The sequence below is a fragment of the Panthera uncia genome, chromosome D2 (assembly GCF_023721935.1).
Source record: "Panthera uncia isolate 11264 chromosome D2, Puncia_PCG_1.0, whole genome shotgun sequence".
Taxonomy (NCBI): Eukaryota; Metazoa; Chordata; class Mammalia; order Carnivora; family Felidae; genus Panthera; species Panthera uncia.
Genome location: NC_064818.1, coordinates 16,453,149 through 16,508,232, shown reverse-complemented (window position 1 = coordinate 16,508,232; position 55,084 = coordinate 16,453,149). Strand labels below are relative to the sequence as shown.

The window sequence follows — 55,084 nt, the reverse complement described above, 5'->3', positions numbered from 1 at the left end:
AAATGGACTGTACGATGGGTAAGAGTAGGTGTGGGGTAGGATGTGTGGCTCAGGCACCGCATTCAGTCCTCAGACACTCGTGTCTTTGAACCTGGCTTTGATATTGGTTCACACGTCTTAAATCTTTCTGTGCCTCGGTATCCCCACCGAGGGAATGCTTTTGAAAGAAAAGAATATAGTCTCTCATCTATTGAGTCTAGGCGAATGGTCCCCTTCAAAGAATCAAGCCTGTGTGGTGACCTTCCAGAATGTTCTCCGACCACAAGACAGTGTCTTCCATCCCAGCCTCTTGTGACCAGGAGCATGTATGTATTAGCACTGCTGCCTGGCCTTGAGGAGGGAAAATTGACATTTGAAATAGGCTTCACATGACCATGCAAAGCAACACCCCAGACGTTCCCATTCCCAGCGAGGCCTGTTTTAACGGTACTTTGGTGCAACGTGCTGTAAGCGGGCCACACGTCAGCATTGTCATTGTTAGTCCCAAAGGCATCTGTGTGCAGAAGCCCCCATAAAACGTAGAAAGAGGTTGACCTGCCTCTCTGTCTCCTCGGTCACCTTAAGTTCTAACATCTGAGGTGTCCCCCAACCCATGCTGTGTCTCCATTGTTTCTGAAGATCTCGGCAGGGGAGTGGCTTTGAGAACCAATGTCTAAGAGTAAGGCCGGAGGCACCTGACCCCGCGGCTGGGAGTCTGCACGGCCCTGGGACTCCACTCGCACTACCTGTTGGGGAGGGGGGTGGGGGGTGGTTCCCGGCTTTCCTTGTGAACGACGTTGGCTTCAGGCAGGAGTTGGGAGTCCAGACCCCACAGGGGAGTCTTGTCTGGAGGGCGCGGGCTGCCCAACCTAGTCCTGGGGAAGACCCCCGCAAGGTGGGCGCCAGTCACCAGGCCAGGCCCTCAGGCAGCCTCTGAGGAGACTCCAAACACAGACTTCAGATCCGGAAAAGCGGCCTCCAGTGGCTGTGGAAGCAGGAACACGGTGAGGGCCTGCAGACCTTTCCAGCTCGTCCCGCGCCCGGTGGCTGGGCGTCCCCAGCCTGACTTCCTCAGCACCAAGAGGAAGCGCGGGGTGAGCCAAGCAGAAGACGTTAAATGCATGATGTAGACGTGCTGCTTTCCCACTAACTTTGTCGTATTCAGCATGAGTGATTTGTTTCACGTTGGCAAAGGAATTTAAAAAGTAACAAGCTCTGTGTCCTTGGTTTGGCTGTCCACAGTTCTCGCATTTCCCTGCCTTCCTTTACCCCCGCGCCCCCCCCCCCCCCCCATCGCATCCCCTTTCTGTCACAGTTGTCCGTATACGGTGGCAGCTCTCGGTCCCGTTGGTGTTCGTGTTCCACCGGAAACACGGGGGGAGGGGGGGAGGGGGGGGAAAGCAACTTTTTTCTAATTTTTGTATCGGTATCCACGAGCGTTTGTATTTTTTGAATTGCAAACACTGTGTTTTCTGGTCTTTGGGGGGTTGGTTAACTTTGTGTATTGCCTTCTGGAAAACCTGAGTTTTATCACAGTCTTGAGCAGATTTGAAATAAATTCTTTGGACACTGCCAACAACCGAAAGGCAGGGCCCGGTCTGGATTACTGCCCAGAAGCACGGCGCGCCTCTTGCCACGCAGGCCCTGGGTGGCGGCGGGCGGCTGGGACAGGGGAGGCGGAAGGGAGGCCACCCCGTCTCTCCCCCGCAGGGCCTGCGCCTGTGAGACGCCATAGGGCTGTGCTGCGTGTGCCCACGAGATCTTGAAGCGGTTCCATGGCTCTGAGTAAGGTGCATCTCAGACAAGGGGGGCTTTATGAATTCATTCTCACAAGAGGGGACAGGGCTAGACATTGGTAACAGTTAGCACATGGTTAAGGTACATTCGTGAATAAAACATTGGTCAGGGGTTACAAGAAACTGAGATTTGGGGGAGACCTCCTAATAACCTAGGAGCATCAGGGAGACCGACCGGCCCCTTCAACCACACCGTCTGAGCCCAGGTGCGTCCGACCTGAAACCTCTTAGCCTTCCTCAAACTGTGGTCCTCACAAACACCCATCTCAACACGACTCCCCCAGCAGCCCCTTTGGCCCGGCCTCACTGCCGGGTTAGCTGCTGGATCCCTGAATGGCTTCCCTGGGGAGGGGCGGTTGCAGACTCCAAGATGAGACAGCAGGGCATTTATGAGCAAGGGCTCTGCGGATCAACCCCCTTGGGAGCGAAGGAAGCAGGGCCGGCCAAGGGAGACATTGGGTTGGGACGCAGACCCAGCAAAGGCCTCTGCCGCTCTGGGTTGGGAGAGGGGCACTGGGTTCAATACTCCCGTCTCGATCCAGCACGGACGTGGGCCACCCCGGGAAGGAGGTGAGGTGATCCCTGAAGAGGGCCAACGGCTGAAGGTTGTGCCTTCAGTGCTCAGAACAGTAAGTTCTTCTACCCGAAAGAGGATCTGAGGGAGACATCCGGGCATCGACCCCCCCGCGCCACAGGTCTATACCGCTCCTTCAGAATTCCAGTGAGGGAAGCTTAGCCGAGGAAGGCCAGGGACGCTGGAGCTGGTCTTGGAGCTGCAAGGGACACTCGTGGTCAGCCTCCTCTCCTATTCATTCTAGACTCCCCTCACTCTCACCTAGTGCCTCTGCTAATCGTGGTTGGGACCCTCATCCCTGGGGGTCTGAGCCACAGGTCACCAGGCCCTTCGCACCCAGGGTTGCTGCATTTGTCTACTTACCATCAAAATCACGCCAAAGGACTATGAAGAGATGCCTGAGTCCCACCTGGGTGCAGAATTTTCCCTGCCCCACCGGGTGACGGCGGCCTCGTCTCCTCTCGATGGTCAAGGGTAGGTCACCCCTGCGAGGTGGTGGCTCTTCTTGCCTGGACAACTTTGGTTCAGCGGGACATGTGCTGTGTTGTTTCTTCCTTTGGGAAGCAGGGTCTCCAGGTGTCCGGGGCCGAGAGTTGTAGGGACAGGAACCTCCAGGTCCCTAAGTGGGTCACTGGGAATAACGGTAGGCAGGGCGTCGTGTGGAACAATGGCTGAGCCACCAGACGTGTCGGGGACTGAAAGACACTCCTGCAAAGGGGAAATGGCGGTGTGACGACAGTAAGGAAACACGTACCCACCGCACGGAAGCCGTCTGTTCCCTCTGTGGCTATTGGCAGAATCTTAGTCATAACCGTCTTTCTTTGGATGACTGGTTTTCATGATGGCTTCTCTCTGCTGCTATCTTGCTAGAGGAAACTTCCATCGATGGGGAAATAAAAAGTGTGATCTTAAGCCTGCTCTCTAGCCCTTAAAGTACAGGTTTTTCTTAGTCCCTAAATATCTGAGGATTCCTGGAGCGCCCAGTGGTAACAAGACCACTCTTTAAGTATTTATTAAGTAAATTAAAAGGTGAAAGCAAAGCGAGGTGAGTAATTTAAACTCAGAACTTGCATGCTTCTCCCGAGTGGACTAGTCTGCAGTTCTGGTCCAGAGTCTGGCTATGCGTTCAGCTGTCTGAGCTGCGAGGCCGGTGGAGGCGGGGGTGGGGTGGGGCGGCCTCGGACCCTGGGCTGCCTGTAGAGAAGGGGAAGCAAATTGTCCCGGTCGCTGCTCTGATAGGTCACCTCTAGGTCTTCAGATATTTCCTGGTGCTTTGTCAGGCTTGGGATCCTCTACACCTTTAAAAAAAAATCACTCTCTGGGGGCCTGGGTGGCCCAGCTGGTTGGGCGTCTGACTTTGGCTCAGGTTCACGGTTCACGAATTCGAGCCCCACATCAGGCTTTGTGCTGACAGCTCTCCCAAAAACAAACATTAAAAAAAATTTTTTTTTAAAAACCTCACTCTTAAAAACTGCCAAAGTAGGTATTCTGCCAAGTACTGCCTTTCAAAATAAACTTGGAAAACAGAATGCTGATTCTACTCTTGCTTCAACTCAGGGCTTTTGTGGAGCTCCTCACTTGGCAATGGCTTTGGAGTCCACCTTGGAGCCACATAAAAACGTCAGCCATTTTTACCCCTTTGTTTTGACCAAAACGTTACCGTGTGATAAGATTTTTTGTCATAAAGAGAAACAATGCCAAAAGTGATTACTGTCATTGAAGACTTTTTGTTTTTAATGGGTCACAAGCTTTGAGAAGTTCCAGACGCTTTCAGTAAGTGCAATATAATTTAAAAAATATGTTTAGCCATCCACGGTGATTATTCTGGAGAGGACATTAGCTTACATGTAGGTGTGGTTAAAATCCTCTGCTGTGTTACCTGTCACAGTCACATATACCACAAAAGCTGTGTTCTATTTACATAACTTCTTACAGAGATTTCACGCACGGGGTAGGCTAGAAATCAAAACTGCTTTTCCCACAAAAACAACTGACAAATTATCACACGTGGTTCTTTCATGACAAAGTAACAGGACACCATTTTTAGAAAATTAAAAAAGGCAACTTAAAGCTAATTACCAGCATTTACAAATCAGTAAATCATGAAGTTTATAAAAAATCATTACATGCAGAGGTACAAAACACCAGTCAGAGCCAATCTAGCATAAATCTCGCTGGCCAGGATTAAATGTCCTTTTCAACAGGCTGGCTATAATTATACTCAGTGCGATTGGCCCTTCCCACCGCACGCTTATCACCATAAAACACACACACCTCACCGGTACAAATTTTATTATTTCTACTTGACGTTTTCCCCTAAAATAGAAAAGCAGTCTCTAAAATATGAAATAAATTAAGAATAATCTAGAAGTCTCATAGGGGTCCAGTTCCAGTACAGAGTTCCTCTATGTCACGAAGTACTTCACTTAGCCACTCGGGAGGAATTTATTTTCTTGATGTCAACCTGGCTCAGAATCAGTGTCCCATTTTTGAATTTTCCAACCTGTCCAATCCGTCCACTTGACAAAATACTGGGAGCTGATTTCTTCTTTTTGGCTCTCCTGCAGTTAAAAATTAGAGAAGGGTACTAAAGTTAAGCTTACGAGGAAGGGCTATCGCACCGCCAGCCAGGTGGCCGGGGCCCCGCCCCTACAAACTCCGGGTGTCCCCCTGTGCGTCCCCCCCACTGCCCCGCCCCAACAACTGCGGGCCTTCACGTGGCCCCAGAAACATGCCGCCTCCTTCCTGCCTCAGGGTCTTTGCACTGGTTTCTTCTATGTGGAATGTTCTCTACAGATCTTTCCAGGCTGCCCCCTCCTCTTCACTCAGTTCTCAACTCAGATGTCACCCCCCTAGAATGACACCCCGGCCCATCCTCGGTGATTTTCTCCTCCGATGCTTTAGTGCCACCTCTTCACAGAACCTGCCGGGGCCTGACATCCCCTCGCTAGCCTGTTCGTATGTTTTGGTGTGTCTCCCTCACTACGGTGTAAGCTCCTCAAAGACAGAGAAACTGCCAGTGTGACGATGCCTATATTCCCGACACCCAAGACACCCATATGCCTGGCACGCAGGGGACCCTCAACGGACAGACATGTATGGTCAGAACCAATGACCGCTTGACGGCATGTGCAAGCTCACTAGGAGTCCAAGGAAAAGGCCAAGACAAAAGAAGTCGATTTTGAACCAGTAATTCAAGGAGGGAGAAAAGGCATTTTTGAACAAAAGCTAAGAAACGAAAGTAGAGCAACAAAATCGATGTCCCGTTACTCAGACCGTGGCGCCCTACGTACGTGGTAGGTCAAGGAACTGGCAGTACAGACCCAGGCCGTGCTGTCTTATCAGCAGGCTCTTGGGGGGGGACACAAGTCTTTTGTTGGAAACGTCAATCTCAGCTTCTCCACCAGTCACTTGAGGTGTCTGGTCTTTGGAAATGGGAGACCGGGGAAATTCCCAGTTTGGTTCTGAGGTAGCTATTCGATCTTGGGCAATGTCCTACACCCGGTCTTCCCCTCACGGGACTTACTGAGAATCCACGAGGAACCGTGAAGCACTCTAACGGGCTAGAAACACCGCGTAAACTCCAGGTGCTATTTTCACAACTGATCCAGTGTGCTTATCCAGATCATTCCACCCCAGTAGCTGATGATGTGTCACTCACCTGTCTTCCTGCCCTTTCCTCTTCTTTTTCTTGAAAATATCTGTGTCCTGGGCCTGATTTCAGAATTTAAGATAATATATGTGTCAATAACGGATAATGGAGATTCAAAAAAAGATGAGGTTTGTGGTCAAAAGCCAGTAAGCTATCATTTAATATTTTGTTTCAAGTAGGTGTATGAACACAAACTTAGTTTCTTCCTAAAACTCTTTCAGAGTGTGAAAGGTCATTCCAGAAAAGACTGACAGTAGAAACATCGAATCTTCCGTTTTAGATGAAAGGGAGCGAGTGTAACCTCTGTTCCTCTGAGGTTTTTCATGGGTCCTCGTGTTCTACACAATGTAAAATGCAATACAGGAGAAAGAGCAAGGCAGCTTATGTTATCCGAGTGGGAGTTTGCTATTTCAGAGCAAACCTCTCATGTAAATATGCCAGGTTACCTGGCTGGTATTACGGAGTAAGGCGGACCTGAACAAGTGGAGAAAATGATCCTCTAACTCCAGATGTTACTGTTGTTTACACTGCTTTCCAAGCAGCCGGTCCAGCATTCCACTGTGGCCAAATGCAGCCACCTTTCTGTTCTAGCTTAGGAACGAAAAGGCTATTACTCCTACCATTCTCTTTTCTTCTTCTTTTGCTGCCTTTTTTTCTTTGATTTGCTCCTGCAAGACCTTGTAATTCACATAACTATTTTTGGGAGGCTGAAATGAAAGGAAAAAAAAAAAAAAAGATATTTTTTTATTTTGCAAAGACCTCCCAGTGACCCATGCCCTGACTTGCCCCGGGCTCTTCCCCGGCTTTTGTATCCTGTCTGATACTGGAAGACGGAAGCAGCCCCCCACCTGAGCACCCAGCATTATGGCACGTTCCCGTTCCAGGACTCTTTCCTTTCCTTTTCCGTAACCCGTGATCCCGAACCGGTGCACTTCCAAGCGAGCCTGTGGGCACAAAGCAGAATCAGACCCAGGTGCGTTCCAAAGCCTCCAGACAGGAGACGCATCCCGGGGAGTAACACACGTCAGACACAACGTGCTGTCGCAAGAACTCTGCGGAGGGTGGTTTGCACAGCCTGGTGGAGGTCTCCGTTCTCCCACGTTTAATTTTGGACAGGTGAAGCAAAGACTTCTCTCCACACCAATTGGCAACAGAATTCGGATTAAACGCAGAGATGCTCTCTGAGTTTCCACTTGAAGGTACCCCTCCAAACACACTCACGAGGAGAAACCATTCCTCATGGAGGTTTCAAATGCAGATCTGGGTTTGCTCATTTGTTTAAAGACACCGCAGAGGAAGAGGAAAAAGTCACCAGTGCCCACGCTTAGCAGCTCAATCCCTTCCTCCTCTCTTCTTTTTCATGCATTTTTAAAAACCGAGTTTTGACTACAAAATACACACGCCTGGCTTTTCATACTTACCACTGCATTATTGGCATTGTGGTCACAAGCCCTTGGGTTTTAACTGACAGCCTGATAATCACCAAGAGAAGGTAGTATGATTTGCTTAGCCATTTACTCAACCACTGGACATGTAAGCATATTCTTTTGTGTGTGTGTGTGTGTGTGTGTGTGTGTGTTATAAAGCTGAACAGATTAACAATTTCAAAACACATACCTTCTCTAAGTTAAATTCTTGTCTATCCACATCGTTCCCAAGGATATTAGTTTTGGTCTGAAAAGAAAGAGAATTCTTATTAAGATCATCTGTTACTGTATCATTAGAATATTTGTCACCAACAGAGTAGTCATGTTTTTTTGTTTTTCAGCTTATTTATTTTGAGAGAGAGTGCACATATGCGTGTGCATGAGCGGGGGAGAGGCAGAGAGAGAGGGAGAGAGAGAGAATCCCAAGCAGGCTCCGATGCAGGGCCTGAACCCTCGAACCAGTAGATCATGATGTGAGCAGAGATCAACAGCCAGACGCTGAACCTACTGAGCCACCCAGGCACCCCCAGGGTAGCCATGTTTTAAAAAGCCCAGAAACTGGCCCAGATGTCTACATACCGAACAATAACACAAGCATGTTGCACAAAAGCCTAATTACCAGTTAATGGAAGAAAAAAAACCTTTTGAGGTCTCAAAGCTTAAGAAAGGATGAGAAATTTCTTTTAAATTTTTTTTAACATTTATTCTTGAGAGTGAGGAGGCAGAGCACGAGAGAGGGAGAAGCAGAGAGAGAGGGAGACACAGAATCCAAAGCAGGCTCAAGGCTCTGAGCTGTCAACACAGAGCCCGACGTAGGGCTCGAACTCACAAACCATGAGGCCATGACCTGAGCCGAAGTCGGATGCTTAACCAACTGAGCCAACCAGGCACCCCAGGATGAGAAATTTTTTTTAATACAAAAATTTAAAAAAATGATGAGAGAGACTAATGTCTGTCTCTCATAAACCACATGTACAAGATTCTGTTTGGTGCGGGGTTTAAAAAAGGGTGGGTGTTTGAGGGATTCTGGAGGGCAATATTATATTTGAATAATTCTTTCTCTTCTTTTTTCTTCCCAACCAGCCATTAGAATGATGGCTAACAAAACTCTCTTGACTTGAGTATTTCTTTCAGGAACATCAGATTTCTAGAATGACTTATACTTCCCAACAGAAAATGATGATACTGCAAAAGCCTGCAAAGCATGTGACTCTTTACATCGATGTATCTACTAGCTACGGTTACTGACCCACAGAATTGACCAGAAGCTTGAGATTTGAAGGAAATACACTGTCACATCTGGTTAACAAGAGCAGTCGCTACTCAACTCCAGCCACCAGATCTGGACCAACGGGAAGCAGGCTCTAAAAAAGAAAAGGCACCCTTCTCCCTCACAGGACAGTGGTGAAGAGGGATGGATGGCCGGCTGCTCTGCTCCCAGGATGGGGCCTCCTGCTGCTCCTGCTCAGCAGGTGGGGGTGGGGGGGAGGGTCAGTGCTGGGTTGGCTCAGTGCCCTACCCCACACCATGCTGGGAAGTGCCAGAAACACTGCAATCTACAGGTCTCCTGGACTCTCCTTCTGCAAAGGGGAGCTGTATTTCAGCTCAGCCTGTCCCCCCCACCCCTGCTGTTTGGGCTGTGTGGGTCAGTCAGTGACTGTTTCCACAGGGGACAGCCTCTGTCTCCACGAGGCCATGTACTGACCTCCATTTCTAAGTATTGAAGTAGTTCTTTTCTCTTTCTTCTTCTGTCCCAACCATCCAATCAAGTAATGGCTGAACTCTTTCAAGTTGAAAATTTCTGTCAGGAATATCAGATTTCCAGCAATACTGGAGAGGTCACAGACGCCCCTGACTGACTGTTACTAGAAGATCAGCAAGAGGAAGGAAGCACTGTAATAAAATTCCTAGCCACCTGTGCTACAGTCACCGCAGGGCTGAAACCCCTGGGTCTGGGGGAGAAATTGGTCCCCAAAGGACAGGGGCATGGCTTCTGATGTCCCTGCTTCCCCCAACGCCAGCCCACAGATTACCCAGTCCTTGCATGCAGGCGTCTGTTCATCTTGGCCGTGGGGACACCTGGGCCGAGGGGCTGTGGAGACCTGAGTGGCAGGCCTGGCCTCACACAGATCATCTTGCTGTTCCCAAGCCCTGTATCAACATGTCACTAGAAACTCCTCAGCTTTGTAGCCGTCGATGTATTTGAGAAAAGGTCTGGATTCTAGATCCTTGTTTATTTATCTTTTCATTTTTATTAAAAAAATTTTTTTTTAATATTTATTTTTGAGAGAGAAAGAGCACAAGCTGGGGACGGGCACAGAGAGAGAGACCGAGAATCCAAAGCGGGCTCCGCGTCGACGGCACAGAGCCTGATACGGGGCTTGAACCCACGAACCGTGAGATCATGACCCGAGCAGAAGTCGGACACTTAATTGACTGAGTCATCCAGGCGCCCCTCTAGATCCTTGTTTACAATAAAAATAAACATTTGGAAAATAATTCTTAGCTAATTATTTTGTGATGCTGAATCCATAGGCATGACCCCCCCCCCCCCCACCATTACCTAACTTTTATTCACAGCTTTAAAGCCACTTCAGTACATTATTCATAACGTATCGCCTGGTAGAGAAACGATCGGTGGTCTTCCCTGTTTTCTTGCCCCTTGGACCCACTGCAGTAGGAGGCACAGCACCTGCAGACAATACCGGGTCCTCTCCTGCTTCTAGGCTTTGCTGCCTACCTGAAGCTAGACGGGGCCACGTGACCTTCTGTGGCCAAAGAAGTGTGAGCAGAAAGGAAGTGTGCCCCTTGCACATGGAGCCTCTCTCTACCAGTCGTCTGTTGACTCCCCTTCTTCCCCAAAGCAACTAAGAACCTTCCAGATGGTGGAGCCCCTATTATCCCCGGCCCCTAGCTGAGGACGGTGTAGGGCAGAGCAGTCTGTCCTTAGGAGATATAAAAATAATTAATTTTTGCCTTCGAACCACTAAGATGGACAGACTATGTTATTAAACCACAGCCTAATCTAACTTGACCGGCAAAGCCTTACTGTCCCACACACGGGAAAGAGAAATGTCTGCAGATTTTGAGAACTTGCGTGTTAGGCTATGAAGAAAGAAAGCTGTGGAAAGAAGCAACCGTTTGGGAGAAACGCACGGGGACGATGGATAAAGGCCCGCAGCCCCCTAGGCTCAGTGAACTCATCCATGGGTTGACTTGCTGACCACGAGTACTTTCTCCTGCACTGGTTAGATTCTTTTATTCTATCAGCTACACTGTCCAACCTTTGTCCAATTAGAGAGTAGCTGGGGAAATAAACAGTCTCGTTTTAAAAAGCAAGCAGTTCTGGGGCACCTGGAGGGCTTAGTCAGTTAAGCGTCCAACTCTCCGTCTCGGCTCAGGTCTTGATCTCATGGTCCTGAGTTCAAGCCCTGCACTGGGCTCCGTGCTGGGCACGGAGCCTCCTTAAAAATATAAATAAAAAATATAAATACAAAGTATGTATCTACATAACTGTATTTATAAAAATATAATAACATATATGTAATTTAAATGCAAGCAGTTCCAAGAGCATCAGGAAAGGTACTCTGATCTTCTTAAGGAGAAGTTTCTTCAACTACATTACTCTTACACCTATCTGACACTGGACCTCGCAAAGAACCGGGGTGTGGAACAAAGTAAGAACCTGGGGAAATAACTTGGGGACAGGTCTCTCTATCTAGTGAAGATGCAGGGAAGCGGTGCACTTGTGTTACTCAAAGGACAAAGAGCCTAACCTGACCTGTATTCTCTCTTTCTGGCGTAGTGGTGAGGCACACAGCTCTCACACAGCCAGAAACCCCGGGATCCGAACCTGAGCTCTGGTATTTACTTCACATCCACAATCCTTTGTGTGGAATCCTTACAAAATTAAGGAGTTTTCACATTTTAGAAAGGTAATACCGTGACTATACTGAATATCATACGTCATTTCCAGTGTGGGCCGAGACAGCAACCCATAAACCATTAAGCACGTTCACATTTCTGCAGCAGTATCTATGAATACTCATGCCAAATGCAACAAACAGAAATAATTCCTAAGCCTCATCTGAGTTCAGTTCAGGTTTTGCTGCCAAATAAATCTATCTGCATCAAACTTCGAAACAAAACATTAACTGTGACTTCCAAAGCTCCGGGGTTCTGGGATTGCAGGTATGGGGCGGCTGACTGTTTAAACGCAGGCATGCACCCTCACCTCTCTAGGCATCAATTTCCTCTGTAACATGAAGACAGGGCGCATGAATTGTGAGGATTCCACGAGATAACGAATTAGGGAACAGAAATCATCACTCGTGGAACGCAGTACGCACCAGCGCATCTTGGTTATTAGGAGTGATTGGCTACCTGCTCAGGAACAGTCCACATGCACCTGGGTCCAGGCCCCAGGAGCCAAGAGCCCCTTCTGATCTAGAGTCCACCGTCCTATTATTTCTATTGTCTTTCTTACCCCTTCTTTTCTACGGAGGCCACAAAGGAGGCTAAGGTTCAGGGCAGGGGCCGACGTTAAGGGTGGAAAAAACACTGGTGAGACATCCCTGTGAGCCAAACAACACCTGCATCATTTCCAGCCACACCCGATGCTTTCATTTCTCAAGACCCTTCCTTGTAGGCAGCCTTGCACCCGTTCACGGTGCTCATTCCTCATATTCCGTCAGGCCACCCATCCTGACCCAGCACCACTGCGGTAAACTCCTGATTCAGCTCCTGCAGGCCTCTGCTACCGCTTCCCTGTAATCTAGTTACCACACAGAGGCCTGAGTGATGTTTAAAAGGTTAAGTCAGATCACCTCATGCCCTTAAAACTCTCTGCTGGCTTTCCACATACTTTAAACTGAACTCCAAAGGTCTTACCATTGCTTACGAGACCCGGCAGGGCCTGGCCTTGGCCTGTTCCTCCACCGCAGCTCATACCGTTCTCCTCTCCGTCCTCCTCCACTAGGCTTCCAGCTTCCAGAACACATTAGGCCTTCTTACGCACCCGGACGCTGGCAATGCTGTGTACTCCCCACCCGCGTTAGTCTCCCGGCTCCTTTCTCTGACAAACCTCAGCAGAGCTTTGTCACCTTCTCCTGAGACTTCCACCGACTCTACCGAAAGGAGGTTCTGCCTGCTACTCCCAAGACCCTATTTCTTTTCCTTCAGAAGGTTTATAACTTTTTAATTATATTATTAATTTACCTGGAGTTTGGTTGACCCCACCAGTAGAGAGTATACTCCATGAGGGCAGAGGACTCTCTCTCATTCACCATTGGATCTTCTGGGTCTGACAAACAGCTGGCACCCAAATTATTTGTGGAATAAGTAAGTACACAGGTGATCTTTTACCTACTATTTCCTGATAGACTACTTCTATAGTCACTCCATTGTAAAAAGGATATGATTAGGAAGTTCATCTGTAGGTTAGACACCTGGGATGGGTAAAATGTTACATAAATGGTGGCCAAGTTCCCAGATGAACCCATTAAAAGGGGTGATGTCAGCGGGGAGGGTTTCCCCCCACAGCCAACAAGCAACCCTCCCACACCAGCTATAATCCAACTCTATCTGGAGACAGCACCACACTGCACAGACTAAGGGCTCAGTCCTACAAGACTGTCCCTCGCTTCATATGCTGCAAGCCCAGGTTGTTACCTGTACTTAGGACTGGCTACCCACAGGTTACAAGTCCCCACGACTCCTTCCTTGGGTTGGATGAATTTGCTAGAGCAGCTCACAGAACTCAGGAAACCTGTCTAACTGACTAGATTGCTGATTTATTACAGAAGGATACAAGTCAGGAACAGCCAGATGGGGGAGACGCACAGGGTACAGCAGGTGGGACAGGACAAGGCACTCCCATGTCCTCTCTGAGCGTGTCACTTGCTAAGCACCTACAAGTGTTCACCAACCCACAAGCTTTCCAAACCCTTTTGCGTTTATAGAGGCTTCACTACCTAAGTATGATGGACTAAATCGCTGGCCATTGGCAATAACTTCAACCTCCAGCCCTTTACCTCTCCTCAGAGGTCAGAGAGACAGGATTGAAAGTTCCAAACCTCTTGTCACGGGGTGGGTTCACCTGGCAGTCTGTCCCATCTTTACAGCCTTTCCAACTCACTCATTACAAAAGATACCTTTACTGCTCTTATCAACTAGGAAAGTCCAAGGGTTATAAGGGTTTTGTGCCTGAAACAGGGGACAAAGAAAACATAAATAGATATATATAGATACAGATACAGATATAGATTTATACATACACACACACACACCAAGTGTATGTATATATATTTTTTCTTATTATAAATCACCATACCACACCATGAAAAACTGTTTCAATACACAATGCAGTTTAATCACAGTATTAATGGCACAAGCCTAAGTTCTAGGGAAAGACGGTCACTTCCTGGGTTCAGGCAGGGCCAGCAGGGTTATCTAACTGGTTAGTACCTCTCAAATATTCTCCAAAGACGACCAGCTGACTCCAGGCAGGCTATCATTATTATACTTCTTTGCTGATTCCTTGTCTGTTTGAACTGTCCTACAATGACCTGTAAGCTTTCAGAGAGCAGGGGCCACAACTATCTTTTACTATGTTGTACAAACTCTTAGCATCGCATCACATATCCCAATTACTCCCAGCTGACTGACTATTCCTTACCTGGCATTCCCTAGATCCAGGATATGCCATTAATAAGCAGTGTTGTATTCGTTTGTATTTATTTACATGTTGCAATGCCAACAGGCTGAAGTCTTTTTACAGGCATATGTGTTTTTCTTGTGTTCATATCCCGTCTTCTTAGCCAGACACATTCACATTTTCAAAAGAATCAATTTTAGGGGCTCTTGGGTGGCTCAGTTGGTCAAGCGTCCGACTTCAGCTCAGGTCATGATCTCGCGGTTCTTGAGTTTGAGCCCCGCATCGCTCAGAGCCAGGAGCTTGTTCAGATTTTGTGTCTCCCTCTCTCTCTCTGCCCCTCCCCCACTTGCACGCTCACACGTTCTCTCTCTCTCTCAAAATTAAACATAAAAAAAATTCTAAGGATCAATTTTAAAAAGGAGGAAAGGGCAGAACGGCCAAGGGCAACTGAGAAGTTTCATTAGGGTCAGGAAGTCCAAAATGTCCAATGAGCTGAGGTTCCTGAGAAAAGCCAACTACAATGAAAAAGGGATCAATCAGAATTGGAAGAAAAAGAATCTAACAGCCTGCTGCAGATGATCTATTATTAAGAGACAGAGAAATGCATTCATTCAATGCTAACCTTTTTGTCCTTTCTACTAGAAAACTTTCCATTCTAGAGAGAACACAAGCAGGTGTAGGAGGAAACAAAAGACCGAGGACCTGAGGAAATGAGGGGGGAGGGTACTCAGATGCTTTGCTAAACTCCCCAAATGCAGAATTATATATAATGCAAAGCACTGTTTCCCAACCTTTCTCACTGCACGGCACACACAGAAAATACTAACATTTGTATGGCACACTAGGGGACACTATGATAATATTGATCTCTTGTGAGTTTCCCTGGCTGATCAGCTTGGGAGTTCCTGCTGGCTGAAGGACCAAGGGAATCCGTTTCCTAGTCCACCTCTAACAGTGCCCAGTGCCCCAGCATTTGGAGTATGAGTTGGGAACTGACCGGGAATCCTAAAATAAAGGTAGATTATTACAAGAAACACTATTAATCTTTGAGGAAGAGATCCTGATGAGGATCACTTCACTTGACATGAAGTGCTACCTGAATTCTAGGAAAGATTATACAGATGGTTTTTAAATCGTAAAAAAGATGTGGTAAGCACTGGACACCGACCAGCACATGCACACACATATTCACTGAGAACCATGCAAGCCTGACTGTCTTTGCAGTGGGTTGAGTTGTGGTCTCCAAAGAGACATGTTCTAAACCCCCAGAATCAATGAATGGATCTTATTGGGGGAAAAGGGTCTTTGTAGTGTAATTAAGGATCTCATGACAAGACCCATTCTAGATTTCGGGTGGGCCCTAAACCCAATGGCAGCTGTCCTTTGAAGAGACAGGCAGAGGGAGATTTAAGACTCAGACATATAGAGAAGAAGGCCATGTTTAGACACAGGCAGAGGTTAGGGTGACGCAGCCACAGGCCAACGAACACTTAGAGCCACCAGAAGCTGAAAGAAGCAAGGAAGGATTCTCTTTCAGAGCGGAAGGTGCCTAGCCAGCCAACACCTTGATTCTGGCCTTCTGGTCTCCAGAACTGTGAGAGAATGAATTTCTGCACAGCAGCCCTAGAAACTAATACAATCCCCTTTTCCGTTTACGACAGACAGAAGTTTATAGGACATGAAGAATGCCAACAGAAATAGAGTCCCTGGAGTTTTGCAATGAATTTGACCAAACCATAATGATATCCTTGTGGGCAAAGCTGGATAAGCAACCATACCTCTCTCCTGGACTGAATTTTGAGTGAGACTTCCAAACTCAGTCTGAGATTACCGCTCAGTGAAATCAAACTGCTTTCCGTGAGAAGGGGAGTTCCTTGAGAGGGAGCAGTTTCGTCTATTTTGTTCAATGCTGGAACCCAGTGCCTACAACAGCAGCCAGAAATAGTGGCTGAATGACTCCGTTTTCTCAAAGCACCGTTAAGCAGAAGCCCCAGGCGCATGAAAGAGTCAACTCGGCAGGCTTGCGTTGGAATATTGTCTGATAAGAGTGTTTTTACATCCCCGAGCCCCTGAGTCAAGGCACATCAAGGCTGCCCGGATAGTTTACACTAGCCGTGGGATTTATGGTGAACACGTCCTTTTTCCTAGGGGTCTAAGAGCTTCAATAACTAAGGTCAGTCTGGATGTCTACACAACCGACCCCCATTAAAAACCCTGGACACCCAGGCTGGAGTGAACTTCCCTGGTCGGCAACACTTCCGACCTGCTGTCACGAATCACTGCGGGTGGAAATTAAACGCATCCCACGCAACTCCACTGGGTAGGGACCTCTGGACACCTGCACCTGGTTTCCTTCAGACTTGGCCACATGCACCTTTTCCCTTCGCTAGTTTTCCTCTGTATCCTTTTGCTGTAATAATTTGTGACCGTGACGATGACTATAGCCAAGTCCTGAGTCCTGTGAATGCTTTTAGCCAATCCGCAAGCCTGAGGGTTGTTCTGGGGACTTCTGACACGGTCTGTAAAAGTACTCATCTAGGTGCGCCTGGCTGGCTCAGTCAGAAAAGCCTGTGACTCTTGATCTCGAGGTCAGGAGTTCGAGCTCCATGGAGGGGAGGGGAGGGTAGAGATTACTTAAATAAATAAAAAATTTTAACAAAGAAACAAAAAGATACTTCTCTACAACTGCAATATCAGGGTTTCCAACACATACATTGAAACTAACCAACTCAGGGGCGCCTGGGTGGCTCAGTCAGTTAAGCGGCCGACTTCGGCTCGGGTCATGATCTCGCGGTCCGTGAGTTCGAGCCCCGCGTCGGGCTCTGTGCTGACAGCTCAGAGCCTGGAGCCTGTTTCAGATTCTGTGTCTCCCTCTCTCTGGCCCTCCCCCATTCATGCTCTGTCTCTCTCTGTCTCAAAAATAAATAAACGTTAAAAAAAAAAAATTTTTTTTTTAAATAAATAAAAATAAAAAAAAAAAAGAAACTAACCAACTCATTACCTGTGTGTTCTCATCTTGATCCGGCTTCCCTTTCCTTTTTTTATTTCTGCTGTGAAATTCTATCACTTGTACTCGCTCCCTGCTGTTCCTCAGTGTTGAGGGAGATGCCGTAGCACTAGGGGCGTCTGGTCCTGAAGGAGAGCTGGTGGGGGTCACAGCAGGAACACCCTGCAGCTCTTCCCTGAGTTCCTTGAAGAAGCTGGAGGCTCTCTTCCTTTGGCCTCTCACGGGAGAACCAGGTACAGGAGCTGGGTCTGCTGCCAAGGTCACTGGAGTCCCTACATCTCTCCTCTTGTTTTCTCCCTTCTTTCTGATCCTTTTCTGTTCTGCCTCATCTTCTGTCTCCCCTGTTTGTTCAAACACAGAGTGGAAAGATAAATATTTTTGGTTCTATCGAATGAGATGAAGGCACTTGTACATACCGCCACAGCTATCAACACCCAGAAATACAAAGAAAAAAAACCAAAACGATTTCTTTTCCTTCAGATAGGGATGTATTTGCACAATTCATAGAATTCCAAAATGCGTGGGGCGCCTGGGTGGTTCAGTTGGTTAGGCGTCTGCCTTTGGTGCAGGTCATGATCTCGCAGTTCGTGGTGAGTGTGGGCCCCACATCCAGAGCCTGCTTCAGATCCCCTGCCTCTCTCTCTCTCTCTCTCTCTGTCTCAAAAATAAATAAACATTAAAAAAGAAAAGAAAAGAATCCAAAATGCAACATCTTTTCCTAGGTAACTGACTGTATCCATGCCTTTGACCCTTGCAGCATAATAAGTTCTCACCTTGTTCCGTAATAAAAGTGACATCAAGGCAATAATCCCAGGAACTGGTAATCCCAATTGGCTCACGTTTTATGCTGAAAATGTCTGCCACTGCAGCTGGTGTTTTGTTTTATTTGGTTTTTTAACACTTTCTAGGGGTATAGGTAAGTATCACAGTTTTCCTATCGTCCAGAGTACAAGTCCATACAAATACAGGGACTGTACATACGAGAGAGTCTGAGGATTGGAACCCAGGCTCTGCAAATTACTAGCTAGGTGAGCTTTGGGAAGCATTTTAACCTCTAGTGCTGGTTTCTCCATTTGTAATAATGGGACTAAGGACAGGATCAAGTTCACTGGGTTGTGAAAATTAAATGAGTAAATACATGAAAAATATGGAGTGCGTGGGAAATTCTCTATACTTTTAGCTATTGTGTTTACTGTTTAAATAAACTGATCATTTTGAGCAATGGCTCCAAACTAAAATAGCTTTTGAAACATCACCTTACAAATTTAAGAAATGCTTGCTCCTTAAGGGCGTTAACGCCTAACAATCATCTCTGTTGCATGAACAAGGGATGTCGCCTTCCCTGGAGAAAGTTCTTCAGTGTGTGGAACTGTCTTCCTACTAAAGTGCCTGGTCTCTGAAGTCCGTAGGGGAGGAACACACTGAAGGATGGGGCACCAACGTCACAAGGTGGTACCAGGGTACCAGGATCACCGAGTTTGGGGGAGAATGTGGGGTGGGCAGTGGGCTTCCCAGAGGGCCAAGAAATGTGAAAGGGTGGGCTATTCCGAGAACCCTTTAAGCCTGACAGCCTTGGTGCTCATGACGAGTATCTAAGTGGTGCCCACACTCAGGGGCGACATGGGAGGCTGTATTCGTAAAGAGTAACAACAGACGCTGAAAGTGGGGGCGGGGGGGGGGAGAAAGGGGGAACTCGGACGCAGGTGTGTGCTGAACCCATCCTGGGAACCAGGTCGGCAAAGGGAGGGGTGCTCCACGTGCAAGAACCTTTGGCCTTGAACACCGAAGGCGACCCAGTTCGGAAGGCACAGCAGACACCTCGGCTGCAAGTCCACTCTCCACGTGGGCTCCGAGGCCCCTCACTCACCGAAGTCGTAGAGGTTCCGGAGCAGGGCGTCCAGAAGTGTCTGAGAACCCGGAGGCGCTGGGGCCTCCGATCCCCGATCCTGGGCCATCGCGGGGTCTGCCACCGCGGTGCGGCCCAGAGCCCGCCCGGACGCCCACACTTCCGAGTTCTGACGCGCTGAGCGCGCGCGCGTGCGTCGCGGGTCCCGGCGCGGCTTCCGTCCTGGTTAAGATGGCGGCGCCCGGGGTCCTGAAGAGCGGCCGCAGAGGGTGCCGCCGCCCTAGGCGAGGTCGGGCCGCTCTGCGCGGAAGAACCGCCCCCAGCAGCATCACTACGACCGCTTAGCAAAGAATTTCAGGCCCCGCCCGGACGGCAGCCGCATCATGGATTCTTCCAGCTCATCTAACTCTAGCTTCTCCGTCGGCTCCGCCAGTCCCGGCGCTGTCGTGCTCCTCTACTCGGTAGGCGCCCCGGGGAACGAGGCCCGGGGCGGGGCCGCAAGAGAGGACCCCACCCTGCCGGTCCCGGCCTCCTGCGGGCCAGGACCCCTGGCCCAAAAGAGTGGGTGCCGGGGCCGCCGAGGAGGGGTGAGGTGGTTGACTTGGTTTCCAAGGCAACGGTGTATCGCTGTGTGTGTGAATGTGTGTAAGCTTTTAGAAGTTTCTATGGGCGACGGTTCCTCTGGTTCCTCTCCACTCGTTCTTTCTCTTTGCCTCCACCAGGCGGGGGGCCTTCGGAGAGCCCCTGACGCAGGAATGAGGCGTGAGAAAGGGATCTCTCTGCCTCCAGCGAGGGGCTGCCTGTAGGTGGAACCGGAGAAACCTGCGATTCTGACCTGGCCTAACATGTCAGCGTGTGGCTCCCCACCCCGCCCTTTTGCTGCCGTGATGTTCCTGGGAGAAAAGTATTTGGCTCGTATGGGGACACAGAGTTTGTGATAAGACTTAAAAGTTTTTCAAATAGAAAGATTGGGAACTTCTGGAAAATTTTACTGCGTTTTTTGTCTTCCATCCGTACCTTTTGCGGAAGGAAGCTAATGCCGCCCGGCCTCTCCCAACTTGCCTTCTAACCCCCAACCCTCTCTCCCTCTCCCGATTTTAACTGATCTTTTTTGCCAACAGAATGTCGGTCGCTCACCATTTATATGAAGAAATTATGAGGTGAACGTTTTGTAGTTCTCAGGATTGCACAATTCTGGGGCAGCTAATTTTTTTGTTTTTAACCGCGAAATTAATTTTTACGTACTTTACAAGGCAATGAAAGAATGCATTTTAAAAAGCATGTTACTATGTCATGGAGGTTAGTGCCAATTTCTGCCTTAATTATAATGTTAATGTGTGTAGGAAGGTCGTAACAGGGAAAAGACAAGACAATGAGATAAACCAGAAACTCAGTTTCAAAAGAGAAGGTAGATACAGGGCTACCTTCAAATTGGGACACCAGCATTCTTTGGAACATGGGGAAACTTCTCCCTCCATGTGGAGAGCTCTGGGCTTATAATTGCTGTCACCTGCCCACTTCTGTGAGAGTTATTACTTTAACCTCTCTAGTTGTTGACCTCACCCCACAGCTCTGTGGGGGAACTATTTTGACCTCATTTTCTGACTCTGCTGTTCCAGACCAGGCATACAGGGAACCGGGTTGCTGTGTAGATCCTGACTCACCATAGGTAGCTTTTTCAGCCCTAAACTGGCTTGTGAATTGACTGCAATTTTGCACATGCATATAAAGGAAAGAGTTGGGTTTTTTTTTTTTACTTCCCCATTTACTGCTGGTTCTTTAATGATAACACTTTGGTCGGCTTTTTCACATGAAAAATTAAGGCGATTGTACGTGAGCTTTTTCTACCTCTGAAGCTGGACAGAAGCCCTCACTATCCTTGTAACTGCATAGGCTTTACTCTTAGGATAACCTGAACTTTTTCTTACTGTTTCAGGCTGTCCTTATTTCCTCAGCCACACTGTTCTTGTGCAATACTCTAATGTGAGAGTAGTACTTAGAGATATGTAAGATACTCCTGATTGCAACAAACATTACAGCACTGGTTACTTACAGCGTCCTAGTCATTATTTTCAACACCCTGGATATGGAAGTTAAAGACCCAGCCTTTGCTTCCATGGACTTGAAGTTATGAAAATAAACAATTGCAGTTACAATTAAGTGAGGTAAGGGCAAAGGTCAAGTCATCCACAGCACGTTGTGGCAGGAATGAGAAGGAGCACCTGACCTGTTTGGGGACTCAGAGGAGACTTTTAAGAGAAGGCGACATGTGAGCTGAGTTTTTGAGGTGTGAATGGGAGATGAAGGAGAGGAAGACACCCATGGTAGGCACCCATGTAAGAAAGCCACTCCCTTGCATGTTTGGGAGAACCTAGTAGTTAGGTAAGGGTAGAATAAAGGAGACGTGGGAAACAAAACTGAGGAAGTGGGCAGAAGATAGTTCCTAGACGGATTTTATATATCATATTTACGCACCCTTAAGAATAAAAGCTTTCTAAGGGAACCTTTAAGGATGATCGGATTTATATTTTTGGAAGTCTAAGGAGACTGGGTTTCTAGAGTGGTTATTTGTGTGGATAACCTTCACTTAAGTAGAGACGTAGAAGGAGAATCTGATAGGAGAAGGAATCTGACGCCCTAAGCCTGGGGAGCAACTGAACATGATTGCCATCATCCAGAGAAGTCATAAAAGCCTGAGGCAATGGCAGTGAGCCTAGGGAGAAGGGTAAATTGGTTAGTTTGAGTTGGTTAGGATAGTTGAATTCGGTGGCTGAAGAAAAGGAGGTTTCTGTGATTTGGCAACTGGGCGGACGCTGCCGATAGGAAATCTGGGGAGAGGAACAGGTTGTGTCAGTTTCAGGTGTGTTCAATTCCAGATGCGAGTGGTAGAATGAATGATTTTTAAGTCGTGGATTACTACGTTATGGGCCCCATACCTCACAGGTGTTTGGGAGACTCCAGAAGACAGAGTTAGAAACATGGTACCAGAGGAAAAGAGGCAGGTCTAGCCTAAAGATAAGGATTTGTCAGACATCAGCAAGCAAATTGTAGCTGAAGCCGTAGGTCTGCTCGAAACCTTTTCATGAGAGCACGGGATGAAAAGAAGACTGGGGATAGATACTTCCTGGTATACCCAGAACCCAAACTATGGCTTCCTGCTAAAGTCTGAAGGAAAAATCTGGACTCCTTACAATGTCCTGCAAGACTACACCATTGCTACCTCTCTGATTCTACTAATGTTGCTCACTGGGCTTTAGCTCCACTGGCCTTTGTTTCTCTGACAGTAAGCAGGCTCTCCCCTCAAGCGTGCTTACAGTTCCCTCTGTGTGGCATGCTGTTTTCCCAGAAATTGGCATCGCTTCCCCTGTCCCATTTGAGGTCCCAGTTCAACTATCACCTCCCAGAGAGGCCTCAACCCAAGCATTCAATCTAAAGTAGCTCTCCAGTCCTTCCTTGTTAGTTACTATATTTTATTTTCTTTATATTCCCTTTTCCAATGCCGTGTTAACATTAGTCTTGTACTGACTCTCAAAGCTGTGTGTTAATTTCTCATGACGTTTGTAGAGCCCGTTGTTGACATACAACCGTTATGAAAAATTAAAGATTGACTTTCGTAAATTTACAGTTAAATAAATTCTGTTAAAAACGAAAGTAATAAATACCCCAAGCTCAGCACTTCCTAATTATTTTACTAAATTTTACTGTTACCCACACTTTTGAGGTTATTTATGTCCATCAGACTGTAAGGTAGAGATGCTATGTAATAGTGGCTACTGCACATCCCTCCCCAGCTCTCCGCCCACGGAAGTCGTGTTGGTAGCTCGAAATCTGCCAGGGCTCTCCCATGGTTAAACATTCACCAGCGTGCCACTGGGAGTATGCCTAAGTGAACTTATTTGTTGCCTGTCTTTCCGTAAGGCAGCGTAAGCTCTTTTCCTACATGTTCTTTGTCTGCCTTGTTCATATTTTATTCTCAGCCTGTAGAACAGTGCCTGGTATGTTGTGGGCTCTCCCTAACTATCTGTTGAATGAATGGATCCTCCAGAGCAGTTGAAAGGGAGGTACAAGGAGAAGCTTGCTTAGCTACAAATAAGAAGGGGCTGCTGTAAAAATTAAGATAGAAAAACAATGGGGGGAAATAACTGGAATCTTACTTGGGCTCCTCTTTGTATTGTGCCCCTAGATGAGGAGCTGTGCAAATACATTTATCTTATGGTAGTAAATACTTCTCCATCATGTATAGGGAAGGCCAACAAATGAGTAGTTAACACTCAACCCTAGCTGCATGTAGGAATCACTTGGAGTACTTTTAAAAATAATTCTGATGCCCAGGTACCATTCACAGACTAAATTAATCAAGAATCTCTAGGGGGTCCTGGGCATCAGTATATTTTTTAAGTGCCCAAGTTATTTTCACGTGCAGCCTGGGTTAAATCACTGGATTAGCCATTGGGTCAGGACCAGATTGGGAGCACTTTGAGCTTTAGCCTATGAATATTGGGGAGCCAGCAGCAGCAGGGCTCAGGAAGTGTCTTCATTCAGTAATTTATTTTTTCATTCTACAATGAATTCCTACTAGGAACTGGAAATACAAAAACATATAAGACACACTACCTATGCAGACAAGAAGTTTACAGTCTTGCAGGGGAGATACCAATCTGGGTTTAATGAAGTATTTTAGATGCTGTCAGGAAAGGCTCAGTTAAGAGTCAAAGGAGAAGATGGTCAGTTCAGTCTAGGTTGAGGGGGGAGAGTCAGGAAATGGTACACAGAGGTAAACAGAGGCTGAGGTTGATGGCTAAGTGTTTTCAGGTGAACAGCGCAAAAGGGTCTCCCTCCCTCCTCCATCTCTCTCCCTGTCTATATATGTATACTTATTTATAATTATTTTATATATTCATATGTAATATAAAAATGTTTATAAACATAAATGCCTTACGTGTGTGTGTGTGTGTGTGTGTGTGTGTGTGTGTGTGTGTGTGTACAGAGAGAGAGAGAGAAGATCTTTGTCTCCCTAGCTGATTCCAGTCCTTTTCTCTTCCCACTCCCAGGACCACTAAGTGGGAAGTCTCTAAATCCCCTTTCATCCCTAAAATTATATAATCTATAATGACAGTTTGTTACATTGTACCCAGTCTGAGTCTATACATAAACTGTATATTCTTTTACTGATGAGAAATGGGAGATTTGAGAAGGTTCTTGAACCTTACAAGCAAGAGTATGATATGTTACAAGGACAGAGTTTTATGGTAGATTCCCAGCATTAGAAGATTTTTCCCTCATCTATTCTTTATGTATGTGGGCATAACAATGTTCGTGTTTGCATATTTCACATGTTTTACATGCTACCCTTTTGATGTTGAAACTCCTCTTAAGTGCCCTTTTGTTTGTATTCTCATTATGCCTAGTCGTGTTCTCAGTTTAATATTCTATATTTTTTTCTGTTACTTCAACATGTAGTCCTTCAGTTGTGCTCTATTCCAAACACAGCTGGATGTTGGGAAATACAAAGAGGACATGTGTTTTGTCTTCAGGATACTTGCATTTTGGGGTGACGACATGCAAACGATTGCAGTATTATGGGTACATTCCATCATAGGTGGAGGTACTGGGTAAAGACGTTCTGATGGGGAAGGCAGACTAAGTCCCTCTGAGCAACTCAAGGAGAGTTTTCTCACAAGAGTGATGCCTGAGCAAGGATGACAGAGGAACAAAAAGGCCTTCCAGACACAGAGATGAGCATGTGCAAAGACCCAGAAGCATGTCAACAATGAACTGTGTTGGGGAAATGCAAATCATTTGCTATTGAGTAGACCTTAGCATGGTGGCCAATGAGTCTGGAGAGGGAGGGACAGACCAGCTCATAGGGGTGCTTGTATGACATCAGAAATGGTTTAGGTCTTACTCTAAAGGAGGTGGCGAGTCACTTAAGTCTTTTAAGCAGGGGACAACTGGGTCAGAATTGTGTTTTGAAAAGAGCACATGGCAGCATGGAGGGTAGAGTCAAAGGGTCAAGGAGACCAGTGAGGAGGCTGCTGTGATAAAGTGCACAGGCTGGACCTGTGGTTGAGGAGTAGATGTGCTATGTTCTTAAAGGCCACCTTAACAGGATCAGATGGATGCACACAAGGGTGAGGGAGGATGGTCTAGAATAATGCAAAGGGATGTAGATGGCATGGTGGTTGTTGAGATTTCTGGTGTAAAACTCCAGAAAATAAGCAGGTTGTAGGATTGTGCAGAGGAGAAATGAGTTCAGTTTTAGAAAGGCCAAATGTCGGGGCGCCTGGGTGGCTCAATCAGTTAAGCATCCGACTGGGGCTCAGGTCATGATCTTACAGTTCAGGGGTTCGAACCCCGTGTCAGACTCTGTGCTGACGGCTCAGAGCCTGGAGCCTGCTTTGGATTCTAAGTCTCCCTCTCTCTCTGCCCCTCCCCTGCTCATGATCTGTCTCTCTCTGTCTCTTAAAAATAAATAAACCTTAGGAGGGCCAAATGTGAAGTGTTTGCAACTAGATGTGTATATCAGGAGCTCCCGTGGGAGAAGAGAACCAAGCAGGAGGTTCGACCACATGTACAATTAGTATCTAAAGCCAGATGAGCAGTACAGTGGGTTGGACAGGACAGTTGGATTTGTTAACATTAAGGGAAATGGGAGGAAAGAAGAAACATTTTCATTTTGGTTGAAATTTTCCCCCAAGGTTGAGAAATCACTGGATTAGAGAAATGAGGTGGATCTTCTGCTGTGACAAGAGTCATGAATTAAAAACCAAAGTAAAGGGGCGCCTGGGTGGCTCAGTTGGTTGAGCGACCGACTTTGGCTCAGGTCATGATCTCAAGGTTTGTGAGCTCAAGCCCCGCGTCGGGCTCTGTGCTGACAGCTCGGAGCCTGGAGCCTGCCTCAGATCCTGTGTGTCCCTCTCTCTCTGCCCCTCCCCCACTCATGCTCTGTCTCTCTCTCCCTCTCGAAAATGAATAAATGTTAAAAAAAAAAAAATAGGAAAATTTCAGGATGGTTGGAAGTGGGGAAAGGAGGGAGCCCTTAAGAATGGAGTCAGGCCATAGGGAGGTCTGGGAAGATGAAGACTAGAAGGAGGTCAGGGTTTAATGATTAAATTAGAAAGAAATAATAATGTGTGTTGTATTTTTTAATAGCAACGAATGGAAAATAATTAAAAGTTCCATTAGTAAAAATAATATGGTGGAAGAAACTGAAAGGACAAGGAAGTTTATACAGGAAGTGAAAAACTCAAGTGACAAATCAAAATGTATGTGTGTCAGGTGGGAATGTGTGTATATGCCCAGAAAAAAAGCATTCACTAGAATGGTCCCTGGGTCATTGGACAACAGGTGATTTAAATTTTCTTCTTTGAGCTTTACTGTAACTTCCAGATTTATTTATTTATTTATTTTTGGCTTTAAAACATTTTATTAAGGGCACCTGCGTGGCTCATTCAGTTGAGTGTCTCTTGATTTTGGCTCAGGTCATAATCCCAGAGTCATGGGATCAAGCACTGCATCAGGCTCTTTGCTGAGCATGGAGCCTGCTTGGGATACATGCTCGCTCACTCTCTCGCTCGTGCTCACTCTCTCTCTCTCTCCATCTCCCCCTCCTCCTCCCCCTCCCCCTCTCCCCCTTCTGCCCCTCCCCCGCTTGTACACGTGTGCTCACATACACATGCTCTCTCAAAACTAATTTAAAAATTTTTTAATTCCCTGGTCAAAACAATTCTTAAAAAAAATAATAATAATACATTTTACTAGAATCTGAATTGCTATTTAAGTGCCCCAGAATCTCTAAGCATTTTTTTCTCCCCAGTAAGTTGACCGCTGCTCACACAGGTTAATGCAGGAAAGATAAATAGAAGTTCCTAGGATCTGCCCAACCCCGGATAGAGGACACCCTTTGTGTCAGCAACACGCATGGTAGCCAGGGAGAAGGCAGGTGGCTCTTTGCGTCTCATCACAGCCTGTAGATGGAAGTGGCAGGAGCCATGACCTGGGCATCCCTGCCGCCCCAACAGCACTTCTCCAAGAGGGTAAAGTTCAAACTTCCGCCCTTCAGTCACCAGAGGAAAAAAGTATTTGAAGAAGTTGGAGGACATATGGGGTGCCTTAAGTGGATTGGCACCCATATAGCTTGATTTGACATAATTTTGAATTTCTATTGTATGCTTTGATTTAATTGTGAATCCTAAGGAGAAGAGGCAGGCAAGACATATTTATCAATGTGATTGATAAAATTGACCAGATAAAATTGATTATAAAATTGGTCAGATTATTCTAGAGCTTAATGTCTCATCTTTACTATCTTTGTTGACTTTTCCAAAAGGGTACTGGCTTTACAAAGATAGCAAACAGACATAATAAAATATTGTGATAATTCAGTATCAATTTATTGACCCCTAACTGTCATTATATTTCCTTTTTTTTTAGTATAGGAGAACCTTTTATCAGTGCACTCTGCTCTTGTTCATGTGTCCTTGAATAAAAATGTTGGCAAAGATGAAACCTTACCAGCGTAGTCCCTAATCTGCCCTAATTTATTTTACAGTATGTGTGTTACTTTCTTTCATTTTCCTTACCCACAGAAGGAGCTCAAAAAATGGGATGAATTTGAAGATATTTTAGAGGAGAGGAGGCATGTCAGTGACTTGAAGTTTGCAATGAAATGCTACACACCTCTTGTCTATAAGGGGATTACTCCTTGCAAGCCAAGTGATATTAAATACAGTGTTCTCAATTCTGAAGAGGTTCATTATGTCATTAAACAGGTAAGTGATTCCCTCTTCAACCACAGCCAACAAGGAACAACATAGGTTTGAACTGTACGGGTCTACTTAGAGTGGATTTTTTTTTTTTAATAAATACAGTACAGTACTGTAAATGTATTTTCCTTATGATTTTTTTCTTATGATTTTCTTAAAAATATATTCTCTAGCTTATTGTGAGAATATAGTATATAATACATATAACATGGAAAATACATGTAAATCAACTGTTCATGTTATCGGTAAAGCTTCCAGTCAATAGTAGGCTATTAGTTAAGATTTTGGGGAGTCAAAAGTTATGCATGGATTTTCAACTGCATGGGGGGTTGGCACCCAGCCCCCACGTTGTCCAAGGGTCAACTGTAGTCTGATAGGGAATGACAACAGTTGTATAATCCATTGAATTGACAATGAAATCTGATATAAGACATGCTGACGGGAGCCCAGTATACAGGGGCGCTAATTACTTATAAGGCAAATAATTTGTGTAGGGAGTTGGGAAAGCAATTTTTTTTTTTTTTGTCCATAGACTGATGAATGGATAAAGAAGATGTGGTGTGTGTGTGTGTGTGTGTGTGTGTACACACACACACACACACACACACAATGGAATACTACTCGGTGATGAAAAAAAAATGAAATCTTGCCATTTGCAACAACGTGGATGGAACTAGAGGGTATTGTGCTAAGTGAAGTAAGTCACTTAGAGAAAGACAAATATCTCATGATTTCACATATCTGTGGAATTTGAGAAACTCAACAGATGAGCATAGGAGAAGGGAAGGAAAAGTAAGATAAAAACAGGGAGGCAAACCATATGAGACTCATAAATACAGAGAACAAACTGAGTGTTGCTGGAGGGGAGGTGGGTGGGGGGATGGGTTAAATGGGTGATGGGCATTAAGGAGGGTACTTTTCAGGATGAGCACTGGGTGTCCTATGTAAGAGATGAATCACTGGGTTCTACTCCTGAAGGCAAGACTACACTGTATGTTAACTCACTTGAATTTAAATTAAAAAAAAAAAAAAAATCGATTTTTTTTTTTAATGATGCCTACCTAAAAGACGATTAGGGGTTGTCCAGGTGAAGTGGGTGAAGAAATGTTCCTAGCAGAGCAGATAACATTTTCCCTGTGGTTTTCAAATTTCACTGCACATTAAAATTGCTGGAGAAGCTTTCAGGAATCCCTGTGCATAGATCTGACTCCCATATGAATTAAATCAGAACGTCAGAGGGAGGGAACCAGACATTCTAGTAGTAGTTTTTAGAGAAGCCCAGTCAACTCCAAAGTATAGCAAAGTTTGGGAACCACCGGCTTATTTTAAAGACTAGAGAGCATGTGTACTCACAGTACTAGAAGCAGGTCCGACCAGACCGAAGAGGGCACAGAAGGAGTAGAGGTAAGAATTGGGACTGGAGAGGGAAGCAGCGGCCACATGGTGAAGGGTTTTATAAACCATCCAGAGGAATTCGATTTTACCCTACATACAGTGCAAAGTCATTGAAAGGTTTCAGGTTGGAGTGTGGCCTGATCGGTTTATGTTTTAGAAGCACCGTTCTGCTCCAGACGGAGAGGGGAAGTCTGGTTATGATGCTTTTGCAATACTCCCTTTGTGGGATCACACTTGCCTAGACCGGTAAGTGGTGGTAGAAACGAGTTGGACAGATTTAAGAAATTTAAGAGGTGGAGTAGACCTTATTGAATGAAGGGAAGGGCAAGAAAGACTTAGAAATGAGAGCACCATTCATTGCGATAGGGAGCCCAGGAGAAGGAATGGACTGGGGAGAAACACTAAGTTCTGTCTTGGACGTGCGATTTGAAGGCAGCAGGATAGAGGCATTCAGTGGGCAGGACTACAGCTTCCTGGCGGCCGGCCCTCCCTGTTCTGTTGCCCAAGTGCTCTTGTGCCTTGAGGTGAACCTGGAGAGATCTTTGCTTCTTTGACTTTTAAGCGGAATTTAGTCAGATGTATGGCCTCAGAAAAGCTCTTTATCTCTGCTGTTTTCTTCTGATTTGGACGTATGACCTGTGCTCCTAATCCTTTTGTTTTCATCTCTCTGTCATGATCTGTCTTGAAGAAACAATTAGTCTTCTCTGATTGGTCCTATTCCATCAGCGGCATGAAGTTTCCTCGTCAATTAGAAGCCAAAGACAGTGGTTCTCAATACTGGCTCTTTGATAGAACTTTTACAGAAAGTTAACTGCTATTATCCACCAGTATATACACTCCATGAAGGCAAAAATTTTATCTCCCTTAATGACTTTTTTTTTTTTTTTTGCTGTATTCCTAGTGCCTAGCACATAGTACACATTCAATAAATATTTCTTGAATGAATGAATAAAAAAAATATGCTTTGGTACTGTCCACAGAGATTCTGATTTAATGACTCTGGAATAGGACCCAGGCATCTCTTTCTTCTTCTTCCTCTTCTTTTTCATCTTCTTTTTAAAAGCTTCCCAAGTAGGAGTGCCTAGGTGGCTCAATTGGTTAAGCATCCGACTTCAGCTCGGGTCATAATCTCACGGCTTATGAGTTCCAGCCCCGTGTCAGGCTCTGTGCTGACAGCTCAGAGCCTGGAGCTTGCTTCAGATTCTGTGTCTACATCTCTCTGCCCCTCCCCTGCTCATGGTCGGTCTCTTTGTCAATAAACAAACATTAAAAAAGTTAATAAAAGCTCCCCAAATAATTCTAGTGCATAGCCAGATCAAGCGTGACTGACCCAAGCCAGTGTTTCTCAAACTTGGCTGTGCTACTGAGAAAAAAATCCCATAATGTAAGTAGATTGGAACTGTTATAACTCAAGATTATGTAACCCAACTGGGCCCTCTGTAATTCTTGTTACCCAGGAATTCTTTGTTTCCCCAGTGAAGTCTCTTCCATTCTCCAAAATGACGGCGTCAGTGTCCGTCCCATTCTTTCTGAGCCTCCCATCTCCCCCCCCTTACCCTCAACATGAGATTTTTCTTCTTGCTTCACAAAAAAATGTAAACCATTATATGACCACTCTCAACTTCCTGTGATCAAGCTACTAATTGACCTGCATCTGATACCCATAACTCTCCTCTTCCTTCCTGTTCAGAGGGGACAGGGAACCCTTTCTCCTGTTGGGAGTTCAGTCCCTCCCCTACTCCTTTGCTCTGAACTTCACTTGCTCCCTCCTCCTCCGGGACTTTGTTTGCTCGATCGATCGTCCTCCCAAATGTCTTTAACTTCTTACTGTTCTTTACTGCTTTACATCCTCACTGAACATGCTTAATTGTCTTCCAGCTTAAATCAGCCTTTGAGCACATTTGTTCCCCCTTATGACTCAGCACTTCCTTTCCCTGTTGTGTTCTACTCTTAGAAGCAGCTGGCTGTTTTCTGTACTTTCTCACCCTTTGTGTATACGCAGCTCCAGCTCACTGGAATCTGGTTTCCAACCCGCTGTAATTCATCTCTCCAGGATTGCAAATAATGACTTCCTTCCTTATGGCTAAAATCAACCTTGTTGAAATCCTTCGCAGCCTTTGGCACACTCTCCCTCTTTTTTTTTTTTTTAGAAGTTTTTAGGTTCTCTCTACACCCAGCATGGGACCCAAACTCACAGCCCCGAGATCAAGAATCCCGTGATCCGGGGCGCCTGGGAGGCTCAGTCAGTTAGGCGTTCAACTCTTGATTTCGGCTCAGGTCATGATCTCATGGTTCGTGAGATGGAGCCCCACATCAGGCTCTGCGCTGACGGTGCAGAACCTGCTTGGGATTCTTTCCCCCCTCTCTCGCTGCTCCACTCACCCTGGCTCACTCACTCTCTCAAAAATAAATTAAAAAAAAAAAAAAAAAACAACACATGCACCACTAACTGAGTCGGCCAGGCATCCCCCCTCCCACCAAATCTTCTTGATTTCCTCCGTTGATGTGCTTCTTTTCCTTCGCTTGTGTCTTTAAATGCTGCTGTTCCTCAACTTCTTCTTCTAACTCACTCTCTGAGCAGTTTTATTTATTGCCAGAATTATAAGTATCTTCCTTATACTTACGTTGTTATGTTAGTAATATGTTACAAACAACAGTATGTAATAAATAATAATTACTATCTGTTGCTTCAGTCCAGATCTCTTTTGAGACACGTATTTTGATGTCTATTGGAATACCTACTTGGAAAATCCAAAAACCTCTCAAATTCAGGATGTCTGAATCAAACTCTCTTACCCTCCCACCCCTACCGCTGTACCACGCACACCCGCCTCCCCCTGTTTTCTGTACTCCCAAGAACAACCCTGCCATGTGCCTGCTGCTCAAACCGCAAATCTGGATGCCGTCTTCAGCTTCCTGCTTTGCCTTCATCCTAGTCAGTCACTAGGAGCGGCTGCTGTGCTCCCCTTGATAGCTCTTGTCTGTTTCTTTCCATCTCTGCTGCCGCTTCTCCAACTCAGGCTGTCTTTGGCTCACAGGAATGCAAGAGCTGCCATCAAAGGGCTTTTAGCCGAGGAAAGATGAGATTACTGCTGCATCTAAGGGACCACTCAGGTTTGTGGTGCGGAGAGCAGACTGAAGAGGGACAGCACCCGGACAAGGACTTACAGAGCTATTGCTCATCTTTTAATCTCATCTGAGGTTTCCAGGAAGAGGGTGCTGGAAGGACAGACATACCTGTTGAGCAAATGAGAAGCCCAGGTGCACAGAATAAGGGATCAGGTCATTCTCTGCTTCCGTGCTTTCGTCCAGTTTTGGAGAAGGCATTCCTTCTGAATCGACCAGTCTGCTCCCCTGAATGCCTCATGTGTGTAATTCTTTCAGAACCCCGGGGGTCATGTCCTTCCTACTCTTCAGCCTTCTCTACCGGCCCGGCTGGCATAAGCGCTTCCTGGCTGGGGGAGGGCCCTCTCGGCCACGTATTCTTTCTGACGCGCTGTCTCTCTTTCCCTTCTCGGCTCAGCTCCTCAAAGGTATAGTCTGTCCTTCCCCATTCACGCCCCACTTTTAGCAGGCCATGCACCTCATCCAGTAAAGGTCATTGTGGATCTCCAAGGGACCCGATCCCAGGGGCCGTTTTAGTCTTCGCTGTATCTAAACTGTGTCAGTTTTTGTTGGGCAGTCTCCTGCAGGACCTCTCTTGATGTTTATGGTGCAACCCAGTGTAGTTCTCTGAATATCTCCCTTGTTAATCTCTTTACAGGTTCTTCCATCCACCAGGCAAGTGTTTCTCAAGGTCAAACCCTCAGCCTCCTTTATCCCTGCAGCCTCCCTGATCCATTTTGTCCATTGTCTTCATTTCCATTTTCACCTGTAGTCTGGTGATGTCCAGACAGGATCTCTAGCCTTGGCTAGATTATCAGGGTTCACACTTTTATCTCTGACTGTCCTGTTCCCTGAAGGTCATCTAATTTGTATGTCTCACAAACCCCTCAGAATCAGTATCCCCGCCTTCTCAACCCCTGCACCACACTGCCTTCTACCCTTGGTCTGTCTCCCCCATCTCAGGACCGCCCCACCATCCATTCTGTTGCCCAAAAGAACTGAGCGTCTCTCTGCCCTTCGCCTTCTCTTCAGCACCTTTTATTACCTTTGTTTGGGCCTTTTCTGTCTCTGGCCTCAACTATTTTGATAGTTCTTCAAATGTACTCCCTTTCCTAGGCTTGTTTCCTGAAATCCATCCTTACCACTAATCCACTGATTCCTCCGTTTCCCTGAAAAAGATAAAATATGGAGCTAGGTAGAGGATAATTATCCATTTGTGAAGGTACCAAATGCCACTGAACTGTTTATTTTGAAATGGCTCATTTTATGCTATATTAATTTCACCTCATTGTTTTTTAAAAAAACATGTAATTTAGGAAGCTGGGACTCCAGCATTCTACCCTCTGATCTTCTGGACCTCATCCTAAAGCAGAACATTCTCCTCTGCAAAGGATAATTATTATTTATCACATAGACTCCACACTTGTTTCCAACATGCTTGTTTAGGGGGAAGTAAAAAGAGTCAGATTAGGATTCCTTAAGGACAGAAACGGACTTGTTCATCTCCAGGCCTAGCACACGCCCATATTTGTTCTCTTTACAAGAAGATGTGGTGTGCCATATGAATAAAGAGAGTTCCGTTGTGAGGTCATTGATTTCACTAGTTACCCTTTGATACTTGGGAGAGTTTTGTCCCAGTGACCTCTATATCTGAATAGTTTAAACGGTTATTGTGATATAATCTGGTATTTTTACCTTGTATGTTACCCTGTAATAGCATTGAGCAAGCAGATGGAGTGCTGCAACATTCTAGGGAAAGAAGTTGCTAAATATGTATTCTAGGACACTAATACATGGGCAACAACTTATTTTAGAGAATTTGGTTGTAAGCTTATTAACAAATCAAATGAAAGGTGAGAGGTTTTCTTTAGTCTAAAATACTATCCTTGAAAGACGATTCTCTTTGAATTTCTAGTCTGTGAGTTTATCTAAATAGGATCATTTATCTACTGTGGTTATATTGGAAAATAAATTATGTCAATTTAAATGAAGAAGAGAGCGTAGCATTTTTGAGCTATATAGTATTGGTCCATTTGGAACTAGTCATACTGGCTTGAGGGAATACAGTTCTGGCTTCTTTCCTTCAGAAACGTCTCCCTGCTTTTCCTTTTCCTTCTAGCTTTCCAAGGAATCCCTTCAATCCGTCGATGTCCTCCGAGAGGAAGTTTGTGAGATCTTGGATGAAATGAGCCACAAACTGCGTCTGGGAGCCATCCGTTTTTTTGCCTTTGCGCTGAGCAAAATATTTAAACAAATTTTCTCAAAAGTGTGTGTAAATGAAGAAGGTATTCAGAAAGTGAGTATTGCTGGTTAAAAAACAACCTCTTCTTCTACCCCTCATGATACAATCAACGCAGAGACATCTCACTCTGCACCAAATGAGCGGGCCCTTGGCATCAGGCATCCAGGCTGGCCGGAAGAGGCTCTGCCTCTCTGGAGGGTGATGTTTGTCACTTTCAGATCTTCAGACTTGAGATTAAGTTACTTAGTCAGGTAATACTTACAGGCTAACCTAATGTCAGATGTCCACAAAGTTACAGAAGTAATGCCGAGAATTTCTGTACGCGGTTCACCTGGATTCCCCTCCAACATTTCCTTCATCCTTTTCCTCAGTTCTCCGGTGTGTTTTTCCCATAAGGGGTTAGGATACTCCCATCTGGCGCAATTATCAAAATAAGCAAACTGACATTTAACGCTAGAATACAGACCTCCCTCATTCGTAGTCCACCAATCGTCCCGGTTATGTCTTGTACAGCAAAAGACAATCCTCTATCACACGTCACATTCAGCTTCCTTATCTCTGTAGACCCTTTTAAGTTAGAACAATAACTCGGCCTTTGTTTGTGTTTCATATTAGTTTTGGAAACAAAACCCAAAAAACAAAACCAGACCAGTTGTTTTATAGCTTGCCTTGATTTGGATTCGAGTGATGTTTTCTCAGTGGGAAAACATTGTGTCCTTCTCAGTGCAGCAGGTCAGGAACACAGTGATGTGCACTTTGAGCATTTGGTTAAGGTGGTATTTCCCTTTGTAATGAGTAAGTGTCTTGTGGAGAGATGCTTCAAGAGGGGTCCGCCTTACTTCCTCCCTTAGTTTTTACATTGACTGATGATTTTTGCCTGAACCAGTTATTACTCTAATGATTGCCAAATGGTGATTTTTCTAATTCCATCACTGTTAACAGCCTGCTTTCCTCTGAAAGGAAGAGCTTTTCCTATTTTTATTCATTTATGTTTTTTAATACCGTTTTTCCTCTTACCAAGAAGCTGTAACCTTCATTGACCTGCCTGTACATGTCTTTTAAGGTTTTGTTTTATTCAGTCATTTACTTTCAAGTATTTCTTCTTTTTTTCCTCCTCTGACTATTTTCTAGATTGCTGACTTACTCTCTGGATCTCTGTCAAAGAATGCTTGATAAAGCCATCCAGAGAGGGGCACCTGGGTGGCTCAGTCGGTTGAGTACCCACTTCGGTTCAGGTCATGATCTCACAGTTTGTGGGTTCGAGCCCTGCGTCAGGCAGTCTCTGTGCTGACAGCTCGGAGCCTGGAGCCTGCTTCGGATTCTGTGTCTCCCTCAGTTTTTGCCCCTCCCCTGCTCGTGGTCTGTCTCTCTCTGTCTCTCAAAAATAAATAAACCTTAAAAAAAAAAAAAAAAAAAAAAAAGCCATCCAGAGAAATTTTTCTGGTGTTTTCTTGGCCTTTTTTTTTTTTTTTTTTTTTTTTTTTTTTTTTTTAAGGTTTATTTATTTTTGAGAGACAGAGAGAGACAGAACATGAGCAGGAGAGGGGCAGAGAGAGAGGGAGACACACAGAATCCGAAGCAGCCTCGAGGCTGAACTGTCAGCACAGAGCCCGATGTGGGGCTCGAACTCACAAACCGTGAGATCATGACCTGAGCCAAAGTCAGATGCTTAACCGACTGAGCCACCCAGGCGCCCCTGGCCATGTCTTCTTAACTGATCACACATTACCTTGCCTTGGCGAATTATAGTTAGATTAAAAAAGAAAAGAAAAGAAAAACAGATAACACACTGATACGGTGAATGTATTTGAGGTATCTTGACAGCCTACAAAATATATCTGGAGGCTCAAATTCCTTCTAACTGCAGGGCTCCCATTCTTCCTGCAGCCAGTCCAGTGTATAGAGAAATACCGTACCTCTCATTTATCCTGCTAATTCAGATTTGTTTTCATTAATCGACCCGAGAGAAGCTTTGTTCCCTCTTATACACACAATCAGTCTAGCACAGTGGGTAACAGCTGACCTTTTTTTTTTTTAAGTTTATTTTTTGAGAGAGAGCGCACCCGTGTGAGTGGGGTAGGAGCAGAGAGGGGGGCGGAGGGAGAATCCCAAGCAGGCTCTACGCTGTCAGCACGGAGCCCAAGGCAGGGCTCATTCTCCCCAAAGGAGAGCTCATGACCTGAGCTGAAATCAAGCGTCAGACACTTAACCAGCTGAGCCTCCCAGGTGCCCTGACAGCTAGCTGACTTTTTTTTTTTTTTTTTTTAACGTTTATTTATTTTTGAGACAGAGAGAGACAGAGCATGAATGGGGGAGGGTCAGAGAGAGAAAGACACAGAATCTGAAACAGGCTCCAGGCTCTGAGCTGTCAGCACAGAGCCCGACGCGGGGCTCGAACTCACGGACCGCGAGATCATGACCTGAGCCGAAGTTGGCCGCTTAACCAACTGAGCCACTCAGGCGCCCCTAGCTGACTTTTTAATTCAGACTGATTTCAGTTGTATCCCCAGCCCGGCCATCGATCAGATGCATCACCACGTCGCAAATGAGGAACCTAATGCTTAGGCCTTCTTTACAAATATGTGGAATTAAACAATGCGTGTAAAATGCTTCATATGTGAAATGCTTAATGTGGTGCCCCGCTGATATGTTAGTGTTTATCACTATTATTATTATTTTCTATGCAATTTACATTTTTAATGTTCTTGCATCATGTGTGCTTATTTCTGTAAAACTCTGAAATGTAGTAGGGGATTCTGTATGTAGCAGGGGAGGCAGAAAGACCTTGTTATCCTTAGTGTTCCCTCTGTACATATACACATTCTTCCTGTTCTGATGTGGCATGTGATTTTAATAATATGAAAACTGAAATGATTCAAAAGGGAACATTTGTTTTAAAGCTACAGCGAGCTATCCAGGAGCACCCGGTTGTTCTGCTGCCCAGTCATCGAAGTTACATTGACTTTCTGATGTTGTCTTTTCTCTTATACAACTATGATTTACCTGTACCAGTCATAGCGGCAGGAATGGGTACGTATTGTTTCCCCCGGTTTTTATTTTAATTACAAAAATAAAAAATTCTCACCAAAGCGATTTTAATAGTTACTGAGGTGTTTGAAGATGATGGTGAAAATACCCTGTCCCTTCTTCCATTTCAGTTTTACTTATTTTTATATGAGTGTTTTTACTTCTGTAGGACTGATTCCCAAAAGCAGGATTGCTAAAGCAAATAATTGTTTATCACCTCCCTTTTGAGGTAGCCAGGAAAGTTGGGATTCAAGAATACACCTTGGTTAATAAATGCAGTAAACAGTAAGGTAAAAACAGCCAGGGACTTAAGTACTTTAAAAGCATTTTCATCTGTACAGACATGTGAGGGAGTTATTTGAAAAGTAAGGAAAATGGAAAGAAGGAGGGTTTTTAAACTGATGATAGAACTCTTCCTCTCATCCGGGACTTGGTGGATTTATTCTGTGCCACTCAGAGAAGGCCGGGTAAAAAAAGAAAGGTGGATAACAAAAAGAAAAAGAAAGTCGCTCTGGACAGCTGTCCAGCATGGACCACATGTGCTGGTCTGTCATCCAGGTTGGCAGCAGTCCTAACTGAAGACCTCGGCATGATGACATCATTGAGCTGGCCACTTGCCCACTGAGGCCACGGTCTCTGGTGGGTCTGGCCGTAAACGCCAAGGCGCCCGGTGGCCCTCGAGGTAGCCTCCCAGCTGGCCTGCCCACACGGCCCCTCCTCTCCCATCAGACTGTTAGAGGTCCTTAACGGATGTTCATGTCGGGAAGTGTAATTATTTTTTTTTAATTGTTTTTTTAATGTTTATTTTTTGAGAGAGAGAGAGAAAGAGAGAGACAGAGCTCAAGAGGGGAAGGGCCAGAGAAAGAGGGAGACACAGAATCTGAAGCAGGCTCCAGGCTCTGAGCTGTCAGCACAGAGCCCGATGCGGGGCTTGAACTCATGAACCGCGAGATCATGACCTGAGCCAAAGTCAGTTGCTTAACCGACTGAGCCACCCAGGCGCCCTGGGAAGTGTAATTATTAATATCATAGTGGTGTTTTCCACACACAAAATCTTTCTTCATAGAATGTGAGTTGAGGTATTTATGGAAAGTTCCAAGACCTGCAAAAAAAGATGATCCCCTTCTGTATTTATTTCCTAGACTTCCTCGGAATGAAAATGGTCAGTGAGCTGCTGCGGATGTCGGGTGCCTTTTTCATGCGACGCACCTTTGGTGGCAATAAACTTTACTGGGCCGTGTTCTCTGAATACGTGAAAACCATGCTACGGGTAAATGCAGATAATTCCCGAGTACTTTCGAGCTTGCTGGAGGAGCTTAAATTCCTCCTTCCCGAACGCTCAGCCACTCGTCCCGCTGCAGGAACGCACATGACCTCCGCAGCCTGTGTGACCTGCGGCCCTCTCGCCTGTGCTTTGCCCCTGCGCCCTGCACGTGCACAGTGTTGGTTCCAAAGGCTGGACGTGGGGGGTCGGGAGCCTGGGGGAAGGAATCAAAAGAAGGGCACCTGTTGGGATGAGCATTGGGTGGTTGTATGGAGGCAATCTGACGATAAATTACATTTAATAATTATGTTTAATAATTATATTTTAAAATTATATTTAATAAATATATATTACATATATATATAATATATAAATAAATGGTTTGGGTATGGGGAAAAAGCATTTCTCACTCTGAGACTAGGCAATGGATTTTGTGTTTTGTTTTTGTTTCTGTTTTCTCTTTAAAGAGTGGTTATGCTCCTGTTGAATTTTTCCTCGAAGGGACAAGAAGTCGCTCTGCCAAGACACTGACTCCAAAATTTGGTAGGTCCTTTAGAGACTGAAGGAAGAATACAAATCCAGAAGATGTGGTGTGGTCACAGCTACTGGATAGAGCTTGGCACTTTTTTTTTGGGGGGGGGGCAAGGTATTCTTTCTTTTTTAAGCCTAACTGTTTAAGTTGTAACTGTTTCTATTTATGGGCTTAGTATCTATTGTGCACTTCAGGGTTTTCCTGTTTGTGTCCCCTTGTTTACTCCACTTTTCAATACACCTGGAAAACCCTTTCTCCCTGTTTACAGGTCTTCTGAATATTGTGATGGAACCATTTTTTAAAAGAGAAGTTTTTGATACGTACCTTGTTCCAGTTAGCATCAGTTACGACAAGATATTGGAAGAAACTCTTTATGCGTATGAGCTTCTGGGGGTGCCTAAGCCAAAGGAGTCCACAACTGTGCGTAAATTTAGGACAACCAAACTTTTATTTGAATTTGATTTTACTTGAATTCAAAGAAAATGCTCATTTATACACCAACTCCTTTCTGAACTTACTCCTGTTTATCCCCATTTCCCCTGTCGTGACGCCACTAGGGATTGTTGAAAGCCAGGAAGATTCTCTCTGAAAATTTTGGAAATATCCACGTGTACTTCGGAGACCCTGTGTCACTTCGATCTCTGGCAGCTGGAAGGATGAGTCGGAGTCCGTATAACTTGATTCCAAGGTGCAAGTCCTGTGTTTTCATAACTGACATAGAGATTAGGATGAAAATCTGGAAGGGTAGTTGTGATTCTTGAGTTGACCCCTTCTAGGACTGCAACTTAGTTATCCGAGATGACGTATCAGAGGAGCAGAAAGCTTCAATTAAAGAATTACGTTTGCAGGATACGTGTGTCAAATAGGCAAGGTCAGTGCTCATTCTCAGGGGAGCCAGTGCCCTACCGCCTACGCTACACCACAGTGTGCAGTGCGCTGCCCGTACTGCGTGTGTGGGAATCGTTGAGCACTATTGGTAGGTCGGCCAAAGTGTGGTTAATCCTAGAAAGGATTATGTCGTCAGAATGAATGGCGGTGAGTCCCAGTCCTCAAGAAGGTTATAGTTTTGGGGCGCCCATGTGGCTCAGTTGGTAGAGCACGCTACTCTGGATTTTGGCTCAGATCGTGGTCCCTGGGCCGTGGGATCAGGCCCCACCGTCGGGCTCTGCACTGAGCGTGGAGCCTACTTGGCATTCTCTCTCTGTCCTTCCCCCTTCCCCTCTGCCCCTCTCCCCCACTCTCGCATGCTCTCCCTCCCTCCCTCCCTCTCTCTCTCTCTCTCTCTCTCTCTCTCTCTCAAGTAATTTTTTAAAAACAGGTTATTGTTTTATGGTTCTTTCAGGATGCAGGTGCAGATACACCTTTGGATTTTCTTAATTTAGAGAAATACACATGGGGAAGTAAGGGAGACAGAAACCACCTGCTCAGACAGGCTTCACATGACCACATCATCATTCGTAATTCATCCGTAGCGCCAATGGTTCCACGGCAGCTGGAGTGCCTCACTAGCGGCCTCGCTGGCGATCAAGCAGATGGTAGCCTTATGCTGCCACAGGCTTCACGCCGTAGATCTCGGATACGTAGGATGCGGTGCCCTCACTGGCTCTAGCTTTCCCATTAAGCCACCTTACGGTGTGGACACTCTCAGGTCCTGTGCCTGTCCCTGCTTCAGCCTGTCCTGTATAGGTTCCTGATATTTGATGCCAAGTTTGGCGATCCGTGCCTGGAGAATCTGTCAGGCGAGGATTGTGAGCTGCTCAGCAGAGCAGCGTAGCAGTCAGGCAAGCTGGGTAGCCCATCCAGGGCAGGCATGAGCAGTTTCCACGTAAGCTGGTGTGTTCTGTGAGAGAGGTGTTCAAAGGGCAGCGAGCGAATTCTGAGAGGGCAGAGTAGTTCAGTCCACTGGGGGAGGCATCAGGTTTCAGAGGAAGTGATACATCCTAGTTATAAAACAACAGAATTTGTTTTGCCTGGAACCAGGAAGAATAGGACTGTGTCCCCCTGAGTGTATTTTATCACCCCTCAAGAGCATACCGTAGACACAGAGGGACAGATTACACCACAGTGAAAGTATATTCTTGCACTGTGACCTGAGAGAATTCGGTTGGCAGAAAGAATGAGAAGCCTTCTAAAGGGTCTGCCTTCTCCCGTTCCCCTCCCCCACCATTCACATCAGTGTGGGTAGCAAAACTGTAATTTGTTGTTCCCTGTTCTTCCTTATAGGTATATCCCTCAGAAACAGTCAAAGGACATGCATGCCTTTGTCACTGAAGTTGCCTATAAAATGCAGCTTCTGCAAATTCAAAACCTGGTTCTGAGCCCGTGGGCCCTCATGGCTGCTGTTCTGCTTCAGAACCAGCCTTCCATGGACTTTGACGCTCTGGTGGAGAAGACTTTATGGCTGAAAAGCTTAACGCAGACCTTCGGGGGGTTTCTCACCTGGCCCGGTACGTATGTGAGATGTATGTGAGGAGCGTGCTTGCTTTTTGTTTCTTAATTTGGAAAAGCTGTCACCTAGACATGAAACACCTACACAGGACACCGAGCAAAGCTTTGCTCAGAGAGAAAGAAAACTTTTTTTTTAAGTTTATTTATTTATTTTGAGAGCGAGAGAGAGCAAGTAGGGGAGGGGCAGAGAGGGGGAGAGAGAGAGAATCTCAAGCCAGCTCCACAGGCTCAGCACAGAGCCCTATGAGGGACTTGAACTCACAAACTGTGAGATCATGACCTGAGCCGAATCAAGAGTCAATGCTTAACTGACTGAGCCACCCACGCGCCCCAGACAGAAAGAAAACGTCATTTGTTTTTATCACTGGGGGACACTGAATACAGTATGTTGATTATTTGAGAACAATTGCTTATGTGTCCCTTCTTCCTATGAGACTCTGGGTATGTCAATTAAAATGCTGCCTCCTTGGCACCTAGCAGGGTGGAGAGCGGATGAATCTTATTTCCTCCGCATATTCCTCCCTCCGTACCCACTTCTTGTTATTTTTATTTTTTCAAAGGTTTTTTTTTTGGGTTTTTTTTTTTTTTTTTTTTTTTTTAAAAAAAAAGTTAGCGTCACGTGTTTTGTTTCAGGTGTGCAGCCTTGATTGGACAGTTCTACGCATTACTCACTGCTCACCATCGTCGGTGTAATACACCCACCTCGTTTTAAACCACATTAGATTTGCAGCCCATTCGCTTCACCCCATCAAAAGGACCAAAGGGCCAGTCTCGTGGACCTTTATACGATTCTCGGAAAATGACAACTTTATAAAGCCCTCATTGGCGTTATAAATACTTCGCCGGGAGTTTGGGACGTGTGTGCCAAGTGTTAGCTTTAGCTGTTTCCAATCTCTTTGAGTCAAAATTGCGAGACCACAGTTGGAAATGTAATCCGTTCATAGCTCCCCACTGGTCACTCATTAAACCTCTTGAGTGCCTGGTGGGTGCTGGGAACTACCCAGAGGCCGGAGAGAACAAGGCGCAACCCCTGTGTGGGACGTCCTCCTGGCGTGTGGAAGGCAGGGGCGGGGCATCTAGTGAAGCGGGGCCAGCGAAACACACACAAAGAACTTTGAATGGACCGCAGAGCGTTGCTGAGACCCCTGTGTAGGGAAGGGCCACGCTCGGGGAAGGTTTCATAGAAATGACTTTTGAACCTATCTTGATGGAAAAGCAGGAGCCATTCTGAAAGACGAGCGGGCAAGGGATTGCTAACGTAGGGATTGGGAAATGTGAAATGGTGCAACAGCACCGCATCATGGTAATGCTGGCCTGCAGGTGGGTGGGTGAGCTTACAGTGTTGGCTCTGGGAGAGGGATGATGGAAGGTAAAGATGTGGACACAGGCTGGATTAGCTGGGCCTGCTGCCTGGGGGATCTGGACTGGAAGCTGTAGTTTACGGGACTCAATCGCAGATTTTTTTTTTTAAGTTTATTTATTTTTTTATGTTTATTTATTTTGGAGAGAGAGAGCGTGGGAAAGGGGCAGAGAGAGAGGGAGACAGAGGATCGGAAGCAAGCTCTGTGCTGACAGCAGAGAGCCGAATGCGGGGCTCAAGCTCACGAACCGTGAGATATCACCTGAGCCAAGATCGGACACTTAACTGACTAAGCTACCTGGTCGCCCCTTAATTTATTTTTGAGAGAGAGAAAGAGAGAGAGAGAGAGAGAGAGAGAGAGAGAGAGAGAGAATCCCAAGCAGACTCCATGCTGTCAGCACAGAGCCCGACGTAGGGCTTGAACCCACGAACAGTGAGATCACGACCTGAGCTGAAATCAAGAGCTGGACACTTCACCAACTGAGCCACCCAGGCACCCCACAGTCGAGGATTTTAAGCAGGGGAACATGACTGCAAACAACTGTAGAAAACAACCAGTGTCCGTTTTCAAGCTGGGCCACATGAATGGGAAGGGAAGGAGCCTGAACGAGACAATGGCAGAGCTGAGGTGGGGCTATGAGGTGTTTAGGCAGAACTGCCAGCAGAAGTGGTCACCAGCAGGGAAACAAAGATGAGTCAGACACATGTTCCCGTGGGCGGCAAAGGACACGCTGAGTGTGCTTCAGGTAGAAAATCATGAGAAAAGCATAGGTAAAGTGCTGACTCCTACTTGGCCCAGGAGCATGTGAAAACCTAGGCACCTGTCTTTCCAAGCGTTTTTGTTTTCTCAAGATGGAAGAAGTAGGCCAGTCTGTAACTAAGAGTATCTATTCAGCAACTAAAATAACTTGTTATTATAGAGTGAGAGTCTGTTGGTATCTAGGTAACAGTAACAGAGTGATTAAATATGATTTCCGATTCAGAATGTGGTATATCCGTTCAGTTCCTTTTTTCTTCCTTACTCCACTTACCACGTATTCCTAAGCATTCTCCTATCAAGAGGTCTTCATGATACATGTATCATTATGCCATGTCGTATCATGTATATAACATTACCATATGTCATTACCTTGAGCAAGCGGAGACAAGACATGTGCATCTAGAGCGACGTGATCGAGTCCAGAAGGAAACCCCACGCCCCTTAGTTGTCTCTTCCACAAAGCATCAGCAGACTTTGCCCAGCTTGACCAGTGTGCCTGGCTACATACCCGGCAACCAGCTCTTTGGCTCAGGGAAACAGTAAAATGATTTCCCTTGCCATGAATGTTGGTTAAATATCACCATCTCTTCCTTATGCTTCTGTAATACTAACTTCTTGGCCTTCTCTAGGCCAGCATAGTGTCAGGTGGTAAGTTACCAGCATCTGTTAGGGGCTCAGTTCTTTAGTTTTCTCCGATGTGAAAAAACCAGAAAACCTCCTCAGCGTCTGCCTGTGCCCAGGGAAGCCTGGTGCTAGGGGAGTGCCTCTGGGATTACCCTTTGTTCACCAGCAAAGTTGCAAAGCAATATTCTTGCCATCTTGGAATTAATTGGTCTAAGCAAGGGGTGTGTGTGTGTGTGTGAAGTATGTTTTCATCATGAGCCTTCTTAGTATTTTGTGAATTCACATGCATGTGATTTTCTTATCCTGTAACTTGCTATTACAAAACTCTGGATACCCTTGGTTCCTGAGGAAGTGTTGGTTTTTAGACTGGGAATTGGTATGCATTTCAGAGTGGCTGACAATTTAGGGGTAGATAAGAAAGTGCATTAACTGTCCTCAGAGTTTATACTGCTTTTAGAAAATACCCTTCACAGGGGCACCTGGCTGGCTCAGTGGGAACAGCATGTGACACTTGATCTCAGGATTGTGAGTTTGAGCCCCACGTTGGGCATAGAGATTACTTAAAAAAGAAAGAGAGAAAGAAATAGGTATCTTTCACGTAGGGTATCACTACTTCAGTTGGTAGAGCCTAAAACCAGAACCTGGCGCTTGAAAGTAAATCTGTCAGGTCCCTAACGTTGATGCATACACTGGCCTAAGACTCCCATCAGGGAACCCATCCCATTTCTTTGCTGCCTGAACGCATTGTCTTTGTGTGTAGATAATGAAGCTGCTGAAGAAGTTATCCAGTCCAACCTTCTTCTGCATTCCAACATCGCCAGCCTTGTCAAAGACCAGGTGGTTCTGAATGTGGACTCCGGAGACTCAGAAGTGGTCCATGGGCTTCTCTTCCAGCATATCACTCTCCTCATGTGCTCAGCTTACAGGAACCAGTTGCTCAACATTTTTGTCCGCCCTTCCTTAGTAGCCATGGCACTGCACATGACCCCCGGGTTGCGGAAAGGTAACTTTCGGGAATGTGGTCTTGAACTTTAGAAGAGACCTGGCCGTTCAGCTCCGTATACAGGGAGCAGCATTTGAAGCCTTATCACGCTCAGCCACACGTGTGCGTCCCAGACACCATCAAAGAAGGGGCCCTGTGTACTCAGAAGAAGCTAGGCTTGTTCCCTAAATACATGGCCATCCACTTAACATTTGGGAGTTGAAAGGGACCTAAGAAATCATCTAACCTAAACCTCTCCATTTATAAGTAAGGGAAGTGAGGCCTGGAAAGGTACCTAATCACCTAAGGAAGGTTCTGGGACTAGAGCACGGCTGTCCTTGTCCCGGTCAGCATGGGCACAACAATCCAGCAGCGCAGGAGTGCTTACTAGACACCCAGTAGCGTCCCAGTGGCGATGAGGAGTGTAAACAATGAATAAAACCGTTTTTGTCCACCGGAACCTGTAGTCGAGGTCAGGGGTTTTCTACCCAGGCTATGCTGGAATTACTAAGGGCGAGCCCCATTCTGATTCAGTGGGTCTGGACTGTGGCCCACACATTGCTGTGCTTGTTTTTGTTTTTCAAAGCTCCAAAGAAAGAATTATCAGTGCCAACCATAGACCTGCATTGGAATGAACCTCACAGGTCCTGTGTCCATGCCCTCATTTTGTGGATGGGGAAATGGCCCTGGAGAGAAGTCAGACAGTTTAGTTCAAGACCCAGGAAACTCAAATCTTGATCTGAGGTTTCTTACATTGAAATTCATTCACAACTGAGGATCACATGCATGGTCTTCTAGAGTGTTGGGGACACCCTGAAATTGGAGGCAACATTTCCTGTCCATGCGTCTGTATATTCTTCTAATGAGAAGTTCATAGCATATGTCAGAAAAATGAAGAAGGCTCTGTGGTTGATGGGCGAGGTAGACCTACGTGTCTGGAGAATCCGCATTTTCTACTGTGTGCTAGTGTCTTCTAGTGCTAAAGATACAGTAAAGACAGCAGGAAATATGAATAGAGAAGGGACTGAAGTAAGTCATTGCTTTCCGTCTCTACTAAGGAACCATGGGCAGGAGAAAGTGAAGGACCCTTGCGTCCAAGAAATGTGGCATCTTGTTCGTCACCAAACTGACTGGTTTGAGGCCTAGTTGTGATTAAGATTCAATATTGAAACTGCTAAACTATAGTTTGTTCTGTACGTAAAATTTGGATTGGTTATAGCTTCCTTTGGGGGCCCTAATTCTTGTCCCTGGCTTTGAATAACATGCCTTTGAAGCAGTGCATTTTGGAAAGTCAAGGACCTCTTGGTACTCCCTTCAAAAGCAATGTTGTAATTTGATGTAATTAATTTATTTCCAGAGGATGTCTACGGTTGCTTTCGCTTCCTGGTCAGTGTTTTTTCAGATGAGTTCATCTTCCTTCCAGGAAACACAGTCAAGGTAAATCCTTACAGCCGAAGAGCCCAAGTGTGTTCGCAGTGTGAGTTCTGGAAATGGTAGGCTTGCATCCACGAGTGTGACCTCCCTTTCTCCAAGGCTTCATTTGGCAGAATTAAAGAGACACTTGGACACTCACAGCTCAGCAAGCTCTGTTTTGGTTCTTGGTCAAGTTTAATCAGTAATGTAGGGCTTATTCGGTGAAAAGAGAGTCTTTCTTTCAACCTTCAGTGCAGCCACTGTAAATAAATCAACACCGTTTTGTTAAAAATGTACCAACCAGCAGGGGCACCTGGGTGGTTTGGTTCATTAAGCGTCCAACTCTTGGTTTAGGCTCAGGTGATGATCTTGCAGTTTCGTGAGTTTGAACCCCATGTTGGGCTCCGTGCTGGCAAGCATGGAGCCTGCTTGGAATTCTAGGTCTCCTTTCTCTCTGCCCCTCCCCCACTCGCTCTGTCTGGCTCTCGGGCTCACTCTCTCTCTCAAAATAAATAAATAAACTTAAAATTTACCGACTGCCACACATTTTCCCGTTAACAACTTATTGGAATGGTCGGGCCTCTTGCTTTGAGATTGGCGAGCAGTAGTGTTACCCAGTGGTATAGACAGCTCATGAGGAATCGGGCTCCCGGATTCCCGGTAGTTTGCTGGCCCGCTGGTTTGCCGCGGCGGGCGGTGTACCAGGATGGCAAGTAGTTAGGTTTCTGTATGCTGTGCCAGGGAGCACAGGTTTTCCTCAGTTGAAAATGAGGGCAGCAGATTTTGAGCATAAGCATAACCCCACATATTTTGAGGACCTGCTGGATGTCCTTCCTGTTGGAATGTAAGGAGTGTAGCCATGCAGAGTGAGAAAATCCATCCCCCGGGTCGTGATTTCTAAGGGTTATAAATCTTCTGTGTGTTTGCTGTTTGAGGTTCCGCATTTTGTGTGTTAGCACACACGCTTCTCTGGCTGCTAACGACCGGAACCTTCCGGAAGGGTTGTGGAATTAACTGGTGTTCTCTCAGTGTCCCCGTTGACCTAAATTAGTGGACGCACTCTGTCTTCTCCTCTTCCTTACCAGGACTTTGAAGAAGGCTGTTACCTGCTCTGTAAAAGTGAGACAATACAAGTGACAACAAGGGACATCCTAGTCACCCCGAAAGGAAATCCTGTCTTAGAATTTTTAATAGGCCTCTTTAAACCTTTTGTGGAATCTTATCAGGTATGTAACTCTTGGGAAGTTCTGCTTCATCCTCCCATATCTGGTACAACTAAGATCCCCCCAGCCTGTACTTCCTTCTGGTCCCAAGGGCAAGGGTCTCCCCCAGGTGAATGGTGGAACAGTAGGGAGATTGATCAATAGGGTGAAAGATTCACCTCTCAGGTGATTCACCCTCTCAGACCCCAGAGGGTAGCAGCTTTATGACGCCACATAATTACACTTACACCCAAGCACTGTCATGCTGTATCTTAACAGCTGTTTTCGTAGCACGTAGCAAGGTGTTTGATACATCGTAGGCGCGCAGTAAATGCAAGATTTGAATGATGCAGAAAGTCATTTCTATCAGAATTTCTATACAGAAATTATTTCTATCACTAAAGGCTGATGCTGGAAGGGAAAGGAAAGGTTGGGGTGCAAGTATCAGAAAGAGTGTGTCAGAGCTCTAGGAGTGCTTCGAGAGGGGGGAGGGTCTATATGCCCAGCAAGAACTGTGCCAGGATTCAAAGGGAGAAGGGGAGTTTGCAGTGGAAGCTCTCAAGGGACTGTACATATTTGCAAGAAGAGGGCTCTGTTTCTGAGCTCTGTGCACCGGTTAGAGGCGCCCGGGACTGACCTCCTGGCAGAGTGGCGCTGTGGCCTATGAGATAGTTCTTGTACAAAGTCTGGCACTTAGTAGATAAATGATAAATGCTCCTTCTATCTCAAAGCACCTTTCTGTGCTAGAAGCCATCAAGCATTTGGGGCCTATTAGGTGTTTTTAGAGAAAAAACAGTTGCAAAACTTTCGGTCCTCTCTTCCTAAGCAGTGTAAGATCTGTTAAGCTGATGGTGATTCACTTAATTTGCAACCCATCAAAGTGAGAAATTGTATTTTAATAAATGTCACTACTATTTCAAACTCTTTTTTCTAACTATAAGCAGTGATATGAGCTCAAGAGGGACCCAAGAATTCTGTGGCTTTTCTGTGCCCAAACCTTGGAGGGCATTTATTCTGCTCTTACATAAAGTATCTTTCTGTGACGAGGGGCACTATCCCGTTACTGGCTGTCCTATTGTATTTGGCTGCCTTTTTCTCTTTCTGTTAAAACCAGATAATTTGCAAATACCTCTTGCACGAAGAAGAAGAAGACTTCACTGAGAAACAGTACTTGGATGCAGTTAGAAAATTCACCAGTGAGCTTCTTGATCAAGGTCAGTCACACCCCTGTGGGTGGTGATTTCCTGTGGTTGAAAACAAGAAGTGGTCCACTCACTTCTTTCTCTGTCCCAGGTGCCTCGCAGTGTTACGACGTATTGTCTTCCGATGTACAGAAAAATGCCTTAGCAGCTTTTGTGAGGCTAGGTGTGGTAGAGAAGAAGAAAGTGTAAGTACTGCGTGGGACCGCATGGGTGCTGAAGGGGTGGCGACGGCTAATGACAATTGAGCCCCGAATCCAGACAAAGTCGTAGAAACAGATGATCTGTAAACATTATACCGTACCTCCCTCACCCATCTGCTGATGGGTCACGTCAGTATGAGTTACTGTGCAAATTTTATGTGGATATGAAGAAAAATGATACTGAAGCAAAAAAAGTGTTTTAGGCCAGCAGTTTGGCTTTGACTGAATATTGAAATTTATAGATTAATTATAAGAAAGATTTTGGGGGAGCACAGTAGAGTGTGTGTGCATGCATACACTTGTATATGCCCACGTGCAATACCTAAATACATACGTGTATGTGCAGATCGTTAGATGTTTCCTCTTCTGAGTGAATGAAGGTAAGAGCGGTCAAGCTTAGGGACGGCTGGCTGGCTCAGTCGGTGGAACATTCAACTTTTGATCTCAGGGTCGTGAGTTCGAGCCCCACACTGGGTGTACAGATTACTACTAAAAAATAAAATAAACTTGAAAACAAAAGAAAAGTAGTCTTACTGTATAAATAATGAACATTGACTTCCCCCCACCCAAGTTTATGCGATGAGTTTTTTGCATTTTCTTCCCCTAGAAATAGTCACAGTGTATTTAATGTGAATGAACCTGCCGCGACAAAATTAGAAGAAATGCTTGGTAAGTACAGTTTAGTGACATATGTGGTTTCACATTGTATTTATCACCATACAGTAAAACAAGAAAGTATACTGTGGCACCAGAGACTTCATCAAAATGAACAACAGTAGAGTTTTAATATAAAGAGAACTATTTATATTATCTAGGTTTTTCCAAAGGGAAGTGAGGACAAAGTGCAGAGAACACACAGCAAGTATAAAATGGGCAGTCTCCTCACAACATAACAACTATCAGCTTCTAGGGACGCCTGGCTGGCTCAGTAGGTGGAGCGTGCAATTCTTGATCTCAGAGTTTGAGTTTGAGCCCCACACTAGGTGTAGAGATTACTTGAAAACAAAACCTTAAAAAGAAATTATATGGGGCAGCTGAGTGGCTCGGTTAATTGTCCGACTCTTGATCTCAGCTCGGATCTTAATCTCAGGGCTCATGAGTTCAAGCCCCACATGGAGCCTACTTAAAATTTTTTTCATTAAATTAAAAAATTATCGGCCTCAGGGACACCTGGGTGACTCGGTTGAGCGTCCAACTTCAGCTCAGGTCATTATCTCCTGGTTCGTGAGTTCAAGCCCCACATTGGGCTCGCTGCTGTGAACATAGAGCCTACTTTGGATCTTCTGTCTCCCTCTCTATGTCCCTCCCCTGCTCATGCTCTCTCTCTCTAAAATAAATACACGTTAAAAAAAAAAATTATCAGCTTCTAGCATAATTAATCAGGGTCTGAGATCTGGACCCTTCACATCCAATCTTATCGGACATGGAGAAAATACCTCTCATCTGAGTCCTTGGATTCATTTTCTCCCTGTCTACTCTTGGATCCCTTCTTTCCCCGGTAAAGGGTTGGGGTCAGTGTTCACAGCATATAGACTTTCTGAACTCAGAATTGGGGCCGATAGCACCTCCTTGGGAGAATAATCCAGCCTTACTCTTCTCCAGATGCCATTGGCTTATCAACAAATAATCCAGTCCAGAAAGGCAGGGTCATTTGTTTATGGTATGCAAAGAGAGTTGAGAGTGTGGATATAAGCAAAGAGATCTAAAGGTCAGAGGAGATAGCAAACATTTTCTCATAGGAATGATGGGATAGTTTTAGAAGGGGAGAGTGTTAGCATCTGAAAAAAAATACTTGTCTGCCGATTATATTGAATAAGCACTACATCGTTGAGTGGATATTCTTACAAGTAGCAGTTTTGTACCCCTACATGAAATTCAGTACATTTGTCAAACCTACATGAAAGAGCTTTAGGCAGGTGTCTGCCAGGATGAAGGGAAAACCAGGACGGGGCGTGTGGCTGACAGAGAAGGGTTGAAGAGAAAGGGTAGACGGACAAAGGAATGGTTGACATAAATAGCGAAGGTGGAAATGCTAGTTTCTTGCTGAAGAAAATATGAACGATGAAATCCCAGTCTTCTGTCATATTCTGTCTGCAGTCTCAGAACATGCAACCTTTGAGTTTGGTAAGAGGTGCGTATAACCAAAACAAACCCTAAATAAAACCCTCATTCAGTGAGGATGACGGAATGGGTTTCTTAATCATGGATGGCAAATGTAACGTGGGTGTGGATGTACTAGAACATAGGAGGCTGGAAGTTCAGAAAGCAGACTGGGTTCTAATCCTGGCTCTGGGCCTGGCCAGTGGGGCGGGGGTGGGAGTAGAGCGGGGGAGGGGCTGCTGCTTCCCCTGCGGACAGTCAGGTGTCTCCATCGGGGCTTTGTCAGCCTGTGAAACCACACAGGTGTCAGGCTTAAACAGCTGTATGGGGATGGGCAAACTCAAGGTCATTTCATGAGCTGGTTTTTTTTCCTTAGGTTGTAAGATACCCCTAGGAAAGCTGGCAACTGCAAAACTTTAATAATTGCCAAACAGTTATGCGAAATGTGGTCACATAATTGCTGTCATCTGAGGACTCTTATTCCAGCAAGCAGTGGTGTGAAGGAAGAGAGTCATCTGCTCGTGCTTCACGAGACGTGAGAGCCATGGGCTCAGCAGAGAGGAAGAGGTAGCCGCTGTAAGCAATCAGTGTAACTCTCTCCACCGTGACGGTTAAAAAGGCATCTGTGTCCGACTCTGTGTGTGTTTTAAAATAAAACAGTCTTTTGGAAACATGTTTGGAAAAACAAAGCCCAGCTCCTATTTCACTAACTTGTTACATGTATTAAACATTCACACCGACTTGTTGAATTACAGTGTGACATCAGCGCGAAAGGCGGTGGCTGTCGGAAGTGGCACACCTGTATTTCCTGTGGCTTCCTTCACCTCACGTGGCGTCAAACAAGTACCAGTTTGATGGAGGTGTGTGATAAATCAGCCAGCTTACATGAAAGCTTGCCGCCCGGGGGCCTTAAGCAATAAAGCTGCATTGGAGAAAGTACGTGCAACAAAGAGACGTTATGTGATTGATCATAAATAGGCTTAAGAATCCAGGAGAAGAAGAGTTCGAAATAAGATGGGTGACACCAAAAACTGACAGCCAGCCACCACTGGGAGTGGCATCTAAGCTAAGAATTAAGATGAGTGCCAGCCCTCCAAGTGTGGGAATGGGGGGACAGAGCGGGGACAGAGGAGCAGAGTGTGCTGAGAGAAGGGTGATCACAGTGTTCTGGGGTTAGTTCTGGAGAACCCGAAAGGCTGACATGGCTGAAACCACAGTCGAGGGCAGTGGAATTAAAAAGAAAGGCAGGTGTATTAGTCTGCTTAGGCTGCCATAACGAAATACCAGATTGGGTGGTTTAAACAGCAGAAATTCGTTTTCTGACAGTTCTGGAGGCTGAAAGTCCCAAGATCAAGGTGCCAACAAGGTAGGTTTCATTCCAAGGCCTCTCTTCTGGGCTTGTCGGAGGCCACCATGTTGCTATGAGCGCACACGGTGGTCCTGCCCTCGTTATTCTGTGTAGCCCCAATGACTTCCCAAAGGCTCCCTCTCCCCAGTCACGTTTGGGAGAGTTTGGGCTTCAGCATCAGAATTCAGGGCTCATGATTCAGTCCACAGCAGCAGGGTTAACACATGGGGACTGAGGGACTCTCGTAAGACATTTGAACTGGAACGTAAGTGCCATGGAAAATGTTGGAAGGTTTCGGCATGTGGTGCCAGGGCTTGCTGTATCCAGATTCCTGGAATGTGCATTTGTTTTGCAGAGGCCAGGCAGTTTCTGCTGCACGTGCAGATTGTGGAGAGCTGCTGTGCTGGTCCACACATTGGTGGCAGAGGGGCCCTCTATGTGGCTCTGCTTGTATGGAAAGCCAGAGATTTATGTGTGTTGACAACAAGAAGTCAATTAAACAGTGTTCCTGGCAAAGGATTTCATGGCATGCCAGCTAGACGGGGACACAAAGCTGACCATCCAGGGAGAGGGAGTGAGTTCAAAGCAGCTGGCAACCTGGGACCCTGGCCAATTCCTCCCGAGTAGATGTGCCTTCGAAAGAGTCCCCATACAGCCGATTTTGGTGGTTTGGTTTTCTCCATGACAGTCGTGCTATGCATATAAATGTTGAAGACTGAGTAAGACGACTTATTTACATTGAACACGTTTCAGGTCTGGGGGCAAAGCCTGGGGTTCTGGGCACAGGTGGCTACGGACTTGTCTCCTGGCCAGCTCTGACATCCGAGCCAGCAAGTAAGCAGATAAAGAGAGGGGCAGGAAGAGGGGCGGGGGTGGCCAAAACCAAATGAGGCTTTGCAGCAGAGGCTCTGCTCCCCTAAAACCCCCTCGGGTCACCCAGGCAAACCTAAAGTTTTGGGGAATAGCGTGCTCCCTATGCTAACATACTTTCAAAGCATGCTATCCTACCCCACGCATGCTCCTTTACACACACGTGGTTTCAGACCGCACTGCTGTGCCTACGCCCTTCCACTCCATCCCATCTATAAATTCTGAAGCTGCCACTGCTTTGAAGTGGGTAGAAAGGCCCCTAGCATGTGGCTTTCCAAGTCTGCTATCCCAACACAATGTTGCAGCTGAGAATGCAGGGTCTGGAACCCAACCGGGTTTGAAATCCAATGCTGCCATCTGCTAGCCCTGTGTTCTTGTAGGATTTACTTATACTCAAAGCCTCAGCTTCCTTATCCATCAACTAGGGATGATGATCCCTCTTGGGCTGTGAGAAACGGGAATGCTGGGGGGCTCAGTCAGTAGAGCATAGGACTCTTGATCTCGGGGTCATGAGTTCAAGCCCCATGTTGGGCGCAGAGCTTACTTCAAAAAGCAAAAAGAAATTTCTAAAATTTCTAAGGAACTTACCAAACTCAACCCCCAAAAAACAATCCAGTGAAGAAATGGACAAAAGACATGAATAGACACTTTTCCAAAGAAGACATCCAGATGGCTAACAGACACATGAAAAAAAATGCTCAACATCACTCATCATCCGGGAAATACAAATCAAAACCACAATGAGATACCACCTCACACCCGTCAGAATGCTAACATTAACAACTCAGGCAACAACAGATGTTGGCGAGGATGCAGAGAAAGAGGATCTCTTTTGCACTGCTGGTGGGAATGCAAACTGGTGCAGCCACTCTGAAAAACAGTATGGAAACAGTATTAAAAAATAGAACTACCCTGTGACCCAGCAATTGCAGTGCTAGGAATTTACCCAAAGGATACAGGAGTGCTGTTTCAAAGGGGCACATGCACCCCAATGTTTATAGCAGTGCTATCGACAATAGCCAAAGTATGGAAAGAGCCCAAATGTCCATTAACTGGTGAATAGATAAAGAAGATGTGGTATATATATACAATGGAGTATTACTCGGCAACCAAAAAGAATGAAATCTTGCCATTTGCAACTACATGGATGGAACTGGAGAGTATTATGCTAAGTGAAATAAGTCAGAGAAAGACAAATATCATATGACTTCACTCCTATGTGGAATTTAGATACAAAATGGATGAACATAAGGGAAGGGAGGCAAAAATAATATAAAAACAGGGAGGGAGACAAAACATAAGAGACTCT

The 55,084-nt window shown here is 45.8% G+C and overlaps 2 protein-coding genes across 5 annotated transcripts; one reads left to right on the top strand and one right to left on the bottom strand.

Annotated features, from left to right (window-relative positions):
• Positions 1-4,056: 4,056 nt before the first annotated feature.
• On the bottom strand, positions 4,057-19,139 carry CD2H1orf131 (chromosome D2 C1orf131 homolog). The gene is made up of 7 exons (XM_049645021.1): positions 18,958-19,139; positions 17,085-17,431; positions 7,619-7,675; positions 6,850-6,945; positions 6,622-6,708; positions 6,011-6,063; positions 4,057-4,910 (listed from the first exon to the last, which is right to left on the bottom strand). The coding sequence occupies exons 1-7, from the start codon at positions 19,043-19,045 to the stop codon at positions 4,772-4,774; spliced, it is 867 nt and encodes a 288-aa protein (XP_049500978.1). The 5' UTR covers positions 19,046-19,139; the 3' UTR covers positions 4,057-4,771.
• GNPAT (glyceronephosphate O-acyltransferase) lies at positions 19,134-52,246 on the top strand. Of its 4 annotated transcripts, XM_049645019.1 has the most exons (17): positions 19,323-19,397; positions 19,659-20,235; positions 27,525-27,707; positions 34,321-34,497; positions 37,344-37,473; positions 38,613-38,740; positions 39,202-39,277; positions 39,535-39,686; positions 39,824-39,954; positions 41,490-41,713; positions 45,219-45,461; positions 46,798-46,877; positions 47,939-48,079; positions 49,170-49,269; positions 49,349-49,442; positions 50,065-50,126; positions 51,934-52,246. In XM_049645019.1, exons 2-17 carry the CDS (start codon positions 20,230-20,232, stop codon positions 51,975-51,977), a joined length of 1,971 nt encoding a protein of 656 aa, XP_049500976.1. In that variant the 5' UTR covers positions 19,323-19,397; positions 19,659-20,229; the 3' UTR covers positions 51,978-52,246. The 4 variants fall into 4 exon arrangements, with proteins under 4 accessions (XP_049500974.1, XP_049500976.1, XP_049500975.1 ...); XM_049645017.1 differs by lacking the exon at positions 19,659-20,235 and having other exon boundaries at positions 19,134-19,397; XM_049645018.1 differs by lacking the exon at positions 19,323-19,397 and having other exon boundaries at positions 19,430-20,235.
• Positions 52,247-55,084: the final 2,838 nt, after the last annotated feature.

Excerpts from the sequence above, each read along its gene's own strand:
- CD2H1orf131 (XM_049645021.1), bottom strand. The coding sequence starts at position 19,045 with ATGGCCCAGGATCGGGGATCGGAGGCCCCAGCGCCTCCGGGTTCTCAG. Across the intron at positions 17,432-18,957 it reads CCGGAACCTCTACGACTTCG|GGGAGACAGAAGATGAGGCA; the intron begins GTGAGTGAGGGG and ends TTGAACAAACAG. Across the intron at positions 6,946-7,618 it reads AAGAATTTAACTTAGAGAAG|GCTCGCTTGGAAGTGCACCG; the intron begins GTATGTGTTTTG and ends TTGTGCCCACAG.
- GNPAT (XM_049645017.1), top strand. The coding sequence starts at position 19,320 with ATGGATTCTTCCAGCTCATCTAACTCTAGCTTCTCCGTCGGCTCCGCC. Across the intron at positions 19,398-27,524 it reads CTGTCGTGCTCCTCTACTCG|AAGGAGCTCAAAAAATGGGA; the intron begins GTAGGCGCCCCG and ends CCTTACCCACAG. Across the intron at positions 49,270-49,348 it reads CAGTGAGCTTCTTGATCAAG|GTGCCTCGCAGTGTTACGAC; the intron begins GTCAGTCACACC and ends TCTCTGTCCCAG.